Genomic DNA, 72,089 nt, shown 5'->3' on the forward strand with positions numbered 1-72,089 from the left:
AAAATGAAAAAAGGATGAATTCCCGAAAACTAAGGATTTGAAAAGCTTCATGGGCCCAAAAAATCCTAAATAACACAATCTGCCAACAATAATAACCCAATCTAAAAGAAAAACTACATCAGTTCGGAAAAATAATTAAAACATTATTTTTTAAATTTTTAAAATTTACAGCTGAATAACGTTCTGAGCAGGCCAATTTAAAGACCAACTGCAGACCTTTAGAAAACTTACAGTCCACAAAACGCGACTATGCTAGGTGAAATTGGTAGAGCAGTTGAGGAAAAATTGTCCGAAACAATAAGCGTGCCCCCAAAACTATAATTTTTACTTCAAATTTTTGCAAGTTGAAACTTTGAGAAACCAACTAAACACTCTAAGCAATGGGGGTTTAAGGTCAACAAAAGTCGACAATTTTGTTCAGTTGTTTTGGAGAGTTCGTGAAACACATGAAGCGTACCCCACGACGCTTCATGTGCAAAACGACTATGCACAACGACTAAAATTATGCAAAACGACTAAAAACGGTGCCACGCGGACAATTCTGATCGCAATTCAAGTTCACTCACAACTTATTGTACACCCAAGATCTTCACTGCAATGTGGGAAAAAAATCCCACCTGGCCCTAAAGGCCAGGGTGTTTTGTGTGTTTTGATAAAATAAGAACTCAAGCAAGAATTTCATGATTTCGCAAAGAATGGAAAAATATTGAATTCCCAAAAACTAAAGATTCGAAGAGCTTCATGGACTCAAAAGCCTAAAAAACACAAATTGCAAGCAACGACAACGCAATTTAAAAGAAGAACTACATCAGTACTGAAAAACCCTAAAACAACCTAATTTTCTAAATTTTAAAAAATACAACTTGATCAGGATATTTTGACACAATTGAAGTTTGCAGACCTTGAAAAACTAACTATTAAGAAAACGCGACTAGGACCGGCCAAATTGACAGAGTAATTCAGGAAAATCATCAGAAAATATCAACGTGCCCCCCAAAGAACTAATTTTTACTTCGACTTTTTCTAATTTAAATAATAATAACTTGTTTATTAGGCCAATTTGTATATTTAACTAAACACTGCAAGCAAGGAGGGTTCATTGTCAACAAAACAAGACAATGTCCGTTCAACTTGGTTCAGTAGTTTTAGAGTAATCGTCAAACACATGAAGCGTACGACCGACTTTTGGGCTAGTGGGAGACCCCAATTTCTCGCAAAATTAAGCAAAACGACAAAAGGGTGCCACGCGGACAATTCTGAACGCAAATCAAGTCCACTCATTAATTAATGAACACCCAAGACCTCCCTGGCGAAGTGGAAAAAATTCCCACCTCGCCCCAGAGGCCGGGGTGTTTTGTGTGATCTGACAAAAAATAACTCGAACAAGAATTATTAAAAGCACCATAAGACGGAAAGGCCAAAGACGGAAACGCCATCTTTTTGAAACAGTTTTTTCTTGATATGTGATGAATTATGGATTGGTTGAACGGACTATTATATCGTTTTCTACTATTAGTTTGTTGTTGTACATTGCGAAATATCAGTAATAAAAAATACCGACTGTTGCTTTCTCTTTGCCATTAAAAAGAAACATTACTTAGCATAAGATCAAAAACAAAGTTGATGTTCAATTTACCAGAAATTCGAGGTTGATTTGCTTAGATAAAGACTAAACTACAAATCGATGAAAGAAAAACAAAAATTGAAACTTCAAAAATACACCGATATTTTTTGAATGAAAAGACCTCTTGGACATTAACATCCATAACTATCAACTGAAGGCATCATATAGGTTCATTGAAATCTGAAAAAGAAGGTAATTAGACCTCTCATTAATTGGAATTTTTTATGACAAAAACATGCTGAATTACCGACAGGATCAGTAACAAAAAATTCCAACTGTTTGTTTCTCTAAAAATAATTCGTTTTAATGAAAAATGAGAAAAAGATTGAAAGTGTTTTCGTCTTTTATTAGGTAAATTGAACTTATTAGGTAAAATGACGGACTTGAGTGCCTCGAGTTGTCTATACTTATTTGTCGGAAAGTTGAATTTGAATTCAATATCTTGCAAGAAACTTGCAAGATTCTTGCAAGATTTCACATTCAAAAGATGTTTAAAAAAAGTCAATTTTGTTCAGTTTTGCTGATCAAGAATACTGATATCAGTCATTTCATTTGGCTTTCGGTTAGTTTCAGCTACCAATTATGCACAAATAAATTTTCCAGAATTCAAAACTTGCAAGATTTTGAATCCGTGCTAAATTTTTTCTCATTGAGTTAGGTTTTTTTAATTTGTTCAATAAACAATAATTTGCTGCAAAGATGTTTCCTAAAACATTTGTACCCCGATTTATTTTTTCGGCCTTGATTGATATCTTGCAAGATTCTTGCGAGTTTTGAATCATCTTGCAAGATTCTTGCAAAATTTGAATCCGCTCAACACTAGGGATGTTTCAAGACTGCTTGTCTTCGATAGTCTATACCAATGAAGTGTCAAATTTGTGAAAGCAAATCTTCATCTACCGAGAAAATGAAGTTTTTATTTACCAATTGGGCTCTTCGCGTTATTCTCTAGCAGTTGTATTATAAGATCAGTTTTTTGTTACCTGGAAACCCGTTGCTGTAGGAAACGGTGTTATCAATGCGGGTACAAGTATTATTTCTTCAAATTTGTAATTTTCCGAATTGAAATAGACCTCATGCAAGTTATGTTTACGTTATTTAGGAACCAGCCTTGATGTAGGAGACTTAGAACTTTTTTAAATCATTATTTACTTTTCGTGCAGTATTATGTCTCTTTATTTAGCTTTTGGTCAACGTTCGAATGTGGCGCTGTCCATTTATTATAATATTTTATTGTGCTTACTAGGTAGTATTTTTAAGTCCTGTGTAGTTGTTTACCGATAATATTAAACATTGCTGTTAGTGTTTTATTGCTTGTTTTGTCCTTGTGTTTGTCGTTCAGAGTAATTTAATTACTGAAGATATCGTTTTTTTTTTTTAGTTAAAGATATGTTAACTTCCGAAAACTACTTTCTTTTCCTCATTAATATGCGAATCTTCTTGTTTATAAACTGCGTCTTGGCACGTTTTCTTATTAAAAGTGTGCAAGACACTGGAGAAAGCCTCACTTAAAATTGTTATTCAACTTTTGCGCGATGACAAAACTGAATTTTAAGGTCCACATGATATCGATTGAATTTAGCCCTGCAAACATTTTTCAGCTTGAAAAATATCTGATCAGAATTTACAAAACAATGCTGATTATACAATTTAACAAGCAAGAACTTTCTAGAATTTCGTATTTGGAACTGTTAGAGATGTTAGTTGAAAGTAGCTACTATTTGCAAGTCTTTCACGGTACCGCCATCGATCAGGAAGCGTCTTCTAAAAGATAATTTTTGACGGTAATCTTATTACCCGGATCTGAGTATATCAGGAGTGATTAATCAGTTATCATTTTAAAATAGTACTGAACAATTCAAACACAAAAAAAAATAAAGTTGTTTTTCAAAACTTATCATGGAACTAACAGTGATAAAAAAGTACTCAACTCCTGCAGTCTTTCTGAAAAGTATTACTTACCTAATGATCTCAGATAGTTTTTGTCTGATTATTTGACTTTTCGTCCTCAAAGACAGGAAAAATAGGTAAAGCCCTGTGTGCATTAAGTCGCTGAGCAGTTCCCGTAGAGTTTTATTAATTTCTGAGTATTCAAACGATGTTGAGAAGAATTAAAATCATGTGAAGAGGTACTGTTAAAACTCCGCTCAACCCACCCGCCCCCTAATGCGCCCCTTTTTTTCCGACTCCTTTCCTCCTCTTTCAGTTAAGCTAGCCTCCCTGCTCCCCAGATATGTGGCGAGAAAGCCATCCACTCGCTAGTAGTTTTAATAAGCAGATGGTCCTACGTCAGTCGGATGTTTCCGGTAATGCTTTTGCTCATCTATTTATTAGTCATTGATGTAATGTAAAGATCATCTTCTACTTAGGTGATTTTAGCGGTTTTGTAAAGCTTCTGATTTTCAGAATTGTGCCCTCTTTGAGCTCTTAGTGTGCGTTTTCAAATTAGTGTCTGCAGCCTTTTTTAAATTAATCGGAACACTTCAATTCTCATGCGTTGAAACAGTTCATTATTTAAAAGAAATTGTGGCAGTATAATTTATGCATGTTTCGATTTACTGCTCCAAAACTCCGCAAGTGTACGAACTAGGAGTCTAGGACAGAAAATCGAAAGGAAAATTTTGGGACAGCAAATCGAATGTGATATTTAAATACACATTCAAATAGCCAATTTTATTTAACTATGGAGCATAACTTTCGGTTTATAGATTCATGTGAAGTCCTTCCCGCAGCGTGCTAAAGCCTTTCGCGGGAAGCTTTCGATCTACTGTCTTTTCGATTTTCTCTGCTCACCAGAAATAACATCGCAACCTTTTTATAGATGTTTGTTGACTGATTGGTGTCTGTCATGTAGAAATTCAATTACTATCGATCAGAGGAAACAAAAAGGAAACTCGAGACATCTTAATGTTTAGAGGCATTTTAAAGACAAATTGGTCCTTCTCTTTCGTCATGAGATGTTTCTGCATGCTTTTTGTATGTGGTACTCTTACGGAGAATAACGTTGATTCATTTCGGGTGTTTAATCACTGAATGGCTGATATTCAGATAAAGGCTAGAACAAGAACGTTATTTCAATGGACTTTTTTCAGTGGTTGGTATTGTTGATTAATTAAAACTGCTAAAAAAAAATTTGATGTATTTATAATCTCCCCCTTGTTTAATCTGCTTCTGATAAGCTGTCAGAAATTGTGTCGTCACATTTTACAACGAAGAAATTGGAGTCCTCTTCGATGAGATGGCTGTGTGACACGAAAAAGAAGTTTCAAAAATGCAAAGAGCAATACTGCTTTCAAGTACGGGAATAGTTCTGCTTGTGATAGATTAAGTGCTGCAAAAACATCTTTATTAGATACGCTCGCTACGCCAGTGACAGGCATGTGTTCTCTAAACAGATCACAGCTGGTTGCCAGCTTTGTAAACAGTTAATCAAGTATTTAAGGCATCTAAATTTAATATATGCCGATATTTGGTTGCGCTGTCTTCTGCGAAGTAACTAGCATATAATGTATCCATTTGAGTCTTGGGTTTATATTTCTACTTTTGGACTGACTTATGAACACATTCTTGCACACTTCAGGTTTGTCATGAAATAGTACTTAAATGGACTCAGACGTTCGATTAGGAATGCTTCCGAGCATCCGTCCATTTTATTTGTTCGTTCTATCAATCATCTTTGTGCAATTCCAATATGTGCAATCATCCTCCAAATCTAAAGAATCAACCGACATTTGTGGCAATATGTGTGCAGTTGAAAGCGAATGCTGTCCAACAATTCGAAAATGCTGTTCGAAGGAAAAATATCTGGAAGAAATTCGCGAACTGCGATCTAGAGACGCGAGTATATTGAGCGTGTCCGTGGAATCAATCTTCGATTACAGATTACTTTTCCTAGGAATTATTTTACTGTGTTTACCAGTTGTGTTTTGTTGTCTTGATCTGCTGTATAATTGTTTGTGTACACTTCCAATTGAGAGAAATACAAATGAACAATCGTTTACGAGTAGCGACGCAAGTGCCCAAACTGTATCTGATCAAGGTAAAGTCATGTAGAATTTCTGGAAACCCATAATTTTAACTTAGTAGTAACTCATAGAAGGACAATTATTTGCAAATTTTGTTAATATCAAGAGATATTCAATTTATGGACGTAAATTTAGCTCTCTAAGATCAAAAGCTTGCAACCAATTTTTTTTCGTATTCATGTCAATTGATTGTTTGCTCATAGAGGCAGAACTATTAGTTCGCGTCTTCAGCTTTGAAAGTGCCTCATAAAACAGTGATTATCAATAAAAAATATTAATTTTCTCTACTTCTTTGAATACCCGTGTTCGCAATTTTCGAAAGTTGTTTTCTATCTTATCCCATTAATTGGGTTGAATTCCAAAGGTGAAACCACGCGCTCGTTGGCTAGGATTTAACTCTTTCAACCGTGAAAAAAAAACTATATTTAAGGTGCTCCCGTTGAAGTTAAAATCCAACAATCGCTCAACATGATCAGTCATGACTACTACAATCTGCGAAATGATTCACTAGATTACGCGAACGCCCGCTTTACAAACTGCCAAAAATGCACCACCTGAGTATATTTACGAGTGCAGTAAATCTACAATGCAGCCGCCTCCGATGTGCATTAGTTCCACATACTCCAAGAGTAATTCCAATTCGAGGGCTGATGCTGGAACCGAACAGAACTCAGTCGATTCTGCTCTACTGCTGGGATCTTCAAGATCCGTGTCAAATGTAACTGGGGGTCAACATTCAAAGTCACGTTGTGAGTGCCAGCTTAAATCTGAAAAATTGAGCGAGTGTGAAAATCTGGCGATACTTCATAATCAGAATAACAAACGGTTACAGCTATAATTTCTTTGTACATAGTCTTGGTTCATTTCACTCACAGGACTTCTTTGTTTTCGCCTTTAGCATGGTTTTGGAAACCAAAATCAATATTTGCCTTGACTCGGAAACATACGGCAGAATTGGTTAAGTTTTCTTGGCGTGAAACTTTCTTATCTCGTTTGGAAGATCGTGCTAGGGAGCTTTCTATGGGAAGTTTGAGCTAATTTTGCTAGATTTTGTATTGTAAACTTACATAATTGGACGTAAAAGCGTTTTTGCAAATATAAGAAATTTAACTGTAGCTATTCAATCACCAATTGAACAGCTTGGCTTAATTATTCAGCGAGCACTGCTGCACAAAGCGTTTAATTTGCTCCAACCAAAAAATTCGAATTTCTTGAACTTTAAGCTTGTTTTGCGCAATAACTTAATTTTTTCTATGGAAAGTTGAGGATTCACGTAGATAATTATCCCAGCATGGCTTTTGTATGCGGAAACACCAGAAATCGCGTCTCGATTAAATAGTATAGAAAACTGTTTCATTACCCGGGCTGAACACACAAATCATTGAAGTTCTAATTTGTACAGTAGTTTGAGAAATCAAACTTTTATACAGTTGAAACAATTTAAGTTATTCAGTTTGTGAAACTTTCAGTTTGTTAGAGATAGAGGATCTCCTTGTTTGTAGTAATATGCATAAGCCTAGAAATGAGCAGAATTTTTGAAACGCGGTCGAAACGATCAAAGTTTTGAAAATCAGGCAAAAAATAAGCTAAAGTCTGATAGTGATCTCGATGGGTCTGATCATGGCTGGTTTTGTTCTGATCATTGAAGCGCTCCTCAATCTGAGAGTGAAATTTACCGTTTATATCTGGTTTGTATGTGACTAATTGAATATTGATATTTATATACATTGGAGTTGTTTATAAAAAATTGCTGCGTTTTTATAATATCTCCAGTGTTTGCTTCCGGTTTTCCTTATTTTTCCACCTTTGTTTTTTATAAAACTGAACCCGGTTTCTATGACCAACCAAGCTCGGGCATAATTATCTGATTCTTAACAGCAATCTGAGACACATCGCTTACATTTAAAAAGCTTTGGAATGTGTGGAATCAGATCTATGCGGAATTTCAAGAGGCTTAGTGCTTTCACTTTACATTCTGTAATTGATAGCAACTGTGATTTTCTAAGGAAAAGTCAAACTAACACTTTTTTGTTACCAGGTGTAAACCGTAATTTTTGTTTATAGCAGTTTTAGTTCCCTTATTTTGAAAAGACTTTAATCCGGTCAGCCTGTTCTTAGTTTCCTACTTAGCGCACGCTTGGGGTGCTACTTTCACCCGTTTACCACAGTCAAATGGTAGCAAAAGAATTAAACAAGAGGCATCATAACCAAACATATGAAAGCTAGAAGCGACAACTATACAAAATTGTCAATTTGCCATCTTGAGAATTGGTTTGTCATCATTTCCTCTTTGTTAGGCGGTTCGCAGTTTTTTTGAAGTTTTTTAATCTTTTTCCTCTGACTAGCAATCTGTTTCAAATAGAGTTTTTCGTTCTTCAGGAAAGTATTGCACGTCTTGTCATATTTCTGTATAGTATCAGCACATTTCCGTGTAGTTTGTCGCTCTATATGGAGAAGATCGGCTGATCCTTTTCTCGGTCTTGTCGAACGTCGCCCATTTTCTTAGCATCACTACAGTCCTGCGGTAATTGATCTTTTTCCAACCTCATGTTGTCTAATCTCACTTGCATTGCTTTCAAAGTGGACTTTGTATCTGATAATTTCTCGTTTTCCAACTTTAAATTGTCAAATTTCAACTGAGGTTCCTGAAGATTTGTTTCAGCTTCATGTAAAGACGTTCTAAGTTGATAGTCGCTGACTGGAATCTCGTTAATGGGAATACCAAATGTAGTAATAGTGTCGTATGACGACGATGTCTTTAGAGTTCCCCTATCTTGTCGTAAGAAATAAGACCGCTTCTCGGGAGTCAAGTCTCTAAACGTTAACACGGTTAGATAAATCTACGTTGGAAAACTGGATATCATTCGCATCACCCTCAAGAATGATGCCAAACCCCTTAATTCTTCCCAAAAATTCTTCCCAAAGTTGTTAGCGGCGAACTGTAGGTTATAACTTAAAGTTCGTATAAACATTGGGTTATGGGGGTTAATTCTCTGTTCTCGTTCCCGGTGAATTTGGAGTTTTGTTGTTAACGTAGGCATTTGGGAACGGCCTAAACCATCGTCGAGGAGGACACGTTTGGTTAGATTTGGCGTCGGTTCCTTTTTCCGGGAGTACTTTTTTCGCTCTGAAAGAACTTTCCGTTTCACAAACGGAGCACGATTTGGCTGAATTTGACTTTCCTCGACCATAAATTTGTCGCTCTTGATACTGCCGATGCTGACTTTTAGTGATTTTATAATTCTCAGCAGCAGGATATCTGTTTAAAAATCCCGCAAATTCGCCACATTTTTGGTGTTTCAGATAATGCCTCCTTCCATTTGAAACAAATTTAGAAAAGAAAAAATAGTCTTAACTTTTCTTTACTATAAACCTTTCTGCTTTATCCTCTTGGGGATTAAAGCAAACTTATAATTACCTGTATTTCATTACCTGTGATGATGGCGTCGTTCCAGTGCACCTAGATAGACATTTCATTTGGATCAAAACTGAACATTACATTCACTTTTTTAACAAAATTAAATGAAAAATGTTCTTTAAAATTTAAATAAAGAGACTAAGAGTGAATAAAGTTTATAGATGGGCATGCAGTAATAGAGTATAAGACTTCACGCAAAGAGCGAAGTAAAGTCCACTTAATGTCCACTATCAAATTATTAAAGCTGTCCTTGCTTCTCGATACAAATGCTTTAATGTTTCAACCAATCAGTTTAGTCGTAGAAAATGCGGGAACTGCAAAGTCTAAGTTAATATAAACTTTAATTTGGATATTTTCCAATAAAGGTATATAGAAAGCCACGATTCCACTAATAAAATAGCGAAAGAAAACAGTAACTTTTTAGTCAGATAAATTAAGTCAATGTCCCAATTAATCTCCATTAAAAAATAAGTTGCAAAATATAGGAAGTGGCGACACCATGGGTAACTAAAGGAAAAAATTGTTTAGTTTTGTTTGTTTGTTTGTTTTTTGCTAACATAAAAAAGAATTAATACACTAGCAATAATTAAAGCTAAAAAGCACAATTTTATACGGGGGATATAACTTAATCGGGATAATGTTTATTTCTTGGGCGTTTTTTTGGCAATGGTTGAGTGTTTTCTGCTTGAGTGCAGTAATTGTATTTGGGTGACTCTACGTTTTGGCGGTCAGTTCTGTTTTTAGTTGCCCTCTCTTCCTGATCATCCTTTTCTTCAGGCGAAAAAAATACAGAAGTAAAATTGGGAAGAGCAAAAAGGTTATATGTTGCTCTTAGTAGAATTTTAATAAAATCTGCAGTTTGCTTTGACAAACAGTGAATTTTTAGAGCCCGAAGAATTGTGACTAAGACATCAATCAGAAATTTTACGGGAAGGAAACAGGAAAATAGGCACCACAGCGTTGAACCTAATAGGCTATTTTCCAAAGGTGTGAATAAATTGATTCACAAAAAAGGTAGGAGATAGAAGTGAATAATTTACACCTGGCGATTAAAATTCACTGAGCTCGCGAAAACATATACTTTTTGATCATCAAAGTCAATTCTTTCTTTAGTCATTACAGTTCGGGTGATTTTTCTTGAAACGGTATTTTGAATGATGTTTGACCAAAACTGTTTAATTTGCTTAGGTGTGTACATTCCTGCTCTTCGTTTTTCATTAGTGGGAAATTGTGTAATTTGTCCAATGTCATGGGGCGACATAACCTTATGAAAGGAGAAAGGCATCGAAGCGGGCATTAACTGATTTTTCATCATCACCATCATGCTGGACGGCATTTTGATAGCCTCCAGAACACTATTTCATTAGCACAGGAAAAGTTTGACTGGTGATAGATACACAAACATAGTACGATCTTCATAAAAAAATTTGGATTCTCTCAAAACAACGATCAAGAGCTTTCAGTTGGGACAATTTAAGTGGGGACAGTGATATAGCCATCCGATACTTCCTTCGGTGTCTAAAAACATCGAACGGTTCCTGGTAAGCATATAACCTGCTAATCTTTTATTTTGCACATTGAGCATCAGAATAGTTAGTATCTGGGTTCTCTCTAACTCACATTGGTTTTGTAAAAGAGTCATTTCATAATGTCTCAACTGTTTTGTATTTAAGTACATAAGATAGAGTTTGGTGCCTAGATGTAACTCATTGTCTATCTTAACTGTTCCTACAAAATTCTAGTAGTTTATCTTTTTCAAAGTTACCCAGAATAGAGGAAATCTTAGACATCCCGTTTACTGAAACCACGTTATTTGGATCAGCAGTCATTTTAGAATTATTTTCTGGTGAATAACATTTGGTTTACCAGTACTCATATCAAAACCACCTGAATAAGAAATAAAGAAAGAGTCAAATTTTTTTCGGTACAGTTCTCCTTTTTTTGCCACTCAACTCCTTCTTGTTGGGATATATATAAGATTTCATGTCAAGCTTATCACTGTTTTAATCGCGGTCATACATTTTTTCTCTCAGTTTGTTCCGAATTTCCGTCGCTCACAATGTAGTATTGAGCAGGCGTGGGATCAAAAAGATACTTTGCTAGGTTGGATCCAAGTGTAGGCAAATGGATCTAAGATGTGGATTCACATCTCATGTCTGTTAGACTGCACGGGAGGACAAAACCATATTGATTTTGTACTTTTTTGTTAGTATTTATTTCCACTTGTTGCATATGTCTCGAATATGTGTTTAATATGGCCTTTTCCATCACAACCACTTACACTACCTTTTTCTCTAGTTTGACCGTGGTTATAATTTGACTGAATTTGTTCATTAAAATTAATTGGAAGCGTAAAAAGTGTGTCCAAATTCTTTAACAATAATTTCATTTTTTGGAGTCGTGTGCACATTGTTCCGGAGATTGTTTTGCGCAATACTTTGATTTTGTTTTATGGAAAGTTCAGGATTCACGTAGACAATTATCCCTGCATGCCTTTTGTATGCGGAAAATTCACAATTTGGGTCTCGATTAAATAGTATTGCAGAAAACTGTTTCATTGCTCGGGCTGAACACAAAGCATTGCAGTTCTAATTTTTACAGTAATTTGAGAGATTTCAGACTTGTGTACAATTGAAACAATTTAAGTTATTCAGTTTGTGAAACCTTAGTTTGTTATAGCGGATCTCCTTGTTTGGAGTAATATGCAAAAGGCTAGAAACGAGCAGAATTTTGGAAACGCGGTCGAAACCATCAAAGTTTTGAAAACCACTAAAAAAATAAGCTAAAGTCTGATAGTGGTCTCGATGGGTCTGATCATGGCTGGTTTTGGTCGGATCATTGAAGCGCACCTCAATCTGAGAGTGAAATTTGCCATTTGTGTCTGGTTTGTATGTGATCAACTGAATACTGATATTTATGTACATTGGAGTTTTTTTATAAACAATTGCTGCGTTGATAGCTGTGTCTTAGATTTAGGATCATACAATTTTTTTGGTCACATGAAGTTTATATGCGCAGTGTTCATAAATGTAATTGAAATATGGGTGAATTTCAAACGCACAAGCGTGATGCAATTCCATTCACACTTCCTATTGAGGCTTAAAGCGTAAAATTGGTCGTTATTTTATGATACCGGAAGCAGTTGATTCCCTCATTATCTATCGCATGCCAAAAATGGTGGCTTAAAAGTCTGACTCTTTCGTTTGGTTGAGAGCTGTGTAGATACTTTCTTTCATGCGGTGTAAATTTGTAGGTTCAGGTGTGATTTAATTCCTATTAAAACCAAGGATTTTGGGATCTTTTCTGCTAAAGATTTTGGGATCTTTTAACAACAATTTCATTTTTTTGGAATCGTGTGCACATTGTTCCAGAGATTGTTTTGTGCAATTATTTGATTTTGTTTAATGGAAAGTTCAGGATTCACGTAGACAATTATCCCTGCATGCCTTTTGTATGCGGAAAAATCAGAATTTGGGTCTCGATTAAATAGTATTGCAGAAAAATGTTTGATTACCCGGGCTGAACACAAAGAATTGCAGTTCTAAGTTTTACAGTAATTTGAGAGATTTCAGACATGTGTACAATTGAACGAATTTAAGTTATTTAGTTTGGAAACTTTCAGTTTGTTAGAGATAGAGGATCTCCTTGTTTGTAGTAATATGCATGAGCCTAGAAATGAGCCGAGTTTTTGAAACGCGGTCGAAACGATCAAAGTTTTGAAAACCAGGCAAAAAATAAGCTAAAGTCTGATAGTGTTCCCGATGGGTCTGATCATGGCTGGTTTTGGTCTGATCATTGAAGCGCACCTCAATCTGTGAGCGAAATTTACCGTTTATGTCTGTGGTTTGTATGTGATCAATTGAATACTGATTTTTATGTACATTGGAGTTTTTTATAAACAATTGCTGCATTGATAGCTGTGTCTTAGATTTAGGATCATACAAATTTTTTGGTCACATGAAGTTTATATGCGCAGTGTTCATATCTGTAATTGAAATATGGGTGAATTTCAAACGCACAAGCGTGATGCAATTCCATTCACACTTCCTATTGAGGCTTAAAGCGTAAAATTGGTCGTTATTTTATGATACCGGAAGCAGTTGTGTTTCCCTCATTATCTGTCGCGTGCCAAAAATGGTGCCTTAAAAGTCTGAATCTTTCGTTTGGTTGAGAGCGGTGTAGATACTTTCCTTCATGCGGTGTAAATTTATAAGTTCAGTTGTGATTTAATTCCTATTAAAACCAAGGATTTTGGGATCTTTTCTGCTAAAGATTTTGGGATCTTTTAACAACAATTTCATTTTTTTGGAATCGTGTGCACATTGTTCCAGAGATTGTCTTGTGCAATTATTTGATTTTGTTTTATGGAAAGTGCAGGATTCACGTAGACAATTATCCCTGCATGCCTTTTGTATCCGGAAAAATCAGAATTTGGGTCTCGATTAAATAGTATTGCAGAAAACTGTTTCATTACCCGGGCTGAACACAAAGCATTGCAGTTCTAAGTTTTACAGTAATTTGAGAGATTTCAGACATGTGTACAATTGAACCAATTTAAGTTATTTAGTTTGGAAACTTTCAGTTTGTTAGAGATAGAGATTCTCCTTGTTTGTAGTAATATGCATGAGCCTAGAAATGAGCAGAATTTTTGAAACGCGGTCGAAACGATCAAAGTTTTGAAAACCAGGCAAAAAAATAAGCTAAAGTCTGATAGTGGTCCCGATGGGTCTGATCATGGCTGGTTTTGGTCTGATCATTGAAGCGCACCTCAATCTGAGAGCGAAATTTACCGTTTATGTCTGTGGTTTGTATGTGATCAATTGAATACTGATATTTATGTACATTGGAGTTTTTTTTGTAAACAATTGCTGCGTTGATAGCTGTGTCTTAGATTTAGGATCATACAAATGTTTTGGTCACATGAAGTTTATATGCGCAGTGTTCATATCTGTAATTGAAATATGGGTGAATTTCAAACGCACAAGCGTGATGCAATTCCATTCACACTTCCTATTGAGGCTTAAAGCGTAAAATTGGTCGTTATTTTATGATACCGGAAGCAGTTGTGATTCCCTCATTATCTATCGCGTGCCAAAAATGGTGCCTTAAAAGTCCGTCTCTTTCGTTTGGTTGAGAGCTGTGTAGATACTTTCCTTCATGCGGTGTAAATTTGTAAGTTCAGATGTGATTGATGTGATTTAATTCCTATTAAAACCAAGGATTTTGGGATCTTTTCTGCTAGCCCCCCCCCCCCCAGCCTTATATAGCCGTTAAATTTCCACCCCCCCCCCCCAATCTAAGTTTTCGCGAATTGTGAGAGCGATATTTGCATTTCATTGAAACAAGAGTGTCTAGGTAGATTGAAGGCACTTTTAGAACTTTTAAAAAATCAAGCCCTTATTGTAGCCGATAACACCAAAAATGTTCTAATACAGAAATTTTTATTGATGCTTACGTTATATGCAACAAATTTTGGTTGAATACGTAATACTTTTATAACAACCCGGTAGGTATTAAAAAAAAACGAACGTTTGAATTGCGAATGCGGGATTCGAGATTGGGTTGTTTTAGTTTTTTTTGTTGAAATTAACAACTTCAATTTAATTGATCTTACCTTGTTTTCTGTGCTCTATCTTTTTCTTTGGAAAATCGACAAAGTAAGTTTTCAGAATATTGAATTAAACTGAATAGGTTATTTATAAAAGCTTGTTGAGAAAAAGCTCAACTAACTGGATTGTAAGCAGAAAAGTATCAAGTGTCGTTTGGGCGAAGGAACATGGCCAACGGAACAAATTCTCAATTAGCTCTTGAAACACGCAAAAGCTAAATAAATTGCGTGCCAAATTGTGTTATCAATAATAAATACACTATGGTCCAGTGGCACGAAAGTAAAACAAAGCTTGAGCGGAAAGGCGCTATAAGATTAATAGATTAATAGCTGGAACATTATACTGCCTAAGGAATAATAATGGGGTAGGGCTGTTACATCACCCCGCTTAGGAAGGACATGTCCTCATGTCCCACTATTCTGTCTCCGAACCCGATGAGGACGATGAGCTCGAAGAACGCGAGCGAGGCTTCCTTTTTATTTTCTTGTTTTGTGGATTATGATTTCCCCGAAGTAATTGAGAACGCAGGGAGCGGAATTCGTTTTGGAGATCTCTGAGGTGACGACAGGTCGTTGAACAGGACTCAGAGGCAGACATAGTGTCCGTATTCACCCCTGCATTGCGGACCTTAGAGGATTTTGGCTTTTTAGGTTGTTTTTTCTCCAGCGTAACAACCTTCGCGGAGAGCAGACGATTTGCCGTCCGAGAATCATCTAGCATTTGATTCAGCTCGGAAATGCGAGCTTTTAGTTTGTCGATCTCATTGGTAGCCTGGTAAAGGTCACGCTCGTGAGCCTCACGAGATCGACGAAGTCGAATAAGTTGATCTCGAAGGTCGCGATTTTCAGCCGAGTTGTCAACAGGGATAGCGACTAGATCCGCAGGATCCAGCAGAGGCCTTCGCCTTGCATTGTAAGGATCCTGAAGGCGAACTTTCCCATTGCGGTAAAATTCAACAACCCGCAACACGGCATGCAAATTTGCTGAATACACCAAACCGTTGAGGCGTAAGGGACCGTTGCGAGGTGGACCCATAGCCTGGCGTGAATTGCTTCCTTCGAGCGGGCTGCTTCTCGAACCCGAAGCTGCTGTTGCAGAAGCAGTCTGAACGACTGGAATGTTTTTGGAAGGCGGACAAAAGATGATTGTCATTTCATCCGAAGAAGCAGATGAGCAGACATCCGTGTGCGGCTGAGGATCCCGATTTTGCGAGAGGTTTTGACGGAACTCAAGCGACTGATCACTTGCCCAGTTGCCAGTTATTCCTGTATCTGCTTGAGAGTCCATACTATCGTCCAGCAACGGAATTGCAGGCGAAGAAGCACCTGAAAGAAGATCTGTGTCCAGAAGAATATCAGGGCCTGGAGAAGCAGGCATAGTGTTGATTGACTCTGAGCTTGTCGACATCTAAAACAAGCAATGTCAATCATTTGTGTACAGAAGTGCATCAGGGCTGCTAGTGATTGATGAACGAAAAGAAAAAAATTTTGAATGAAGCAAAAGACAAAAATCAGAAAGCGGCAGTTTTTTTTTTTCTAAGACAGAACACTATAGGCGATAAAGAGTCAACCTGTGCTTAAATTTTTGTTGTGTAGCGGGCAGAATTTAATTGTGCTGACGGATAAATTGAATCAACTATTACAGTGCGATTATCAGGGTTCCCATCAGTTTCATTGACAAGTTGGTCATGATTGACAGGCGCAGATGCGTGTATATTATTTATGTGATTTTGAAGCATCTGCGTAAAAGGCGCAAGGGGGTTAAGAAGCCGGAAAACTGTCCAGAAAGGAACTCCATGAGAAAGGAGCCTAAGCGCAAATACAAGTTTCAATATATAGATAAAGAGCCCTAGAAGCGCTAAAGTTGTTAGCGTAATTACAGTGCACCTCTCGGCGTAGTACCAACCACCACTCGCAACAGATTGCAAATCAATCAAATATTTCCAAGCCGCCAAATTTTCTAGTTCTTCGGAAACGCTTGGATTAAAATGCATTAAACCAGGATGAGAATATTGGCTGCGAGGACCAAGATATACTTCTCGTCCCGAAATTGTTCGGCGCGAGTATTTTAGAACCCGAGCCTTTGCGCTCTGCCTCAAGTTCTGATAAGAAAAGAGACCAGCGGTGTGTAATGAAGGTAAGTTATCACTAAAATCTAGATGGCTGAAAACACTTAGAGATTCGGGCGTACGTGCGACCGAATAATCATCTCCATAGTGCATCCAGATGCCTTCAGACGTGCGGTACATGTAAGGTGCTATGGGATCACAAGCAGTCAAAGTATAGTTTGGATACACAACTTGTGTTATCGGATTCATGAAACGAATTTGCGTATCATTGCCCAAAAGAACAGGAACTTCCTCTGTGCAGTAGGGGAAGTCTGCAATTCGAGCTTCGACTTTAACACATTTGTGGACGTAAAGAACAGCTCCCGCTTTTTCAGCATGTATGCCTAACATGGAACCGGATCCGAGGAAGAGATTAGGATTGTCCAAGTTTGACGCTAAAGAAATGAGCCCATTTAAGATCATCTGACGCGTATTGCAAATTTCATTTTTGATGAAATTTACAATTCGTTGACGCGAAAGATGCGCGTTGACATGCACAAACTCAATTTTTGTCCCATAGACTAAGTTTGGAATTGCATCTGTGTTGTAATCTATTTCCGGAAGTTGCTCCGTTATAGGTTCAATGACAAAGTAAACACCAGAGTAGGTTGTTGGTCGGACCTTATATGAGCAAACACTAACAGTTGTGTTCAGAAGTTCTATATAAAAGACGCGGGAATCATCCCTGGAAGCAGTTTTTCCACTCAAATACATTGAATCAGCAGGAGAGATCTGAACGCCAGGATGCTCCGGAGAGAACTCAAATATTGATTTAATCTCACACTGACCGTAGAAATGCGGTAAATAGGTGATTGAGTCATGCTGAAAGTCAGAACCTGGAAAACTGCAGGACGTGGATCTTTCATTGGGATCTGTCAAGATTAAGGACCATGGAGAGCTGGTTTTGTCCAAAGTTGCGACTACTTTGCCGATGGTTAATTTTGCGTTTATAACACCAGATGCGTGAATTTTCGATCCACCTGGGGTAATCCAATCCACAGGCCAGGTGAAGTAAATTCCAGCTTTCTTGCCACCACGCATGAAAGAGTACGAATAGTCAAATACCTTGAAATTGCCAGGTTTGTATGGTCTACCATCAAACAAAAGATCCCCCTCAGTCATTTTAAAATTTTCATCTGCAAAACCTGGAAGTTTGAAATTGCGACCACTCCAAATTGCTCTGCAAACCCAAGTTTCTAATGCATAGAAAGTAGGCACTAGGCGAGAATACTCTTTTAAATACACAGAATCATCAAATCGGGCAGAATGCGCTAATCCGGTAACAGCGTAAGAAGCTTGAAACATGCAAAAACTCATTTGAATATCAACTTCGGGCGCATGAAGAACCAAACCACCAAAAGTAATGTTTTTGGTGCTTAATTTATCAGGCGTACACTGTTCACTCGGAAGAAGCGAGTAAATTTTTGTTGTGAGAACTTCCTCGATGTCATAGCCTACAAGTGTAGAGAAACTGCAATCTACTAGGCAAGTGAACAACAGCAACACTTGCTGCACAAAGAGCATCTAAACAAATCACTCAACATCACTGTCTGAATCAAAATAAGCTAAACGGAAAAATCCTGGATGCCGTGCATGATCAGCAACAGCTCTACGCGGTCGTTGAGGAACTGTTGTGGAACCTGAACCACTTTGATTTTCTGACAAAAAAACTGGCGGTGACGGAATGGCGGAACTTGTAGGGTTAGTAGTGTTTTGTAACCTATCAGAGGTAGAAGCCTGTCTTTCAGATAAATCAACCAACACAAGATCATCGTCTTCAGGGACGATGGGTTGAGGACTTGGTCTTACAGTTTGGTTGGAACGATTTCTGCGCAACCGCTGGTCTGATGGTGTAAAAGGTTTAATGCGATCGTAATGAGCAATCTGTTGTTTTTGAGTTTTGACGTCTTGTAGAACAAAATTAATTTGGTTAATAACCTTTTTCACGCAATGAGGTCCAGACCAGAAGCTCTTTAATTTAGGAGTTTGACCCTGTGAGCACACTGGTGAATGAAGAAGCACCAGGTCTCCTTCCTTATACGAAGGACCATGCTTCTTTTTGTCAAAGATAGCTTTTTGTCGGCGCATTTCCCATCCGTTTTTCTGAATTACGGACTCGAAAATGGTGGAAGATTCAACTAAACGTTGAAAAACATAATCCCGATGGCCAACAATTGGAGTGGGCAATGTTGGATATAGCATATCAACAGGCATGCGCATTTCTTTCCCAAAAACTAATCGGAAAGGCGATTGACCTGTCGACTCATGAACTGCAGAACGATAGGCCATCATGAAAGATTGAAGATGAACAGACCAAACTTCATGCCGTTCTGCGCAGTACTTTGCCAACCCATCTTCCAAAGTGCGATTTATGCGTTCCACTTTTGCATTTCCTTGCGGGTGGTAAGGAGTAGATCTTGAGCTGGTTAACTGCAGCTTATTGCACATATCTGCGAAAAGGCGCGATGTGAACTGCGAACCGTTGTCACTGTGAATATATTCAGGTACACCAAATCGGGTGACCCATTGATCTAAGAAAGTGCTACAGATTGTCTCAGCCTTGATGTTCTGTAGGGGTGCAGCCTCGAACCAGCGAGTAAAATGGTCTCCAATCATTAGGATGTATTTATAAAATTTCTCATTCAACCGACTTTCTGGGAGAGGGCCAAGGATATCAACTGACACGCAAAGAAAAGGTTCATAGAATGCCCAGAGCTGCATTTCTTGCTGATGTGATTGTTTGGGATTCTTTCGTTTTTGACAAGTTGCACAACCTGAGATCCAGGAGTCCACATCATTTTTCAATCCTGGCCAGTAAAATCGCTGACGTACCCGATCAAGAGTTTTCTTATTGCCTAAATGTCCTGAAGCAGGTGAATCATGCAACTGAAGAAGAACTTTTTGAACCTGGTTAAGTGGAACGCAACACTGATGGAAAAGTGTAGATCCATCCAGTTGTTGAAATAGCCGGTACAAAACACCATCAATAATTTTCAATGTCTCGAATTGCTGCCAGTAACACTGCAAAGCAGATGGTCTACCAAACATTAAGGATCGAGGTGGTTTCTCACCTGTTCGACACCATGATTTGACTACAGACAGAGTTTTATCCTGATCTTGCGTTTCTGAAAAGTGCGGAGACGAAGAAACAGATGTGACAGAAGTAGCAGATAAATTCAAAGGTGGTAATCTGGAAAGAGCATCAGCATTTGCAATAGTTTTTCCAGGCCGATGGACAATTTCAAAATTGAACATACTTAATTTTTCTAGCCAACGCGCTACTATTGCATCAGGCTCTTTGAACGAATAGAGCCAAACGAGGGCGCGATGGTCAGTAATTATCTGAAATTTTTGCCCAAGAAGAAATTCTTTGAAGTATGATGTGAAGAACACCACAGCAAAGAGTTCACGTTTCGTAGCCGAGTAGTTTCTTTGACCTTTTTGCAGCACTTTGCTAGCATATGCAATAACCTTTTCACCATTTTTCTGTTTTTGAGATAGCACTGCGCCAATTCCAGTAAGCGATGCGTCAGTACAAAGAACGAATTGATCCTTTTCATTTGGAAAACCTAAGATTGGAGCGGATACTAGCGCTGTTTTCAATTTCTCGAAAGCTTTTTGGCAGTCTGCTGTCCAATGGAACGTTGTTGTTTTATTCATCAATTGGTACAGAGGGTTCGCAATCAAACCAAAATTGAGAACAAACTTTCTATAGAAGCCAACAAGGCCCATGAACGATCTTAACTGACGAATAGTTTGTGGAACTGGGTATTTCTCCACAGCTGCTATTTTAGCAGGATCAGTGTGTATCCCGTCAGCAGAGACTACATGACCCAGAAATACTAACTTCGTTTGGAATAAGGAACATTTAGCAGGTGAAATTTTCAAATTTGCTTCCCGTATGCGTTGGAACACAAGTTGAAGACGATGTATGTGTTCCTCGAAAGAACGACCAAAGACTATAATATCATCAAGATAAACCAGGACAATTTCATATGTCAACCCTGATAAAACAATTTCCATTAGTCTTTGAAATGCTCCAGGGGCATTGCAAAGACCCATTGGCATCCGTTTCCACTGATACAGTCCAAACGGCGTAATGAAAGAAGTAAGGTGTCGATCTTCTTCATCAATCTCCATTTGATGAAATCCACTGCAAAGGTCGAGGCTAGAGAAGAAAATGCTTCCCTCGAGATTATTTAGAATATCTGATATGCGCGGAAGAGGCCACGATGTTTTGACTGTTTGGGCATTTAGTTTCCGATAGTCAATAACAAGACGATATGACCCGTCACGTTTCGGAACTAACACGGTTGGAGCTGCCCACTCGGAATGAGTAGGAGATATGAGATCTTTTTCTTGGAGTTTGGTTATCTTATCCTTGAGATCTTTTCTTTTAGAAGGATTCATTGATCTGTATGGCACTCGGCTAGGCTGGGCGTCATCTTTCAACTGGATACGCAGTTTATGCAAATTACATGAGCCTAGATCCCATTTGTCGGTAGCAAACACGTCTGCAAACTGCTTGAGTAGACTAAAAGCGTCCTTTTGTTGTTTTTTAGTGAGAGTGCTGAACTTTGATTTAAACAACTGCATCAAAGTTTCAGCTGAATTGATGTCAACAGCATTGAAACCAACAGTTTGAAGGACAGTCTCGTTGTAGGGTAAGATTTGCGCAATAGTTTGCGAAGGATATAAAGTTACGGAATTACAAGTAGGGTTAAGTACTCTTAGCCAAAATTCATTTTGAGAAACTGTTACAAGAGACGAGGCCACTAAAAGGGAGTTTAAACTGGTGAAACCTACGTGGGGCTCAACCAAACCCACAGTCGCGTCAGACGAAGTACGCGAACTGCTTGAAGAAAACTTATGTGCATGATGTGACTTTAGATTACATTTTACGAGTGCTTCACTTCGAGGTGGAATAAGGAAACGCGAAGTTACAGAACAAAGCGAAGTCTCAGTTGTCGGAGAATTATCCTCAAACCACTGAGACAACGGACTGATACATTCCAGTACTGCGTCACCTACATCTAATAAACCCCGAGAGAAGTCTACTGCACATTTTTGTTTGTGTAGGAGATCAAAACCGACCACACAAGGAACACTGAGGTGGGCACAAATGTAAAATTTGAAAGAAAACATGGGACCATTTTTAAACCAACGACATGGAAGCAAGCACATACCCTTAAATTGAAGCATAGAGCCATTTATGGCGGATGCTTGGATATCAGATGCTTCCAATGTAAGCGAAGGGCTAAAGTTGCTGAACTTGCCAAAAACATCGGCACGAATTACACTAATTGAAGCACCTGAATCAATCAGGGCAGGCAGTATATTATCGGCGATTATTATTTTGGAAAGAAGCGACTGTATGCCAAAAATACGCTTGTTTTGTGCCATGGGTTATTAAAAATGGAGAACAAACTCTTTCAAGGTGGACTATGGCGATAGAAGAAGCTATCGGTTAGAGTATGGTTTTGACTCTGGGCAATTACGTCGCTGATGTTGAGAAGAACCACAGTTCCAACAATTTTTGCAATTATTTTTAGTATGACCTTTACGATTACAACCATAACAAATAGTTGGTCCGGTGAACCTGACTTTTCTTTCATTACTGATTGAACGACTGTGTGAATTGTCAAGAAACGTTTTTCGCGGAGAGGAAGATTGACGACGTTCTCCGTGTTGCGATGGGCTACGAGAGAAAGTAGGTGACTTGCGTTTGTTAAACGGAGACAATCTGTAAGGAGAGTTGCTCCTGCGACCCGATTTTTTGTTCATCGGACGAGAACGTGGTTGGTAACTAACTTGTCCGGCCATGAGTTTATCAACTTTACGCGAAAGTGCTTCAATGGAACTCACAGAAGTAGATGAAGGCGCAGTCTCATTTGCATTTGCTTCAAGACGGTAAATTGCGTCGAAGTGGAGTGCTGATTCTAAGGCCGCGTTAATGTCAGCCGGCTTGTTCTTTCTTAACTCTACCCTTACATGAATATTGTGAAGGCCATCAATGACAGATTGAAGCACAATATGGTCTCTGATTGCCTGCGTGTCTTGGGGATAAGCCTTATTAGCTAGAAGTTTGAGCTCAGCTAAAAATTCACTTACTTTTTCGGACTCGCCTTGAATACGTTTTGCAAGGGATGACCGAAAAAATTCAGGAGGTTCCTGATATTGGCGCAAAAATTGCTTTTTAAGCTCTGAATAATCATTTTTTGTTGCGTCATCTAATGACTGATAAAATTCGATAGCACTGCCTCGTAAGCGCAAGGGAAAAATAGTATGACGCTTATCAATGTAAACCTGTTGACCAGCGCTGTCGTGTTGCGGAGTTCCATCACTATTGAATGCTTTTTTTAGCCAATTTTGTAACGAACTCAAGAGTTCGAATTGTGTTATATAGGCCTGAATATCACTTGTTCCGTTAAAAGGCTCCGGTAGAAGAAGTTTAGCTTCCAGAGCTGCGTCAGCCATTTGTTATTAATTACATGGAAATAAAAAATGCTGCACAAAGTTCCAACCTTGCGATTGGACCGGCAAGTCAGATATCGGTTGTTCAAAATTGTGGGGACCAGAAAAAGCTGGCCTCTAAGAGATAACAGAAAAGAACGCAGAGACTTTTTTTAACTTAGGATTTCAGGTCTCTCGTCTTAAGTTATGTATCGTTGAGGTTGCCGTAGCAGCCGCCGAAACCTCCCTTGCTAAGCCCCTTAGTCTTACTACGTGGGACCTACAAACACTGGGAATGTAGAAGCTGCGGAAGCAAGGAGCGTCTATTTTCCGATAAATCGGATAACGCTTGAGAAGCCTCTGAAATCAGTACCTATTTGTCAAAGCGTTCTAAAGTTAAAGGCAATTATTGCTCATCTAAGAAAAAGAACAACCGTTATCTGTCAAGCAGATCACAAAAACGACCGAATATTTGAGTTATTTTTCTCTTTTTTTTTTTTTTTTGAAAAGAAGGTAAAGAAAAAGCAGATGTTCCTGAAAATTGCAGGATAGCTTATTTTGGAAAAAAAATCCCGAACCTGTCAACAATATAACAACCCGGTAGGTATTAAAAAAAAACGAACGTTTGAATTGCGAATGCGGGATTCGAGATTGGGTTGTTTTAGTTTTTTTTGTTGAAATTAACAACTTCAATTTAATTGATCTTACCTTGTTTTCTGTGCTCTATCTTTTTCTTTGGAAAATCGACAAAGTAAGTTTTCAGAATATTGAATTAAACTGAATAGGTTATTTATAAAAGCTTGTTGAGAAAAAGCTCAACTAACTGGATTGTAAGCAGAAAAGTATCAAGTGTCGTTTGGGCGAAGGAACATGGCCAACGGAACAAATTCTCAATTAGCTCTTGAAACACGCAAAAGCTAAATAAATTGCGTGCCAAATTGTGTTATCAATAATAAATACACTATGGTCCAGTGGCACGAAAGTAAAACAAAGCTTGAGCGGAAAGGCGCTATAAGATTAATAGATTAATAGCTGGAACATTATACTGCCTAAGGAATAATAATGGGGTAGGGCTGTTACACTTTCAAGCCATAACTGTGCTAGCTTTTAGTAAATGCATATTGCCCATATATGTTCACGTATAAGATTACTTAGCTTTAACATGTTTACACATTTATAAATGGGGGGTGCCTAACTAAGCGGGGGGCGGGGGGGGGGGGGGCTAGCAGAAAAGATCCGGATTTTGTTACCATCTTCAATTACTGTGCATTGTCCTTATATTCTGTGGCCCATTGAGTAGCTCTTGGTCTACGCGATGGACGCTGAATTGGCCGACATGGCGTTTAGCCGACGACCAAAAAAATGAGAAAATTAGCCGACAGTTTAATGTTAAATGCGCTAGTAGAGGTTTTAAAGCTCCGATTGGTCAATTTAAAACGGTTTTTCGCAAGCCTGGAAATTAAGCGCAATTTTATCAACTAGCGTAACAATGGTCTATTATCAGTGGTCTATCGTTTTTTCTTGTCGGCTAAACGCGCTGTCGGTCAATTTTCCTAGCACCGCTCTACTCATATTTGATGTCTTTTATATAGCTCCTTAGTTTAGATCGCTATTCAATTCAACTCTGATGGTTTCAATCACAATCCGTTAACACACCCACCCCACCCCCTATCGCATGTTGAATGGGAGTCATACATACTAGTGAGGACGGTACATTTTCTGGTACCACAGTACTATTTCCTAGCAGATGTTAGTTCTAGAGAGCCTACTGAGGTATTAACGGAAATGTTCTTCAGTTTACATTATCATATTTACAACGTTCCTTTTTCTTAATTTCCATAATTTTACATATACATAATTTGTTTACTTATCTATCTATACTTGTCAATACAATTTGCTTTGCTGGAACTCTTTCTTAGCAATTCAATACAATGAAGGCAAAAATGTATTCGCTGCGAGCAGGGTTCGAACCTACGCGGGAAGATCCCATTGGATTTCAAGTCCAACGCCTTAACCACTCGGCCATCGCAGCTTGATGTTATTGTGACAATCGTATTTGAATTTCCATATCGATAATGCCAAATTAATAAATAAATTTAAATTTAATATGCCATCAATTGACAATAGTTATTATAATTCCTCTGTTGCTTTCCAGATTACAATGGATAATAGCGAAAGACGAAAACCATCTTCAGAAAGGACAAAAAGAGAAAAACGGAAAGCATTTTATTCCAACAAAAATCACAAAGGATCTACATCTAAAGGGAAACTCTTCACACAGTTACGCAAAGAACAGACAGTGCGATATTTTAACAAAACTTTGAAAAATAAGCTTTTCACTGATGCTGCCTCAACCGATAATGAAAATGATGTACAATCAAACTTGACCACAAAATCAGACGAAAGTAAATATTTTAAGAATCAGCCTTCAAAATTCACAACTGAGTTTAAGCCAACTAAATATGATGATAATTCGATCAGAGGAAAACGGCAAAAACTCAAACAAGCGAAAGAAAAATTTGAAGAATCGAAAAGGGAGAAAATTTTGCAAAAAGAAAAAGAAGCGGAAGAAAGAATGGAGAAGCAGAAAGCGTGGAAGCAAAAGAAGAAGCAGAGAGCTGAGATAACAAGGTTGTTGAATAAAAAGACGAGTAGAGGTCAGCCAAATATGAAGGCTCAATCGAAAGCACTGTTGATGAAAATAGAACAGAAGTTTGGTCATGCTAGCTCAAAGTGAAGCTGGTAGAGAGAGAACATTATTTTAGTTTGGAATCGGTGCCGGAGTAATGTTTACGTGGGAAAACGTAAACAATGGTGGGCGATATTGACTGCTGAGCTCATAATGTGTCAAAAGACATATTAGAACTTCAAAACATTGAAAATGAGATGTTGACGTTTTGTTCGCATAAGTTGACTTGTTTGGCCCTGGCTCTTGTTGAAAATGTACTACGCTAAGAACGCTTTTTTTTGCAAAATTGAGTATAATCGTATAATTTGTGAATTCAAGTTCAAGAATTATGATCATTTTAAAAATACTGCAGCAAATTGAAGGCTTGAATGAAATTAACAATAATCTGGCATTGAGTATAAAATTTACAATAAGGTAAAATCTATTCATGATTGATGTAAAAACTCGTACTCGCGGTTTAAAGGAAGAGTTAATGATAAAATTCCGGTATCGATGTCAAATTTAGCTTTCCCTTTCTGGTCATCAATCGGATGAGGCAATGAAAGAGTTAAACGATGAGATTTTGTCCGACAATCGACGACATCTGATCGCACATCCAGTTCTATGTCTTTGGCACTGGACACATCCAGCCAGATGCGTAGGATGAGATTGTCAGCACAGGCCGTTGAGGGGTTTTTGTATCCCATTTGAAGGAACATGTCCTCTGAAGAGACATTTTGGCTGAAGTTGAGGTCGTACTCTGGTTGAGGTCGGGGATCGTCTAGGTCCACCACTGGTTTTTCTTCAACCTGAAGAAAGTTGTAATTAGACTAAGATGTAGTTGACCGGAGTCTAATTTGTAATTTTTACGCCTGAGTTTTTGGCTTTGCGTCAAGCAAATGTTTGAAAATAATATGGTAATCCAAGAACAATGATATTTGATCTATAAATTTCCGGCATGTAACATTAACAACGCCGTTATTTACAGGATTGAGATTTTCAAAAAAATATTTCTCATAGGCATTTTTTGGGTAACTCGATGTGACCTTTGAAATTAAATGTTGATCTATACCGTAGAAATTTGCACTGGTAGACACAAATGAGCACTCTCAAAAAAGCAAGTTGTAACAGAAATCAAGCATTTGAAAAAAAAATGTACTAGAGAATTAGAACGAGGGTAAAAGTTCGGCGTACAAACAAAGATTTAATCTATTAACTTCAAAGAGCGTTGAATAGGACGGACAAACAAAATGTGCTATGGACGACATTTTTTTAAAATCAGGTATAAATACGACATCGGGTAGTTTTTATGTTGCCGTCTCTAATATCGATAGATCCTAAAGCAAAACCTTCATTTGCAAGTAGTACGAGTTTTTAAAATTTTGAAAATCGAAATGTGAGTGAAGAAAAATACAACGAATAAAGAGAACTATCTGGTTAGTTACGAATCTGCTCAATTTTTTCTTTTTATTGAGAAGAAACAAGTCCACAGGAACCCACTTAGCAATACGCATTCAAGCTAAACAAGAGGTTCTCACCGTTTGAATGCAAAACAACGCAAGTGTTCGAGATATTTGCAAAAATAATTACTATTATGGAGGAAACTTCTCGCATAAACGCATATTATGACGAATAATTCTTGATCGATTGCTTAAACTATACGAATCATTCCAATTTTTAAAAGTTTTTAATAAATGGAATCTCAAAGACAATGATTGCACAACTTCAAAGCAACTTAAAACTACAATTTATTGAGCACGCTTCAGCTCAAACAAAAATGTTTGCCCTTTTGTTCAGATGTGTAACACCTGGGGATTCAATTGCACTTTGCACTCAGTAGTTCTGAAATAAAAACATAACAATAATTTTAAGCACAACAAAGACTGGCTGACTTCGGTATTGTTATTTTATTTCGCCTAATAAAGGAACAAAGGCAATATTATGTCAGAAAACTTTTAAATTTTGCGCGGTTCAAACGCGCGAAAAAAACAATACTCAAGATTTCTCCAATTTGAAATTTTGTTAACCCATGTTTAATTATTCTCAAACGCAGTTTGTAGCAATCATTTTAGTCCTGCGCTCTCGCAAAAACCCAACAATTTAACTTTTCGTTCTCATAAACCCAACAAAGAGCTGGAACCCAGAGACCATTAAGTGGCTGAGCAACTCTCTTAAAGTCTTACAAGGCTTTAAGGTTGCGATGCAGCAAAAAAATGTTGAGGAAACATCAATTTATGGTGTGAGGGTGCGCTTCTAATCTTTAAGTTTGATCCAATCCCCTCGTCCTCTCCCTCCCACCTGGTCCCTCAACCACCTTCCTTGCTAGGCTAGAACATCACTCCGCCCGCTCAAACTCCCGCAAGCGGGAGCCCCATTGATTGCATCGCTACGCCCCATCTGCCCACTACCAAAGCCAACCGCTCGGCGATTGTTTACGAGAAATTCTCACAACGTTAGAAGGTAATGTTTTATAAACAATAGTTGAAATTATGCTGCAAGTTTGGTGGTTATCAGAACTCCAAGTCCCTTTCGGACAAACATTTTTGTTTTGCATTTCTGTTCAGCTCCACAGGAGCAACTTAAGGTTTGATGGTTTCAAACGACAGGGTTCTATCTATGGTAAAGTAGGTCGTAGTATGGCAACCAATGTGGACTTTATTACAAGATACTATGACAGAAAGAGACGTGAAAATTAATTTCAATTAAGTAGAGGCTACATTTCTTAAACGATCTTTTGATCAATTTGACACCAAAAAGATTATCTTTCAGAATAAATTGTAAGTAATTCTCTTCAGAACTTTCCCGTGTCGGGGTTTGATTTAATTAGATTCTGACTAATTTACTTGATTTTTTGCTCCCAGTTTGTGGCAAAGATTAGTCGCAAACAGCTTTGACTTCTGTTTCAAATAAGCAAATTAATTTGACAGCCTCTGCAAATTAGTTCATGAGAAGCAATTTTTTATATACGCTCATAGGTCAATAAGTTTAAAAATTAGATGTTGAAAATGATAAAAACTGCTTTTCACAAAAATGCACAGATTTTAGTGTGAATAACTTGTTCTCCTTGCCAGAATTCAATCTGTTGAAATCATTCAGATTGGATGTTAGTGGATTTTTAAATGCTGAAAAAACCCACATTACAAAACCCCACAAATTAAAAATTTTCTTGCTGAGAAAATAACTTAAAGACTCTTGGATTATTTCGTTAATCGGCTTGCTTTACTTGACGCCAGAAATAAAAATTTTTGCCGTTTGATGTTAATTTAATTGTTGCTGAAAAAATAGTTGAATTTGAATACAAGAACTAATTGTTTGGTTCTAAAACATTTGGAAAAAAGTTGTTTGAACTTTAACCTGAAAAAAATTGGATGTTACGGAGTCAAATCTTCGTTCTTACTAAGAAGGTTGTAGGACAAATAAAGTGCTCAAATATCTGAAAAGATTTTGCAGTTTCTCGGGTTTTCTCTTGACAATGCTTTGCATTCGTGAGATATTTATTCTGCTTTAATTTACAAACTTGGTGAGAGTGGTATATTGGTCGTCATTTGTAGAACGTCATTTGCACAAAGAATGTACAAATCAAAACCAATTATCCAACTGTAATAAACGTAACCGACTAATGTCGGGCGAATTGCTCTCAAACGACCGGCGAGCGGTTGGCACGGTTTAGTGACCTCAGGGGACTACATCTTAATCCCGTTTCTGAAGACGAAAGTCAAATGGGTCAGACGAAAAATCGGCCAAGCGAAAAATTGCATAAAAGACAAACAGGTTTAATAAATTTGCTACAAATTGCTTTTGAGAGCAATTAACAATGATTTTCTAAAAAGTGCCTGTTAGATCAGTTATGATAAAAAAACATTTCAACTATAAGTCATTGATAACGATGATGAAAGATGATGACATTACGCAAGGATGATGACATTACGCAAGACATTAATATCATAATAAACAATTCAATGTCTCAAGAGACTATCCATATCCCTGTTTCAAGCCAGAAATAGTTTCACAGGCTCAAAGATCCATACACTTGGAACATACAAATTTTCCAGAAATTTGAAAAGTTTAAATTTTATAAATAAATTACTAAAACTGGAGTCATAAAAATGTTGATCACCATCCCATTAACTCTAGAAACTATGCAGCCGCTTATTATCAAACCTTGGAGGAGGTTCGAGGGCCTCTGTTGCCGGAAAAAAATAAGAAAAATTGCAAAAATTTTAAAAAATTGCTTAAATTCGTGATATTAAAATCTTGAAGAACATTCCACTACATCTCTAAACTATGCAGTAATATATTATCAAACTCTAGAGGAAGTTTCGAGACCTTTGAGGCTAGAAGGCTAGAGAAACCTAAGAATTGACGAAAAATTTTAGCTAACTTATAAAATTTAAAGTTTTATAGAAAAAAATTGCTATAACTTGTGATATTAAAAAGATGAAAAATAATCCATGCGCAACAAAAAATTTTCAGTAGCTTATTATCGAGTCCTAATGGAAGCTTCCCGATCTTTGAGGGTCAAAAAATCTGATTAATGAGTATAAATGTCAGAAAATTGGAAAAAAATGGCTAAAAATATCAAAATTATGCTAAAAGTCGTGATGTGAAAATCTTGCAAGACATTTCAATTAATCTAAATATTATACAGTAATCTATTTTGAAACCCTAGAGGAAGTTCTTTGGCTCTTGAGGCTGAAAAAATTTTAAAAACTACAAAAAGTTTTAGAAAAAAATGAAAAAGGGCAAGTTTTATCGAAAAGTGCTGAAATTTGTGACATTAAGAAATTGAAAAAACTATTCCATGGCCAATAAAAATTTGTCAGTAACTTATATTATCAACCCGCTTAGGATGTTTTCTCGCCCTTGGGTCTGAAAAGACCTGAATAGGGAAACAAATGTCAAAAATTTGGAAAACATTGAACGTTTTGTCAAAAAATTGCAAAAATTCGAGATGTTAAAATGTTGAAACCATTCCATTACCACTAGAAACAATGCTGTAACGTATTATCAAACCATAGAGGAGGTTTTTTGACAACTGGGGCTAATAAAAATCTAAAAATGTCAAAAATTTTCAAAAAGCTTGAAAAAAATTGCAAAAAAGTATAAATTTGCGTTTTTAGCAAGCCGTTGTTCGTAAGTAGCTAGCCACGGAGGGGGGGGGGGGGGGGGATTTACACCGGGGGCAGATTGGGGGCAACACTGGGGTGGAGGGAAACAGCGCGGTGGGAGTGGGGCAATAGGGGGGTCAACAGTGGGGGTGTCTTCAACCTCTAAGAACCGCCCTTCACACCATAAGTATAAGTATAAGTATCCAAAACAGTTTGAGCTGAAACAGAGCTGAAAAGCTCTAAGAGCAAAAACGTGAGACGAAAAATCGGTCAAGCGAAAAATCGCATAAAAAAAGACCGACAGGACTAATATAATTGCTACAAACTTCGTTTGAGAGCAATTAACAACATCTCTCTATTTAGAAATTTTTGAAGTCTGTAGTATTAAAATTTAGGAAATTTTATTGGTATCTTTTCCGTTTGCCCCCCCCCCTCCCCCTTAGTTCGTTATGCACCTCTCAGATACAGAACATGTGCCCTTACATAGTTAATCATATTAAAAAATGGAATTTGCTCCTGGTGGTCACAGTAATACGCAAACACTAAGATAGGGGTACAAACGGAGAAGATTCAAATCTTATTTTGGTTAAATTGCGTTTTTTTTTAAAATTTTGCTGACCAATATAGTTGAATTTTTTCAGTATCTTTTCAATTTTTCATTGTCTTGAGCTCAACAAATCAAAACTTTTCTCTCTCATTTATTCTGTTTTTTTAGTTGCGCTCTATCTAATAACAAGAAATTTAAATTTTTTACTGAAAAATGTTCATATAGCTACCCAATGAGACATCATGTTTTATGTTTTGATGCCGAGAAACCACCATGTGGACTCTGATCAACGCAAATTGAATTATCGGTTCTATTCTGTTTCGCCCCCCAGCGCTTTTTATGACCCCCAGTTACAATTTATATGCTATATAGCACGTTACTATGCAATAAATTAGCACGTGCGCCTGGGGGTCATAAAAGATTTATGCTCACTAAGCTGGGGGGGGGGGGAGGGGGGTGGGAAAAAATAGATTCAAATTATCTTTGATTCAAATGAAGTTTCACTATTCAATATTTTTGTCGAAGAAAACGCCTCTAAGAGTTGACGCTTTTAAAACATATTGACGAAGAACCAAACATTTATGTTGTGATTATTGTTGACATACTAAATATGAAGATCTGACCGTTAACGGTACTCAATAGATGAATTTTTAAAACAAATTTTGGACAACTCAACCTTTTCTATCAGAATTGGCACTCAATTACATTTAAAAACTGCTGTTTTTCTTTTTGGAAATTGGGATCTATTTTTTTCAACCCCCCCCCAGTGTTTTTTATGACCCTCAGTTACAAATTATGTGTTGTTATATTGCACATTACTATGTAAAAATAATGCACGTGCGCCTGGGGGTCATAAAACATATATTCCCACTAAGCTTGGGGGCCGAAACAGAGTAGATCCGAAAATTGTTTCTGCCTGTCTCCCACTGAAACTTCTGATGTAGTGCGTATTGTCTTAGCCATTGACTAGAAGCGAATTTCGGTTTTGAATGAAAGATAAATATATTATTATCAACATCATAGCGCATCGAAAAAGCGCTTCATTATAACGGAAGTCGATTCCTTTTCAAGCCGCAACTTACCTCACTCTCGTCCCAAATCCCGTTCGGATCTGTTTGCAACTTCTCAGCTGGATTTGACGAAGTTTTAGTGTTCTTGCCAATGGAAGCAGGAGTGAAGGTGTTCTTGATCTCTCCCGTGTCCAGTTCATCGTCAGATGAGTCATCCTTCTCTTCGGGGTCTTTCAGCAGGGTCTGCAGTTGGGTTATGCTATACATTGATGTCGGATCCATGTTATATATAAGAAGGAAAAATATCCAAGTGTAATAATATTTGTCAAAATGGTACTGGGGATCCAAATTGGTTAAATTTGCGCTAGAGTTGATTGTTATTATGATTATAACCGATCTGAAATAAATAATAAGACCAAAAAACTGTGCATCAGAAATGATCCTTAATAAGAAACTTAATTAAATTCTAGATAAGGTACTGGAGCGCAAGAAGAAACGATAAAGTACACTGCAAATAATGATAGTCAGACTGCTATTCTAGTTTTCAGCGCTGCATTTGTAATGATCAATTTTTCTTCACTGAAGATTAGGTAGAAAATTGCACGTGCTTTACTTTACAACGCTATCTTTAATACGTAGTTTTCTTTCTTCAAACGCTTAATATATAAATTTGATTTATATGCATAGCAAATGGTTATAGTACGTTGCCAGGTGTTTTAATACAGCATACAAGAATCATAAACATATACAAACGCATAAATATACATCGAATTGTATCGTCAAACAAGCGTTTCAGTTTTATAATTTTTCACGTTCTCTTTTTTGGGTATTGGAATTTTGCGCTGTTAATATATGCGCTAGGAGATTACAAAGATATATTTGTTAATTATTGATTGGAGTCTTTAGTTGATTTACTCTAGATTACTGCCTGGCGTCTGGAATAGAGAAAGAGAAGGAAAAACTAAAGTGCATTGTCCTTAAGCATTTGGAGTCTTGGATTACAAATAATTGATGAGCATTTTCTAGCCAACTCACTAAAGTACAAACACAATGACCGATTGGACTACAGTGAGAAGTGTAAGTGGGAATTAGTAGTGAAGATTGAGGGCGACGAAATTTCACCTCAAAATTGTAGCACTTAAACCGGTGAACATTTCCCAACGCATTCTTAGTTTTTTTAATAAAAAAACTCACGACTTCACGAAGCCTTGAACCCCTGGTTTTAATAATAATAATTAAGCAGGTTTTCCTGTTCGTATTCGCACTTTTGCTTGGCTTTTATTGTTCCGACCCCACTTGTGGGGGAAGGAACTATATACTCAAATGGGTTTTTTTTTTTTTGTTCAGTGAATTTTGGCCGATCGATATATTCGTCGTAGAGAAATGTGAGTGGTATCATTAAAAAGCTGGTCCAGCGTAGAATTCAAAAGTAAAAAGATTTTTTTGAATTTCGTTTTTTTCGAGGAGTTATCGAGGATTGAAGTTTTGTGTGAACAATGGGATCTTTAGCATGATTGTTCACTTTTAGTACAATTTTCTTCAAACTAAGATCTTTTTTACGAAAACATTAATTCAAATTTCTATAAAAAGAATAAATTTTGAGTTCGTAAAAGTTGAATGCAAGGCGATAGAAAGACTAGTTCTGGTCTCATAGGGAAGTTCACTATCAAAAAAAAATCGAACTCTAATTGAGAGCCCTTTTTTAATAAAACTTTTCTCTTTTTTGCTTTTTTAAGTCACCTAGAGGCAAGTCACATTTTATGTCGACGTTCTATTAATGACAAAACTCCTTTATAGTCGAATGAAGCGCAATGAACAAAAAACGTCGTTTTCAAGGAATTGCTCATGTTTTTTTTTGGCTTCGATTCTGAGTTTTCGTAATTTTGAATGAAATTTTGAATTTCTTTTTGAAGTTTTACTATTTTTTTTGGAGTCCTATGGTAGGGATTCATTGACTAACAGTGCAATATGTTCCATAATGAGCATTAAGTGAACATGTCTATTTCATTGAGGGGGCGGCTAATGGCTGTTAAGACTTAAAAAATAATTTTTCGAATTTTTTTTTGAATATTAAAGAATCATAATCTTATTATAGTGAATTGTAAGTCAGTCCAGGGGTGAGAGCACCCTCTTCCTTCCTACTGCAACCAAAATTAAACTGGTTAGCGGTTTTATCTTCTATCTATTGGTTATATGACTTCAATGACAAAAAATTTCAATTTTTTAAAATTTTTTTTGGATTTTTACGTATTATTGGTTACTTTTGAAATCTTATCACATTATCCAAATATTGACAGTTCCCATTAGCTTAAAAACGATGTTCTGTGGATGACCAATAAAAATTTTAATTAAAAATTTATCGTTTAAATGGCTTCGACACGTTCTTCTTGCACTTTTCTACTGATTTTTTGGTTTTCTCCTGTTTTTTTTTGTTGTTTTAATAGTCATTATACTTACTGTGATCTCATAATGAATACCTATGCATGACAAACATAAATGTACTGCCACCGGGGCATCTTTGAGCGTTTTTATTGACTTCCGTTGAAAGCTATTGAATTTAATGTCTGTTAAAATAAAAATCATTTTTCGAAAATTTTATTTGAACAATAACAATTCCTAAATTTTTCTTGAACTGTTAGTGAGTTTCAGTATTGACTGGACCCACTTGCTTTTTACTGCGACTAAAAATATTCTGTTTAGCTGTTTTATCTTCTAGCTATTGGTTATATGACTTCAATGACAAAGATTTCAATTTTTTTAAATTTTTTTTTTGGATTTTTTGAATTATTGGTCACTTTTGAACTCTTTATCACATTATCCAAAGATTATTGTAATCCAATTGGCTTAGAGAGGACGTTCAATGGATCACAGAGAAAGTTTTCAGAGAATAGCTAATGGTTTAATTGTCTTCGACACTTTCTTCTCGCATTTTTCTACTGAATTTTAGTTTTTGCTGTTTTTGTTATTGTTTTCTGTCATAAGACTTATTGTGATGTCTTTTTAACTATCTATGCATGACAGACATCATTTTCCTCCCTATGGGTTATATCTGAGCATCGTCATTGAGCTCCGATGAAAGATTGAGTTTACTGGCTGTTAAGGGTTTAAAAATAATTTTTCGAAACTTTTTTGAAATTCAACCATTCCTAATTTTTTTCGTGAATACTCTTGGTCATTGTTGGTTCTAACAGAATCCATTTCCGTTCTACTATAGCCAAAATTAATCTGGTTAGCGGTTTTATCTTCTACCTATTAGTTTTAAAACATCAATGCCACGAGAATTCATATTTTTTTTGGGTACTTTATTTTGTTTTTCGATCCTTTTGAAATCTTATCACATCATCTTACTGCTGAGAGTCCCTATTGGTTTAGGGAAGAAGTTCAACGGATCATAAATAAAGTTTTCAGGGAAGAGCTTATGATTTGAGTTGCTTCGACATTTTCTTCAGGCACTTTTCTACTGAATTTGTGGTTTTTGCCTCTCTCTGTTGTTGTTTTCATAGTCATTAACTTGTTGTAAGGTCTTATTGATGAAATACGATTGGCAAAAAAAACTTATTGTCCCCTCGAGGCATCATTTATTGTATATACTGGCTTCCGTTGAAGGCTAATGAATTTAATGGCGTTGATAATACGTGTTTTCCCGCAATTTTCGTGCGTCTAATGTATTTGTTTATATTTGTTGATTTTTTGAAATTATATTGATAAAAAAGGTTTTCCCATTGCTCCTGAAAAATTAATTTAAAATTGAAGAGTGTTTAGTGAAAAGTTCATTTTTTTAATGCCTTCGACCCTTTTGTCGCTCAATTTTTTTTCCTGAATTCGCTGTTTTTGTTCTTTAGGTAGCCGTAAATTGCTCACAGATCTCATAGGCTTGTAATTGAGGACTGAATGAATGATGTTGCTCGAAACATTCAGTATATAGCGAATAGGTTCCTTTCGTCAAATTTAACTTCTATTCATCAATCAGATGTCCCATCGAATTTCGTGTATTTCAAGAAATAACATATATATTGATATTATGTGCCACTGTTGTTTCGTTTTTCTGAACGTTTATTGAATGGCCATTTTTTGCGTTTCTTTTTCTCTTCCTTCAGAACAATCGCGTAATAACAGATCCCAATGGTTTTTAAATGTGGCCCAAGTAAACTTATTTAATCTTTCAGTATAAATCCTTCAACTGAAATAGCAGAAATAACAACTGAATTAAAAATACATATTCAGATGATAGGTATTGATTTTAATGGTAGCAAAGGTTTGTGTTTTCGCAAATCGTTTGTAATTTTTTAAGTTTCTCTTTAGTTTGTTTCTATGGCATAGTCTGACCACAGACGGGTGCTTTTGGTTTTGTAATGACTTTTTAGTAATTTATCAAGGATTTTTTTATTAAAAACCAATGTTTTTTAAGATTTTTGAATTTTCTTGGTGCAAAAAATGTTGATTAATTTTTAAGTTTCGCCTCACTGTTCGTTCTTTTTGTCGGCTTGTTACCTAGTCTCGTTAAGAAAACTTTTCATCTGCTGTATAGTTAGTAAAAGGTAAACTTGTGTAGTTAAGGTTTTATCTGACTGCATTTTGACGTTGTTACCAGGTGCTTTTAAATTTAGATATTCATTTTTTGCCGCCAAAATTTTGTTGGTGCTATTTTTTTTCTAGTCTCTTCAATGTCAGGTCACGTTGGTGCTGTAATGAAGCATGGCATTAGTAATTCAATTAGTAGATAGAATGTGTAACGATTGTTTTAAACTCAAACATCTATTTTTGTTATCTCTTGATTTGGTTGACATTTTAGTCAAAAATTTAGATGAGCTCGGGTCGGAACATCATGTGCGAACGCACATTAACGAGCCGCCTTGTCGTATTCACTTTTAAATAGCTACAAAAATCTCAGCGGGCTAATCTAGCAGATTGAATCATTCGGACCGTTCACTCATTATTCTAGACCCTTGAAATTTTCCCACAATTTTCTTTTGAAATCAGAACCCTAGTAAACTTTTTAGTTATGATTTTAAAAAGTGCTCTTGCAATTTTTTATATTAAAAATTAAACAATTTTTAACCAATTTTTTTTTATGCTTAGTGGCTGCAGCTTGTTTACAACGATGAAAGACACCTACTGTTTTAACTAAAAAGATAATTTATTATAACACGCAGCTTGTAACTGAGGTTACAGAACGTAAAATCAGGAAAAATGTATAAAAGATCTGAAACTGTTTAAAAGTACAATAAATGATTGTATGTGTCGTCGTCGATAACACGGGTCAAAAAAATTCAATAGGTTGAACTTTAAATTAAAATTGGAACTGATATATACAAAATTTCCCTCGTATTTATATTTTTTTAAAACAAGTAAATTGAAAATATAACCCAGGGGTTAAATATTATAAGTTTAAAATTATATAAACAAAATCAGTACAATGTTAAAAATCAAAATTGGTGGTTCCGTTTTCTAAAGGTAAAAATAACTTTTGAAGCCACCAACGTTCCTTTCCAACGGTACAAGTTTGAATTGTTGGAGCATATGCTGTTTTAACATGCGTTTAAACTTCGATTTTGATCTGATAGTCCGGACATCACGCGGAAGTTTATTCCACTTTTGGATGCTTCTTTTTTGTATTGATGGACTGCTCGACTTTAAGAGAATTAGCTGTTCAGTTCTGTTGTTTTTTCTTACTGAGACATTACCACTTAGACAAAAACTCTCAGTGCCGTGTGTTTTCAATAATGAAATATCATTCCTAAGTTTTGAAACACTCATCTGGCTTATTAAAAGTTCTGCAGGCAAAATGTCAGATTTTACTAAGAGATCTGTAGATCTCTCAAACTTTTTTCTCATATAGCAAACTTTAATACCCCAATTGATTTGTCGATTAATTCGCTGCATTGCAGAGAAATTCAAGTTCTGAAAAAATAGAGCACTGAATGTTAAATGAGAAAGGACTAGGGATTTGAATAGCATCAATCGCGCGTTTATAGGTAACTAATAACGTATAAGGTATATGGATCTGATCGCTGTGGCCATATTTGATAGAACTTTGTTGAGTTGTACATGAAAGTTTAATTTAGAATCAACCATTATACCCAAAAATCTGCAGTGACTTTGTAGCTTAATTTCTTGTCCCCGAAAAACTATAGGATCAAAATTTTCATCTTCTTCCGAGACGCAAAGAAGTGCAGTTTTACCGGAATTCATGCTTAATTTGTTTTGCTTTAGATAATTATCTGATTTCTCCAGTATCCTAGAAACACATTTTTCCAGTTCGCTGACATTGTTTTTGCTAAAATGGAAACCTGTGTAATCAGCAAATTGAATTATGTCAAAGTTTCCTTGTACCTTTTCTCGAAAATCATTAATATAGAGAAGAAAAACTATATTAGTTATCTATGCGAAAATATACAGAGAAAATTTAGCTTAGCTAAAAAATATTTTACTTGAATGGCATGTGAATAGATCTTAGTTCCGAATCCCGGAGGTGAATTTCTGTTTTCATCAATATTTCAAGAAAATCATATGTGGCCTAGAAACAATCGAGTTCATTAGTTGGAGGTCGGCGGATGTTAGAATCAGGTTTATGTGGGTGGGAGAATTTACTTCTGACTTCTGATTGATAGTTCAACAAGATAATGATAGCGCCAAAACAAAAATAGAATCGAATTTAGTTTTGTGGCCAAAATTTATTGACATAGCAAAAAAGTTCGTCAGGTAATTTCTTTCGTTCTTTGAAACTTTAAAAAGAAAATTTCTAAGGTTCTTGATGTTTCTTGGAAACCATCACAGTATGTAAAATGCAGCTTAGGTGTAATAGCTATCATACAAAACTGAACCAGTTTTAACAAATAAACATTAAATGAAATCGTTTGAAATGTCCTCTATAGTGTGAAATTGTTGAAAAATGGGTAAAATTGGGTTCTCTCATATTATAACCCCCCCCCCCCACGAAGTTATAGCTTTCATTATCTAATAATTACCATACTTTGGTGGAGGGGTATTGGTTATACAAACACTAAGCTGCAGGGGGTGAGGGTGGTTGGGGCTATAATGAGAAAGATAAAGACCCTAAAAATTGCTTGAAGCTTGAAAATCCGTAGTTTTTGTAAAATCATGTAAAATTCACGTTGTTAGATAACGTCTATATTTTCGGGGAAACGATTTGAAAGGCATACCATCTCTAAAATGGCTAAAGGGTGACAAAAATTACAATAGAAGTACTGATTTCTTGATACGTTTATATATCGGCAGAGCTCCAGCAAAAGATACTTTTTTGTAAAGGAAACCGTTAAAAACCGTATGTTTGAGTTTGTTCCAATCCAGACTAGCAGGATAGAAGTGCAGGTAATAATGATGAATTTGCAAAGAAAGTTTCAAAATTTTTTTTTAGTATATTCATATTAAATTAACTTGTTGATTTCTTTTTGGAGTTCAATCATCCACACAATAAAGATGTGAACATATCATCTTCATTCAAAGTACAAATTTTGTCTCTCGGTTTCGCACCTAACTTCATTTTTCATTTTTTAAATGGGCGCTATTATCAACTGCAAAATTACGTTCGTCACTGATTCCTTTTCAAAAAGTTTCCCTGTTTTAAACTGCTGTCTCTACAAGTTTTTAAAGAGATTTCTTTTAGATAATTTATTTGTCTGTTGTGAAACACTGGAACACGATATTTAAATCAGCAGTTGCTGGTTTGTCAATTCACTGCTCATGAACGAAATTAAGTTTCATTTTTGTTGAGATTAGATCGCTCAGAACTGCAATTGTCTCTCTCCCCATCGTAGAAATCCTTCAGTCTGGCGCATTTAAGATACTCAAATTTTTAGTTTGCAATAAATTTTACTGACTTTAATTTACCTGAAAAAGTTTTAAAACACAGTATTTGATAAAAGCTGACAGAACAGTCAGATCATTGTCTCAAACCCGCCAAAATCTGCTATCAGTTGAAATCATACAAAAATTAATTACAAGGGAGTCAAAATAATTTCTTTAGATTTCTTTTATCAGTGATAAAAATCATTTTTTGTTCCTCGCAATCAGGTTAGTAATTTGATTTCAACCACTTTTGTTCATTGGTCAAATCGCTGAGAAGAACTTCAACATAATAATTGTCAATCTTCACATTGGTCGGTTTGAACTAGTGCCACGAAAAATATTTTCGTGGAAACAATTTTGCTTGTATATTTTGGAGGAAGCAAATTAATTTAAGCCTACAGGCCATCAGAACCGCAAGAAACCATCGAATGAAACTTGAAATAGGTGATGAATTCTAATAAAGTTTCAATTGAATGAACCACATTTATAGCTAAAGCAATTTTAACAACATAAACCGTTTTAAGATATTTAAAATAATCATGATGTTTCCGAATTGTAAAACTTAAAAAAATTGAGACATGTAGGCAGAAAACATAAAAGCGTTTTTTTATGTTCTTAATTTTTAAAAGCGGAAATATCCCAGTAAGAACTGCAACTTTTTAAAAATCTTTCTACGGTAAAAAAAAATGAACAGTCCCTTAGTGAGGATCTAAGAAGAAGAAGTAAAACTACACTTTCACTGGAAAACTTCTCATCATTTGGATTCCATATTTTTTTAAGAATATGTTTATTCGAAAACTTGTAAATTCGACCAGAAACTTGAACACTTTCACAGGATAAACGTTCACGGGATGATTGGATATCTGGTAATAAATTTATAAGAACTTACAAGTCTGATGGTTAACTTGCAATAACTAGTAAGTTGAGTGTCAAACTTATGAGAACTTCAGTGTTTGACAGAAAAACTTGTAAGACGTTTTATCACCTTATCAGAACTTGTATGGTTCTTATAAGAATTTTTAAGTTAAAAATTCGGTCTCGACCCAGGAAAGTACTGAAAGCGAATGCCCTATTTGTTATGATGCACTGTTTCGCGTTCCGTTTAGGGGTCAAAGTCTATATACAACTGTTACGCGTTAATAAGCAAAACGTCTTATTTAGAGTGATATCGAGGAGACATACAACCGTATCAAAGGTCACAAGGGCGTGCTGGGAGTGATCATAGCCAACCACGAGGGAGTCTCAATCCGATCATCTCTGGACAATTCCACCACTGTCCAGTACATCAACGCAGTCAAGGACCTCACTTACAAGTCCAGGAGTATGGTGAGAGACTTGGACCCACAGAATGACTTGACATTCATCAGAGTTAGGAGCTCAAAGACGGAGATTATGATTGCACCTGATAAAGATCACAATGTCATAGTGATACAGAACACTAAGGATTAGACTGACAGCTGCTCAATATCAATAATTTCGAATGGTACCAAAAACTGAATGAGAGATCTACAATGTTTTCTATCACTTTTCTGTAATTCAAATTTTAATCAACAGCTTTTTATATAGAAGTCTTATACAAAGTGCTTTCTACTTTTTATATTAAGTATAGTGTATAGACCTGAAACTGAAGTCTAATAATGTTTTCTTGGCCAACTTTGAAACGTTACCAGCTGAGACTAATGAAGAATCTTCGATGATAATATAGATCTAATACTAATAATGTTTTCTAATAACTAATACTAATAATGTTTTCTTGGCCAACTTTGAAACGTTACCAGCTGAGACTAATGAAGAATCTTCGATGATAATATAGATCTTGAAATCTAAACCACGCACATAGACAAAACTGGTACCCCCAATCTGAAAATCAATTAAAAATTTATGTTTACTGCGAGAAGTTTCTCAAAGGTTTGGAAAAGCTTTTTGAGGCTCTGACAGAAGTTTTTGTAGGCATTTATTTAAGACTCACAATAAGGAAAAAGAGATTGAATTGCTCCATTTTTACAGCACACGGTTCGAGAGATCATCAATAGTTCAGCGCATTTTTTGTATGAATTGCTCTAAATGCGCAGAAGTGTTGTGAGAAATCGATCTAAATGCGCTGAGCTGAGACGAAATGTTGCGATTATGCTGAAATTTTAGCGCATCCTCAGCTTATTTCTTACACATTCAGCACTTTTCCAGAGCAACTTTTAAATCGACTTGAGCAATTTTTCAGCACATTGCCTGCAACTTTTCCGCTCAGTTGCAGCGCATCCCCCTAAAAAATTAGCGTTTTTATCCGCTGAAACGCCAAACTACTGGCATTGATAATTGAGGTCTGCAATTTTATGTTATATTGGTGTACTATTTTTCTTATTTCTAGTGTTTTTTTCAATATTCTGATTTTCTCCAAGTTAGGATAGAGATTACTTTGCATGACGATTCGAGTCGTTTCCGGTATTCTACCGGCTACGTTTTTTTAGCAGAGAGCAAGTTTGTTCATGACTTGAATTTTGACTTCTTTCTGTTCGAGCATTTACCTCCGTTTTTGATTGTTGACTTCTGATTTCGAACATTGGACTTTAGCAGTATTTTTGTTTGTAATCTATAGTAATCAGGAAATGCTGGTATTGTTCAAAGTGAAGAGGTCAGTTTGAGATTTTTTGTTCCTATATAAGTCTCCCCTAAATATCTAAATTAGACCGCACAGACTCCCTCCCCCACCAACTACCCCAGCACTACCCACCTCCCCAGTCTAGATACCCAGCTACCCACCCCCACCCACCACCACCTACCTACCCCCGCCCCAACTTACCCCCCCCCCCCCCCCCTCAGCAATCCCGCACCCCCCCCCAACTTAGCCACCACCTACCCCTACCCCCTCCTTTCACCTAGCTACCCCCCCCCACCAACTACCCCAGCACTACCCAACTCCCCAACCTATCTACCCACCTACCTAATCCCCCCGCCCCAACTGACCCCCCCCCCCCCCCACCTACCCCTCCCCCCAAACTACCCCCCCTCCCTTCACCTAACTACCCCCAACTACCCCAGCACTACCCACCTCCTCGACCTATCTACCCACCCGCACCACCCCACCTAGCTCCCCCCGCACATAGCTCCCCCCGCAACTAAAAAATTGTCGGCAATTTTTAAACCACTTTAATGTGGTTTATTGGGCTACATTTGTTTTTTTCTCTTGTCTATTTTGATTTCCTGTTTTCGCTAAGGTTAGGTTAGAGATTATAATGCACGACGATTCGAGTCGTTTCCGGTTTTCTACCGGCTATGTTTTTTCAGCAGAAGCCAGTTGGGTCATGACTTTGGAATTTTGACTTCTTTCTTTTCGAGTTTTTACCTCAGTTTTTGATTGTTGACTTCCGTTTTCGAACATTGGACTTTAACATTAGCTTAGTTTGTAATGTATAGCAATTTTTAACAGTCTGTAATTCAAGGTGAAGTGGTCAATTTGAGAAAATTTGATCCTATTTGGCTACCTACCCCGCCCCCAAAAAAAACTAACCTCACCCACGTACTTACCCCCCCCCAACATACTTGCCCCCCCCCTCCCCAACAAACTAACCCCCACCCCCCCTAACGTACCTACCCCCCACCCCAACGTACCTACCCCCCCCCCCTCGTACCTACCTAACCCCCCACTCGTGCCTAACTAAACCCCGCAACTTTTCACGCCCCACACCGCCTACCTACACCCCCACCACCACCTACCTGTCCCGATCTAGCAAACCCCCCCACCAGCACCTACCCACACCCTGAACTGAAAAAATTTTAACACTTTTTATGCTATACTGGTCTACTATTTTTGTTAAATCTATTGTTTTTTTCGTTCGTTTTTCTGATTTTGTCAGTTAGGGTAGAGATTATATTGCACGACGATTCGAGTCGTTTCCAGTATTCTACCGGCTATGTTTTCTTTAGCAGAAACCAAGTTTGTGCATGACTTGAATTTTGACTTCTTTCTATTCGAGCTTTTACCTCCGTTTATGATTGTTGACTTCTGTTTTCGAACATTGGACTTTAACAATAGCTTTGTTTGTAATTTATATCAATTGGTAACAGTCTGTAATTCAAGGTGAAGAGGTCAATTTGAGAAAATTTGATCCCATTTAACTATTTAAACGAATTATTAGCCGCGCGGCTAATAATTAAACAAATTATATTACAACCCAGTTACACAGATCAAAAGCAAAGTTTTGAAACTGTTTCCCATGAATTGATTTTTGGAAGAAATTGATCAAAAATAGTCATGGCTGATGTTCGTGCGAGACACAATTGATTCACTTCCTTCTGCTGTGATTCTCGATTTGCTTTCACTTTGTCGTACTTTATTATTTCGCTGTGGTGATTTGCGGTGCGAGATTACAGAGAGAATATTATTTGACTATTTGCGGCGCGAGATCTACTTTCACTTTTGTTTCGCTTACTTGCGGAGCGGGAAATCAAGAGAAGGTTTTGCAAACTGAATTGAGTTGCAGAAAGTCAGAACAATGAAATTAATAAACTGAAGCCACTCGGGCACAACGTGAATGCGTGATCAGACATGTCTGATCACGAAGCGGGAAACTAACCAGACAGTTGAAACAAGATCATAAGATTAAGATTAAAATAATGAACTAAATTAAAGGCATCATATAAATTTTACTGCATCAATGAAATTGAAGAATAAATGTATGTTCGGGTATCACATACCCTTTGCAGCAAGAGAAAATTGTGGAATACAATTTTCAAAATTTATATAATAACAATATTTACAAAGTAATACAAGGTCCCCGGTTAAATAGATAATATCAATACATTTACTGGTTATCATAGCTAAAAATACGATGATTAATACGATATACGATGTTTTTTGCAGTTTTCGAGCATTACATATTCCAATCTTCATTGTCAGAATCTTGCTTCTCTGCATCGAGGGCTGTCATCGTTCGAACCAGCGTCGGGGTATCCATATATAGCAGAGGCGTATTTCGGGTAGCGGGAGGCAAGACAGTGCCGATACGGGGTGACACATGTTGTTCCTCGGGTTGATTTTCCACAATTTGCTGTACCGATTCGACAATGGTGTCAGGTGGTGCAAATTTTTCCACATCACCCGCTCGGCGGGGTCGTTTCGGTAGAGGTAAGATATCAGACGCTGGTGGAGAAGTCTCGAAGCCATAATATGATGGGCTTCGACGAGTACGGTCTGAAGTACGCGTAGTAGATGATGTTGTGGCCGGATTAGTAGACGTAGTTGTGGTTGGTTCGCTAGTCGAGAGTGGAGGTTGTTGATTGCGTATCGCAGAGAATTTTGGTAATTTTGGGATGCGTCCCCGCATCGCGCGTGAGATGTTCGATCTTTGCGATGAAACCCCGCTGCCCGGTTCTCTCTTCCTGTGCTTCATTTTCTTGTCACCCTTTTGCTTCCGGGTGAACTCTTTGATATGGCTCTGAATCAGCTCTTCCACGACTTTTTCTGCAGAACGGGGTCCGCGTCTATCAGCATAAACTTTCAGTGGAGTTTGCCTCTCCAACTGTGTGCCAAATTTCGCAATATCGCTATTGCGAACTGTCACCACTTGCTTGCCCGGTTCTTTTATGGTCGACGTGGTGGGGCTCACTTTAAGGATGTGCGACCCAGGGGCAAGGACCTCGTATAAACCCTCCAAGTTCTTTTTCGAGCGTCTCTTGCCATGCATCTTTCTCGCAAGATTCAATTCGGCCGCACGCTCTTTCAGGGGAATGGGGCGGATCGCCTTGGTCTTGAGGAATCTTGGTTCCCCATCTGTACTGGCCTGCTCCCTGGATCGTGCTTCTGTAGTAGCTCGGGTCATGCCAAGTTCTACTTCGATATCACTGCGATATCCATTGATCCACTTGTCGTCAGGCAGGATCTCTTCTGGTATCACTGTGTCCTCGTCTAAATAATGATTTATAATACTCTCGTATGACAAGTTCAGCAAATTAGGTTTAGTTGCAATCACGCTTAGCGGGGTATTAGGCTTTCTTCCAAAGTGTGCTTCGAAGGGCGAGGTCTTTGTTGTTCTTTCTTTACATATACGCAATTGGTGAATGATTATCTTTAATGCATGCTTTACATGAAAGGCGTGTGTAGATAATTTCTCTTCTTTGATACATGCAAATCTATTCTTAATTGTTTGAATTAATCGTTCCACCAACCCAATAGCACAATGATCATTTACAGGCGCTTCAATAATTTCGATGTTGTTTTTATTACAAAAGTTTTTACTTGATGTCCAATTAAACATTTTGCTTGATCTAAACGAATAGATCTTGGAATTCCATATCAATTCCAGTTTCAATATACATGTCCAAAAATTTCAAAACATTTGGTCCATTAGCTTTGTCGTAAATAAATGCAGTTGGATATTTAGAAAAGCAATCAATTGCTGCCAAAAAGTACACCTCATTGCCCTTTTCATCAAAATTTGGTCCCTCAAAATCAATTTGATTTTCTTGATTAGGTTCAACACATGGTATATGAGGAGTGAATTGCTTAGCAGGAATAACTGATTTAAGATTCTTACCGATTACTGTGCACGGTTTGCACTCAGTGGATTTGACTATTAATATCCGGTGCATGTAGGGCCACCAGCAATGTGTAGCCATACAAATCATGCCCCAGGTACCTGGGTGACTTGAATGGATATCATCGATCAGCGCTTCGCGGAGCACGTTAGGGATAGCCACTCGTTCATCTACGCACACGCACCCGGAGCGCACGTGCAGGTCCCACGAGTGTATGTAGGGGTTTATTGCTTTTAATCTGCTTTCGTTGTTGGTCAAGATGCAATCTCTGACCTCTTTAAGTACAGCGTCCTTACTAGTTAGAGAGGCAATCAAAGACTTATTGAAAATTTTGGATACGATATATTCGAAAGTGGGTACGTGCGGGCTCGGCGTCAATGGGGTACTAGCATTAGAAGAATGAGTTGGGGATGTTGGAGTTGTGTTTAGTGCCGTACTTGTTGCATGCGGTGTACTAAGATTTTGCGTAGATTGATTCGCCGCGCGAGAGCTGGTTGGCGAATTAGATCGCGTACTTGCGGGGCGCGTAGTGTTGTCGCTAGTAGAAAGTTGATCCGCTGCGCGGGATGCATCATTGAATCGGACTCGGGTTTTTCTCTTTTTCGAAGGCATTCTATTATTTATTGAATTGATGTATTTGAATACGGATGATGATTGATTAGAATTTTTTAGTTTAGAAGGATGCAACTGATTTCTAGAATGACAAGAGGCAAAAAGCACTGATTTTAATTCTGGGTGATGACTTTTAGAATTATTTGTGGAATGTGATTTGATTGGCGGGATTTGTAATTGAGTGATTTGATGCTCGCGCTGCGCGTATGTCACTTTATTCCTAATTTGGATTAATTGTTTGTTGTTGCTGGTATTTTGCAGAGCGAGAGAGGTGCAAAGTGGACTTTGTGACGCGAGTGTTACATACTTTAAATTGTTTAATTGACAAATACTATTTGAGGCATGATTTCGCGGAGCGAGTGAATTGCCAAATACATGTTCGCGTACTCGCGTAGCGCGGGTGCTAAATGAATTTATTGAGTTATTAGTGGTCCCAATTTTAGGTGTAGTTTGTAATGCTGGATCAAGTATCTCAATTTTAGATGTGTTTTGCGGGCCGAGAGTGTAATTTGTTAATAACTGCTGTAAATGTGATGCAGGGTGTTCAGTGTTCAATTCTAATGCGTTAACTGATTTCGAGATTAGTTTCAATTTAGCAACAATAAATTCTTCATCGCATGTAGAGATCTTTTTAGCTTTTTGGGATGGATTGCGGGAAATATAATCGACCAAACCCAATTTTTGGCCCAGGAAGGTGTTCAATATCAAATTTATAAGGAAGAAGACGATCGACCCAGCGGGTCAATCTACTATTGTATGATTTATTAGATCTATGTTCTTTCATAATCGAGAGAAGTGCTCTGTGATCGGTAATTACTTCAAATTGTTTTCCATACAGATAATTTTTAAAATATTCTGTTGACCAGACTACACCCAAAAGTTCAAGTTCATTTACACTATAACGCTCTTCACAGGAAATTAAAAATCGTGACGCAAATGCAATTGGTTTCCACCCATCTACAGTTAATTATTCGAGAGCCGCGCCAAGGCCTGAGCGGGATGCGTCGCATTTCACGCGTGTTTCGAGTTGCGGGTTGTAATGACTATTTGCAGTCGCGTTCGCTATGCGCGTCTTAATTTCTTGAAAACAGTTTTCATGTTCGGTTGTCCAGATGAATTTTGAAGACTTCCGCAGTAGCGGGCGAAGAGGATGACTTATTTGGGCTATATTAGGGATAAATTTCCCAATATAGTGAACGGATCCCAAAAATGAACGGAGTTTCTTTAAAGTTTTCGGTGCTTCGAGAGCCAAAATTGCCGCGGTCTTCGATTCGAGGGGCGAAATACCTTCTTGTGATATATGATACCCAAGCCAATCAATTTCTAATTTTCCAAAGTGGCATTTAGGAAGATTTATCCTAAGATTTTCGTCGTCTAAACGTTGGAGACTTTTCAATACATAATTTTTGTGATCATTCAAAATATCATCCAAAAAGCAATTTGTATTTTCTAAGCCAATTAGAGTCTAGTCCATAGCTTTTTGAAATTCAGCTGGCATATCTGTAAGCCCGTAAAATCATGTTTGGAATCTGTAAGTGCCAGTCATATCTCCACTAATAATATTAAAATTACAATAATTAGCTGTGTTGATGTCCAGATTTAATTGACTATATGCGTATTTCAAATCAATCGTAGAAAAGTGCGTTATGTTTTGCGAAGCGGGAGCACTTATTTGTTGAGATATTGATTCAATTAGCGTATCAATGTTTGGCATTTGATACTTGTTCTTGTGAATAGCTTTATTTAAAACTTTTGAATCCAGTGCAAGCTTTATCGTTTGGTCTTTTTTAACTGTAACCACAATAGGTTAGATGAAATAATTATCGGGGCAGCTTGACAGTTTTATAATGTGTTTTTCAGCTAATAATTTTCTAAGTTCTGTATTAACTTTGTCTTGAAGATTGATAGGAATTCGTCTACCCTTTTGATGTCTAGGTTGAAAACTATTGTGAAATTTAGATTTTGCTACATGACTTTTTGATCGTCCAATGCGTGATACCAAACCAGGAAATTTTTTGGCTATCTGTTCTTTAAATTCAGGAGATGCAATGTTGTTGACACTGTTACCTTTAGGAAGTGTAGACTGAGTTACAGCAAGTCCAAGTTGGTCGAACAAATCACGACCTATTAAGGACTTTAAACCGTCGGCTACAACTGTGAAAGTTGCTGTGTCGCATACCCATCCTTTGCTCGTTACGGGGGCTTGAATCTTCCCCAGTACCTGTATTGGTTCGTTAGAGAGGTTTCGTAGTTGTGGTGGTGATGATTCGTGAATCCAGAAAGCGCGGGGGCTGCTTTGTACCACTTGCGACGCGAGTGAATGATGAAGTATACTGCATGCACTCCTGGAGTCCACGAGTAGAGTTGTATTAACATTTCCGATCTTGAGAGGCAGATTGAGGGGTTCAACTTTCTCCACTGCGGTTTCAATCATTGCGACTGTGTTGTCCTCTTCACCGCTGCTGTAGTCTGATTCATAGAGTTTTGCCGGTTGAACAAAATTTATTGAGTCCTCTGGGTGTGGCTCTTCTTCTACCACCCGAACCATCTTTTTCTTGGGATCTTGTGGCTTTACGTTGATGTTCTTTTGCTGTTTACGGCAGACCTTTGCAAAGTGGTTTAATAACTCGCAATTGCTGCATGTCTTTCCTTTTGCAATGCAGTTTTCGCTATGATTTGGGAGCCAGACTCCGCCACAATTCGAACGATAGAGTGTTGATCTATTATTTTGTTTTGGAACATTATTATTGTTCTGCCAATACGGTCTTCGTGAGTTATTGTTGAATTGAACAGTATTGACATTCGCCGGAACAACAATTTTATTGTGTTGTTGTATTTGATGTTGGTTTCGCATCCCGAGTTCCATATTGATTGCGAGTTCCAACGCCTGTCGCGGTTCTACCGTTTGTTTTAGTAGTTCTTTTTGGATCTCGGAATTGATCAGATTTGTGATGAATACATCGCGTATCAGAGTTTCTTCTTTGTTTTCAAAATCACAGTTTTCCGCCAGTTCTTTTAATTTACCATAAAAATGCTCAATAGTTTCTCCCCTAAGCTGTTTTGTGATCAGGAAGACATGTCTGTCAAATGTTGTGTTGCGCGGGCGGATGAATGCTTCCTCCACAATTTTCCAAAAATCGATAGTAGCTAGAGTGTCTATCATGATATGCGGGTTCTAACAGTTAAGGATACGACGTCCCTCTATTCCGATGCTCAAGTAAAGAAGAGAGACTGTTTTTCGGTCTGCCAATGACCACGGTTTGTCGCCACACATGATGCCTACCTCAATAAGTCGTTGGCATTCGTTTTGCCAGTTCATCTTTTGTTGCGCGTTGCGCGCGTTCCTCTCCCTCTCTGATTGTGCAGATGCACCCACATTTGTCTCTTCGTAGATTGGCTCTCGAGGTAGCTCTACCATTTCAGGTTTTGGCCCGAGTAGCGTGTCCAAAATGATGTTTTCTTTGGCTAAGAGTGCCAGTTTGTATTGTACCCTCCACTTCTCCCAGCGAAGTGGTGGATCCGGTGTTGGTTTGTCCCAGAAAGGGTCGATTCCAAGGGGTGTTCTTTTCGTTGCTGACTGCGCCATGTCGTACTTTATTATTTTGCTGTGGTGATTTGCGGTGCAAGATTACAGAGAGAATATTATTTGACTATTCGCGGCGCGAGATCTAGTTTCACTTTTGTTTCGCTTGCTTGCGGAGCGGGAAATCAAGAGAAGGTTTTGCAAACTGAATTGAATTGCAGAAAGTCAGAACAATGAAATTAATAAACTGAAGCCATTCGGGCACAACGTGAATGCGTGATCAGACATGTCTGATCACGAAGCGGGAAACTAACCAGACAGTTGAAACAAGATCATAAGATTAAGATTAAAATAATGAACTAAATTAAAGGCATCATATAAATTTCACTGCATCAATGAAATTGAAGAATAAATGAATGTTCTGGTATCACACACTTTAAGCCTCACCCTTTTGTTGTGCATCAGTAGTTTCTTGAAGAGCTTGTCGTCTGCGTATGGCCTCCCAGAATTTTCAAGCATCGAGCGTGTTAATTCAAAGCATAGGTTCAGAACCTCTATGGAAAGCTTCTATCGTTTTGAATATTTGCCTTTTAATCATATATATATATATATATATATATATATATATATATATATATATATATATATATATATATATATATATATATATATATGTACATATGTATATATATATATATATATATATATATATATATATATATATATATATGCTTATCCTCTTGATATTTGACAGAGAAGCTCAACTCATCTACTGTTCTTTTTTTCTATATAGATATTGAAAGGGATGAAAGAAGCGCCCAATAGCTTCAGACGCAATGAATATGAAGGTCATTTATTGGAGCTCTGAAAATGAAATCTTTAAAAAAACGGACTGAATAATAGCGATCGGCTGTCACTTAAATGCAGAACTTTTTATTTTAAACGTGATTACGTACTACAGATACGACGTATGAAAATTTGATGTTCAATCACATGAAGTTTTTTAAGCGATAACCGAGTAGCGTGTCCAAAATGATGTTTTCTTTGGCTAAGAGTGCCAGTTTGTATTGTACCCTCCACTTCTCCCAGCGAAGTGGTGGATCCGGTGTTGGTTTGTCCCAGAAAGGGTCGATTCCAAGGGGTGTTCATTTCGTTGCTGATTGCGCCATGTCGTACTTTATTATTTTGCTGTGGTGATTTGCGGTGCGAGATTACAGAGAGAATATTATTTGACTACTCGCGGCGCGAGATCTAGTTTCACTTTTGTTTCGCTTACTTGCGGAGCGGGAAATCAAGAGAAGGTTTTGCAAACTGAATTGAGTTGCAGAAAGTCAGAACAATGAAATTAATAAACTGAAGCCACTCGGGCGCAACGTGAATGCGTGATCAGACATGTCTGATCAAGAAGCGGGAAACTAACCAGACAGTTGAAACAAGATCATAAGATTAAGATTAAAATAATGAACTAAATTAAAGGCATCATATAAATTTTACTGCATCAATGAAATTGAAGAATAAATGAATGTTCGGGTATCACACACTTTAAGCCTCACCCTTTTGTTGTGCATCAGTAATTTCTTGAAGAGCTTGTCGTCTGCGTATGGCCTCCCAGAATTTTCAAGCAACGAGCGTGTTAATTCAAAGCATAGGTTCAGAACCCCTATGGAAAGCTTCTATCGTTTTGAATATTTGCCTTTTAATCATATATAAATATATATATATATATATATATATATATATATATATATATATATGTACATATATGTATGTATATATATATATATATATATATATATATATATATATATATATATATATGCTTATCCTCTTGATATTTGACAGAGAAGCTCAACTCATCTACTGTTCTTGTTTTCTATATAGATATTGAAAGGGATGAAAGAAGCGCCAATTAGCTTCAGACGCAATGAATATGAAGGTCATTTATTGGAGCTCTGAAAATGAAATCTTTCGAAAAAAAACGGTTTGAATAATAGCGATCGGCTGTCACTTAAATGCATAACTTTTAATTTTAAACGTGATTACGTACTACAGATACGACGTATGAAAATTTGATGTTCAATCACATGAAGTTTTTTAAGCGATAACTGTTGAACTTTCTGCTGTGATGGTTTTCATTTTAATCACATGATCCTTCATTCAATGTTTACATGGGCTTGTTCAATCGCTTTTTCCTTGACCCATCAGTTGAGTTAAGGGTACCATTTTGCATCACATTAAAGGTAAAATCAATGGAGTTTTTGCGGTCGGTTTTATCCAAAGCTGCGGTACTTCTAAACAGCCATTGCAATTCATTTCTTAAATTTTTTTTTGGTTTGCAGGTTTGGGACATAGAAAATGACTGCGCTACTGTATACGTTAGCGAATCATGGAAGATTGCTCGACAATTTTTGGCCCGACAAGCGGGCGCATGTGGAGGGGTTCATTATCTACTACTAATAAGTCAATTTGGGCTCCATTTCTAAATTCTTTTGGTGAAGCAAAGTATCATCAAAATGATAATCTGAAAAACATTGACATATTAAGACTGACCCCAAAGTGTATTGATGCAGTAAAACTAAACAAAAATTAATAAAAACCAAAATTGTGACGATTAAGTTTAGCATCTGAAAGTTTAATAGCATTTTTAGGTTTAACATTGTGTTTTCATGCTTATATGGCTCTAGCATGTTTTGACATATTTTGTTTATTTGTCTGTCCAGTAAGTCTGTTTAACGAATTGATTATTTAAAACTTCAAATCACAAAAAAAACAAAATATGTAAGAAATGCCGCGATATGAGCGGTTCCATGAGCGGAGAGCCAAAAATTGGTTCATTTATTTTAGATCGCAACAAATTGTATTCTTTTTTTGGTTGAGAACAAGTTATGAAAAGAGCATCAGCAACATGTTAATGCTCAAAATTGTTTAGCGTTTTTAACCATAATTTTCTAAGCTTTGAAAGTAAAATTCTAGCGTGGGTTAATTCAAATGAAAATAAAAACTCAATTGTTAAAATCTAAGTTATCAAAAGTTTCGCAAGATACAGAATATAAAATATTTGTTGACTTTATTATAATCCGTATGAAATGGATTATAATTTGAAGGCGTGTAAAAACTTTTCAGCTAATATCCTGAAAACTCTAAGATTGAAGAATCAACCGTATTAAGTCAGGAATAACAACGAAACCACTGACGTTGGGATATTAGCAGAAGTTTTATTCCGCACTTCTTAAATAAAACAATGAAGCTTTCTGTGCTAAACTATTCTTTCTATATAGATATTGACAGGGGTTAAAGAAGCACCCAATAGCTTCAGACCCAATGAATAAGAAGCTCATTTATTCGAGATCTGAAAATGAAATCTTTCGAAAAAAAACGGACTGAATAATATCGATCGTCTGTCATGCATAACTTTTAACTTTAAGGCGTGAATACGTACTACAGATACGACGTATGAAAATTTGATGTTCAATCACATGAAGTTTTTAGGGATAAGTGTTAGATTTTCTGCTGTGATGGTTTTCCTTTAAATCACATGATCCTTCATTCAATGTTTACATGGGTTTGTTCCATGGCTTTTTTCCTTGACCCATCAGTTAAGTTAAGGGCACTATTTTGCATCACATTAAAGTTGAAATCAATGTGGAGTTTCTGCGGTCGGTTTTATCCAAAGCTGCAGTACTTCTAAACAGCCATTGCATTTCATTTCTTAAATTTTTTTTGGTTTCCAAGTTTGGGACATACAAAATGACTGCGCTACTGTATAAGTTAGCGAATCATAGAAGATTGCTCGACAATTTTTGGCCCGACAAGCGGGCGCATGTGGAGGGGTTCATTATCTACTACTAATAAGTTAATTTGGGCTCCATTTCTAAATTCTTTTGGTGAAGCAAAATATCATCAAAATGTTAATCTGAAAAACATTGACATATTAAGACTGACCCCAAAGTGTATTGATGCAATAAAACTAAACAAAAATTAATAAAAACCAAAATTGTGACGATTAAGTTTAGCATCTTAAAGTTTAATAGCATTTTTAGGTTTAACATTGTGTTTTCATGCTTATATGGCTCTAGCATGTTTTGACATATTTTGTTTATTTGTCTGTCCAGTAAGTCTGTTTAACGAATTGAATATTTAAAACTTCAAATCACAAAAAAAAACAAAAAATGTAAGAAGTGCCGCGATATGAGCGGTTCCATGAGCGGAGAGCCAAAAATTGGTTCATATATTTTAGATCGCAACAAATTGTATTCTTTTTTTGGTTGAGAACAAGTTATGAAAAGAGCATCAGCAACATGTTAATGCTCAAAATTGTTTAGCGTTTTTAACCATAATTTTCTAAACTTTGAAAGTAAAATTTTAGAGTGGATTAAGTCAACTGAAAATAAAAACTCAATAGTTAAAATCTAAATTATTAAAAGTTTCGCAAGATACAGAATATAAAATGTTTGTTGGCTTTATTATAATCCGTATGAAATGGGCTATAATTTGAAGGCGTGTGAAAACTTTTCAGCGAAAATCCCGTAAACTCTAAGATCGAGGAAGAAACCTTATTAAGTCAGGAATAACAACGAAACCACTGACGTTGGGATATTAGCAGAAGTTTCATTCCACACTTCTTAAATAAAACAATGAAGCTTTCTGTGCTAAACTATTCTTTAATATTTTCCCTAGTTTTGTCACAGTTTTTATGATATACAGTAGCTGGGTACAACACTTTCCCATCACTATTACAATTCTCAATACTCTCTTCACAGTCAATCGGCTTGAAATTCCGGTCCATACAGATCTCGATCTGGTTCACAATGTGTTCCTTCTTGTACTGGTCGTAGTCACACTGGAAGATAGTCTGTTTGCCCACTTTGTCAGAGATCACTTTGTTTATCACTGAGGTGTTCTGGATCGCTGAGTTGTCTGGGGAGATTCCGGCGTCCAGAAGCCACTGGCCGACCTAAAAAGCAGAAAAGACAAATTGGGTTAAACGACGGTTCATAAATAGGATTTCAAGATCCACTGAAAAAGAGAGGATTTTTTCCTCTCCTTCCGCAGCCTTCTCCCAGGCATGTCTGTTCGACAGTTACCTCCTGGCAAAAAGCAATTCATTGCCAAAAACTATTAACTGAAAAAGTAACGGAACTGAGAGTCAAACTTAATCATTTTAGTTTTTCTGAAGAGATCTTGTCCATAATGCATTGAAAACAAGCATATTTTTTCTTCCTTAACAATCTACCTGCATACAGAATTTTTCTCACCTGGCTACGATTAATTTACAGAGTTAGTTCAGCCCTTTACTTAGAATGGATTTGGTCTGCCTGCGGTTTCCGCAAGTGAATTTTTCCTGGCTGCGGTAAATTAACTAAAAATTAACAAAAAATTAACCACTCGGCCAACTGAGGAAAAGATCACTATAACTTGAGGTGTAAAAACCGAACATCTGCATAATGAACTCCTCTTTAGTTTATAAAAAGACTGTGATTTGTAAAAACAAATGCTAACAGGATAATCGAAGTGGAATCCGAGAGTGGTGTTGAAGTAGTCAAACTCTGAAGACATGTCGTGTGCAGTGTATGCGCATGTACCGTGTTTGTCCCACTCGTGCTCCCAGAAAGAGTCCACTGCCGAGTCCATGTACAAGTTCGTCCAGTACTTTGCCAGTTGTCCCTATGGATAACAGAACCCAGTTGAAATCTCAAATTTATGGAAAAAAACTCAAACAGTCAAGCGGGCAGTGAAAGTAAATACTACCCGGTTGGGCAGAAAACAGCCAAATACCAAAATTTTTTTCATGCGTCTAGAAACAGGTTTTTCAAAACAATTTTTGAGCCCGCAATGCCTTTTCATGCTCTAATTGATCAAGAAATGTCTTCATAGAAAGGTTTAAGTTTTTCAATTTTCAAATAAAAAAATGATTTTGCTAGAATCGAATCGAAATAAATAACTTTTACCAATTATGACCAAATGTCATCACGGCCAAATGTCATCTCAACCGCAATATGGCAAAATTTGACATAAGTGAATCTTTCGTGTAATTTTGCTTTCTTCAATACTATACCTTTAAAAATCAGGGTACACTTCTTTAACGTTCCCTATAATAGTGCCTTAAGTTTTACAATAAAAAATTAGGCACTCAACTAAAGAAAAAAGGGGACACAAGTTAAATTTAACTTAAAACCTAAGTAAAATATTTCAGTACACATGTGAGTTGAAGTATACATTCAGGTAGTGACCATTTTAATTCTTGAGTTCTTCACGCTCAAAATATACTAAAAAATACATAAAGATGAGGTTTGTTGGGCGAGTTCAAGAACTGGTTAATATGAAAATTTTAGGTAGGAAACCTCAGAAATATATGAACGCAAAGTAAGCCGAAGTAAAAGTGAGCCGACATAAAAACAAGCCGAAAGTTATGTAATAGTTACGTAATCTGACAGAAAGAGTGCGTAGTTAACCGTTACAGTTAAGACTGCGCATAGTATAATAATCTACAATGTATTCCAATGCACTAAAGAAACAGAAATACGTCAATTTTTAAACATCTATTGGTAACGAGCCAGAGCGGACCATTGCCCATGGCCACGCCTCTCATCTTCGGTGTGATGTAATCCGGAAACCGCGGCCTGGTTATCGCGGCGAATGCACCCACTGGCACGCCAGGGGCAATTTATAATACTGGTATCCCAAATTTTTTCGGCTTAGTTAACCTCATTTTCAAAACTCGGCTTGCTTGCCTATCTGCTTGCTTGACCGCAACCGAGAATTTAAGGTATGTTCGACGACTAAAACGAGAACTCAAAAAATCTTCTGGAAACACCTAAAGGACTTGGGGTAAAGTTCAAGCGCACTAAGTTTAACTCAGTTTTGCCTTTACTTAAGTTCTTTCTCCGACAGGAAAAGTATTCTGCGCCAAGCCACACATTCTTAGTCAAGGCAGTTTTTAATTAAAATTGAAGAAAACTAGCATTACAAGCCAGCGCCCCCACTAATATATTGTTATTAATATTGCGTTGTTTTGTGGAAATTTGAACCAAAACCATATGAAAGTATAAAACCATTTCAAAATTTTGTAGAATACTTTAATATAATCTATGATTTAATAGCATAAACCAATCAGTATAATGGTTCCATTGTCCAACACTGTAAGAGTTTTTTTTTATAAATTAAGGGGTACTTTCAATATTTCCGGAAACTTTCTTACAAAGCTAGACACATTCTCTAACGTAAAGAAAGTTTTCAAATTAGGGGCAAATTCAGAGAAGCGGCCTTATAAGTTAATACGGTTTCTAGTGATACATTTAAAAGATGACTAATTTCGGAAACCTTAAAGAATTTCGAAACCTGCAATACAAAAAAGCTAATAAAGCTGGACACAATTTTTGCATGAGATTTATTTGATAATTAATCAAAATTGAGCTGAAATTGTAATGCGCCATTTATGCGCAGCAAGTTGCAAATCATTTGCTATTTAGATCTGCAATTTTCGCACTTCTCTCCTTCAAATTTTCAAATTTTTTAAATATCTATTGCTAATATTTTATTCTTCTGAGTACATTATGGGGCCAAAGTGCACAACAAAGGAAATTATAACTTCAACATCTTTACCTTGTTAAAGTAACTACCAAGTCATTAAAACCTTGATTTTATATCCTAAGTGTATTTTTGACAACTACTTCTTTTTCGACGTAATTTGTCGGTAGATTGATACGTATTTTTGGATAGGTTACGTAATCACTAGTCTCGTTGGACAGTTGACGTCACAGGTAGCCGTATTTTTGGATTGTTGACGTAATATTCAGTGTTAATAACCAGTCTTGCTCCTAGTAATGCTGTATTAACGAAAGAAAATTCACGCAGATCTTAAGTAATGGTTACGTGTGTCTGCTTGAAGTCACTGAGAACTTCTGGAGTTTCGAGATATCAAGTCAGAATTTCGAAGTGACTTCTGCAGATTCACGTAATCTTGCTTAAAACACGAAACGCGTACGTTCTAAAATGACGAAGTCCATGGAAGTCAACTGCTGGCTAAGTAGGAACTTCTGTCATTTAACTTCTGGCACTGCAGACTTTCGGCCTTTCAAAATGTGCAAACACATTAGTGTTTTAATTAAGTTTTAAATCATCGAAAGAAACTTACCCAAATAGGTTCAATCTCCTTGTCATTAAAATCGTAGTCATCGTCACAGTATGCAGGGTAGGAGCCATCAAAGTTGCTAGGCCACAAGCCATGAATCAGCCAGCCGGAGACATTGGCCGGAATCTGGCAGTCGTCATATGAAGATGCTGTGAGGCAGTTGGACACTGGCCATTGTTGTGTGAATACATAGTAGTCAAAATCAGAAGTGTGGCCTAGGAGGGGATAGTGTTTTTCTGTACAAGACAGAGACATCATCTCAGAAGAGATCGAAATTAGTTCAAATATTATCAACTGAACTTCTTAGCAGAAGTTTGAACTGAATGAAGTTTGTGCCAAATTGAACTTCAAGTAATAGAGTTTGACATAAAAAATAAATTGTACTGCATAAAATAAGTCTTTTCCTATTGACCAACCTTACTAACAACAAACGTAGCATAATACGAACGAAAAACGTCATATAAAAGTTGCCCTCGATCTTGCTGCAGTGAGAAAGAACTGAGAAGAAATACGGTTTATGACTTTCTTAGAGCATTATAGACTGACTAAACTATGATGATAAAATTACAAAAAAAAATCGAATGCAATTTTGAAGACGTTTTCAGGTTTTCTCTTTAATTTAAGTAAATTTTTCACAAAATTAGTAGTTTAATACTCAAAATTTTCAACAGAACCATGAAGCTTTCTCCCCTTGCAAAATTTAGACAATACAAACAAAAACCCGTGCCCTATCAAAGCTGTATTAAAGAAAAAAAAAACAGGCTACTCGCCATATTTTGGTTCAGGGGACTTCAAATGTGAACCATCGCTTATATTACATGCGTAGAAATGCATTTTTAAAAGAAAAATGAGAAATTTTAGAAAGTGTAAAAAATATTTGATTCAGATTTGGAGGACTTTCGAGAGAAACCAGTTTCCTATTGCTCGGTTAAAGATTGATAAAAACTACCATGTCACCGGAAAACCCTATACCCCAGCCCCAAAAAAAATTATAGACCCGAATTATGTCTCTGCACTGCTGTGATGGTTCATATCGCTTTTCCTCTGATTATGTGAGTTGATATACTAAAGCTAACTAACTCCCACTTTACCTGTTTTTACATTAGCAGTGCCTTTGACAAGCGAGTTCGTTTGGTCAGAGATTTGAATAGATTTTAACAGCACTCCAGGCCACAATAAACAGCATAGAGTCAAAAACGTAAACGCAGCCATTTGTGCAGAATTCATTGTGCTGGTTGTTTGAAAGCTCAGCTTTTTTGCAGCAAAATAATTAATTAATAACTGATCTTATGAATATATTGAAGTTACTTTCTGCAGTCTCAAAAACTATAGAATGATTAGAATATCTATAAAGATTGAATGATTGAGAAATGAAATTGTGACAATTTTGCAATTACGAGCAAATCATGCGAGCATATGGCGTGATCAAACTCAAAATTGGTCATAAATTGATCATAAAGATTGTGTGACGAAATAACGAGCAATTACAACCGGATATATTTTCCGGTATAACAAAGTATTACACTTCAAAGTGACATAACTCGATCTTCAAGTTGTAACTTATTTGGTTATAAGTCTGGTTTGGCATTCTGGCAATGTTTGCTGACCGAGATTTGAGAAATGTCACAATGACCCAATTACTTGTTAATGTTTGATTATGATATAGTTTACTATCTATGGCTGTGTCATCTAGATACCTCGTTTTTATTTTGAATAGCTTTGTAATTCTGGTTGTCGATGTTATATCCCGTCTCACCTGAAATGGGTTATCATATGTACCTATTATGACGCATTATGTCAATTAAACTACTAGAAAGATAACAGCGAATATCTAGAAATATATTTTAATTTGGTTCAATGGGCCACATTTTATGTAACTGGAAGAATAAAATTCTAATAACGAAGCGAAATAACGTTTAAAAAAGTGCAAAGCGTTTAAAAATCGGGTGTAAAAAAGAATGCAATAACTAATTTTGCGGAAACAATAACAAACATCATGGCAACAGATTGCTATTGCTAAAAGCCTATACTGTTGGAATTAAACTACTGTGTCATATAGTAGATAAAATGTTTAAGGTCCATGAGAACTAAAAAAAACTACTGATCTTTTCACCAAGTTTCAGCTTTTTCATTTCCTATCGCTTAGCAGCTAAAAACACAGCTGTTAAAAGATTTCAAAAAAAACGGTTTAACTGAATTTTTCTCTAAAAATACAGCAATGGATTTCATAAAGGATTGAATTTTTTCTCGGATATTTTCTCCGGGAAATTTTGACCACTTTTAAGAATTTATTCAACTTTATAACTCTGTTAACTTTGTTTTCACGAGACCTGGGAAAAACAAGATCTGTTTTCCCGTTCCTGTTAAAACGAATCTAATTAAGGTGGCATTATGAGTGAGGAAAAGCGTATGATTGAAAACAGCTCTCTGCTTTGCAACAATATTTTCAGAAGAGTTGCGTGTTTGTATAGAGTGGTAGCTTAATGTAAAAAAAAGAAATTTAAGTCGAAAGAGAATTTTAAGTCGAAAAAATTAATTTGTTGGCGATCAGTCGCCATGATAGGCAGAACACTGACCAATCACGTTTAAGAGTTTTGAAGCTATAAAATCATATACCCTAAAAATTTAATTATTATCGTTTTTCAAAAGATTAGGGTGAAGACATTTAAAATGATTACTAAGATTGTTAAAGATGAAATGATGAATGGTGGTATTACAAATCGGAGGTCCAAGCTAATATTATTGTGCTAAGGATAAGTCTGTGCTTTGCTAGGCTTTTTCTCATATCAGTGAATACAAGAAGTTGGAATAATTGCTTGGATTTTGATTTTCCAATGGTGGTTTCCGAGCGTCCTTTTTACGTACATATATGTGGATTCATTAGCGAAGGAAGGTCTTTGAAAGCGGGTCATGAATGTTACATGTAAACCGAGTTTTTGGAGAAATATACTTCCTAGCAGGTTAATGTCGTTGTTTGCAGCAATTAGGATGCTGCAGTTTCTGACTGAGTCAGATCCTGGCTCTCAGTCTATATGGATTGATCCTTTGGTGAGTTTGTTGCTGTTGTGATTGAAATATCGCAGTTCTCCCAATATTTCTTTATTTGAATATTTGAGTTTTGTTTTTTTTTGCGTTTCCTTGCAGCAATTTTAGCCATTGATTTGTTTATGAACTTTTGTTGACCTCATTCTTTTCCCTGATGAAATTTTGCCCAAACAAACACTTGAAATGAGTGTTTTTGATCGGCTCTTTTAGGCAAAAATGGTCAAAGCCCATATGTTTTTCTGTTCGCCTTGAACGGTTTTGACCGTTTTTTCGACATAGGAATTGCTCCTTTTTAGGCGGTATATTAGGGTGAAAACCGTTTTTGATCGGTTTTTTATAGTAGGAAACCACCGTTTCTGAGCGTCATATTTAGGACAAGACAGTTTTTGACCGTTGTTTATTTAGGAAATGGCATTTTTTTATTGTTTTGTAAACGTAAAAAAAGAGTTTTTTCAGTAGATAACCGTTTTCAACCGTTACTTTTGTAGCAAATAAATTTATTAGAAAATAACCGGTTTTAGCAGTGATTTTATAAAGAGAAGATCATTTTTGAACGTTAATTTTTAGGATATAGCCATTGTGGAACCGTGATACTTTTAGGAGAATATTTGAGCGCAATCGTTTTTGCTCATACCAGCTATCAGAAGCTTGCTTATCTAAAAACTATAAAAAAGATACTTTGAGCGCAAAGTTGGGCAAATAAGAAAGTGCATTTTTCCTTCTTCAATTTTTTCATACTCAGAACAAGGTTATATCAGAATAACTTCGGTAAAAGGCTCTTAAGTGCAGTACGCAAACCTACTCGGTCCCGTCCATTTCCATCACAACTCAGAAAAATTCAGTCGGAACTTTTTAATTTCAGCACCCTCACCTACTAGTAATGCTGAAATCAACCAGGGGTTACTTTTTGAGCAGCATTACCCACTCCAGCTTTTAAACAATCCTCCTATGAGCTAATAAAAACTTGATTCCTTCCAGTTTTGAGGACAAAAAAGATGCTTATTAGCTCTATAAACAGCTTATATGTTGCATAGAAGCCTTAAAATAATCTGCAAGATCTTAGATCTACAAAAGCATCATCTCTTTCTTATAAAAATCATTTGCATTATAACACACCTAGGTCAGCTGAGATTTCCTTTGACCATAATCAATCTCAGAAGAAACGAATAGAGTTTAAAAAGTGAATTAAAGATGAACTGGAGATATAACTATAAATTTATCGCAAAAATGACAAAACTTTTCCCTCTATAAGATCGAAAACGACTTCATCTATCAATGTTTTCACCTACTTTCTGAGTTCTGTCCATTCTTTATATTGATCATGTCACGTCCATTCACATCGGACTCAGAAAAAACTGATTCTGATCTTTTAAATTTCAGCACCCTAACCTACTAGTAATGCTGAAACCAATTAGGGAGTTTTTTTTCAAGCAGTTTTACCTACTGCAGCTTCCGAAATATGTTCTTATGACTTAACAGAAGCTTGATTGTTTCTGATTCTCAAAAGTTGATTCACGATGTGATCATTAGTAGTTTTATAAAAACTATCTTGTTTTTCTCTGCGTTTGTGTTGGAATTTCAGCGATTCATACTACTATTTACGTTGTTTGACATGTCAAAATTGCGTCTCCAATTATTAGTAGACAAGGATGTCGAAAGAATGTGAACAGCTTTACATAACGTCATTAATTAAGTGACAAGTTCATTTCATGGGTTCTTTCTAAATTATATGGAGGTTTTGTCAGATTTTCCGATCAACAACAGGTTCATTTGCAAACCAATCGTAAAGAATCTGATGCAATTTTGAAAAAAAATGTTTAAGCCGTGTATGTTGCTTGATGGTGAAAGTAGTTCGAGTTTGTGCTTCAGTTTCACTTCAAGAAGGGTAATCACGTACAAAGTTACCTAATGATTATAATGATCGGAAAAAGTGAACAAATCCTTTTGCTTTTGACAAAAAGCAGCAGTAGATTTCGTTTGTCATGCTAATCTAACGTCACTGCTGGATTTAACCTTGAGATTATTTTTTTGTATCTCAGCCTTTATGCCAACTGACAAAGAAAACGTTCAAATAAATTACCAAAATCTAGCATGATTGAAACGTTTTGCTCGGATTCAAAGTGAACTAAAAAGGAATTTAGCCAAGAGAAACAAAAACACGTTCAATACATCATATCTGCCAATCAAAAACAATCGAAGTTTTGAAAACAATTAGGAGCATCATAAATTCTCTTTGATTTTAGACCAAAAAACTAAATGACAGAGTCCTTATTAAAACCACTACTTTCAACAAAAATCAAACCTCGGAAAGGGAGCAGCATTGTTTTTTTAAAGAATAAGTCGTTTGCTTGGACTAGCGCTCATCGATTCGCACCATCAGACCCATCGGTTGTCTCTTGAACTCAACCCAGATTATGTTGTTCTCGTTTGTTGGTATGCTCAATCAACCAAGCCTTTTTTAGGGCTTTGATTTGCCGTAGATTGCCATTTTTTCAACGATGGCCCATACTCCTTACAATATCTGTCTGATATGCGATTTACATAATCTTAAGTTTGTTGAAAGAACTTTCGACAAACGAAAAAATTACGGAGCGTGGTAGATAGGGTCAGCAAACTGATGTATGTGAATTGGGAGATACCTATATGATTGGAAGTCAACATTTTTCAGTCATTAACACTTTAATTGACTGAAGTCAATAGTCTTGAGTTCAGAATCTGCTCCACAATAAATATCGCATTTCAAAAACCATCCTCTGTTCTCTTATTCTGTGGGCTCGTCGAAAATCTTCTCAATTTTGTTGACTCAGATGTTTTACAATCCCTTTCTTGTTACCTGCCACAACGTGTTCTGCAATTTTGGACCAGATCAAGCAATTCCTCTCCTGTCTTAGCCAATTATTATACTTGGTTTACCTCTTTATGCAACAAATCTTTTAATTTTGTTGACACAACAATCTGTGGTCAACTTATATACCACTTTTCTATGAGCCGTTCTCAGAGTTGGAGCAGGTCATCATTTGTCGTTTCTTCGGGCAATGGTCACAGCAAAAGGGTCAAATTTGTCCGCTCGTATATTAGTATAAACTGTTGAAGCATCTTACCAATCTTCGGGTAAATCTGTCATTAATGGTGTTACTTTTTAGTATCTGCGTTTTCTATAGGTAACACAAATATTCTTGATTGATTGTAAGGCGTTTAGCACGCCCAGTGTAGATATCCACTGCTGAAAAATTTTTCTTACATGCTCAGTGCCCTCGTACTGATTGTTTTGGCGTTCGTTTTACAAGAATAGCTCAACTTCTTGATGTTTCCGATGTGAATTGCTCAATCAACCCAGCATTTTTCTCTTGCATTGAATTCCAATTAATTTTTGCCTATTCTGTTTCGACGGAAAAATTCATTCATTTAGGAGAGCTGAAAATTGTCGGATTTTGCTGCTTTTTGGAATTTATTTTTCGGCTTTGAGAGACTTTATCTCTCTCCATCAAATTGTTCCGGTTGTCTCAGCTTGATGAGGATCACCTTTCCTTTTTCTCGTTCTCCGTTGATGACTACATTTTTTGTACGTTTGAGTCAGCTCAATTCTCAATGTAAAAAACCCCTCTAATTACAAGCCCACCAAAAATACTGAATGTTTCACACTTAAAAAACAGCTCTAATTTCTTCACCCTTTACCATAAAGACTGATGAGGGTATTTTTCCTTCATCTGTAGCAAAGACTGGGTTCACTCGCTCCGGCCAATCCCTTTCTCGTTGCATCTACCAGGCCAATCCATTGAGCCACTCAGTTGTTTCCTGTTCCTCAAAGTAGATTGATATGGTGCCAGTTTTTTGTGCCTTACTGATACCACTCACATGTTTTCACTTCACATCGCTCACATCGTTTTTGCTCATACCAGCTATCAGAAGCTTGCTTATCTAGAAAATTTAAAAATGAACCTTTGAGCGCAAAATTGGGCAAATAAGAGAGTGAATTTTTCCTTCTTCAATTTTTTCATACTCAGAACAATGTTATCTCAGAAAAACTTCGGTAAAAGGCTCTTAAGTGCAGTGCGCAAACCTACTCTGTCCCGTCCATTTCCATCACAACTCAGAAAAATTCAGTCGGAACTTTTTAATTTCAGCACCTTTACCTACTAGTAATGCTGAAATCAACCAGGGGGTACTTTTTGAGCAGCATTACCCACTCCATCTTTTAAACAATCCTCCTATGAGCTAATAAAAACTTGAATCGTTCAAGTTTTGAGGACAAAAAAGATGCTTATTATCTCTATAAACAGCTTATATGTTGCATAGAAGCCTTAAAAAAATCTGCAAGATCTTAGATCTACAAAAGCATCATCTCTTTCTTATAAAAATCATTTGCATTATAACACACCTAGGTAAGCTGAGATTTCCTTGACCATAATCAATCTCAGAAGAAACGAATAGAGTTTAAAAAGTGAATCAAAGATGAACTGGATATACAACTATAAATTTATTGCAAAAATGACAAAACATTTCCCTCTATAAGATCGAAAACGACTTCATCTATCAATGTTTTCACCTTCTTTCTGAGTTCTGTCCATTCTTTCTATTGATTAGGTCCCCTCCATTTACATTGGAGCTCAGGAAAACTGATTCTGATCTTTTTAATTTCAGCACCCTAACCTGCTAGTAATGCTGAAGTCAACTGGGGAGTTCTTTTTCGAGCAGCTTTACCTAATGCAGCTTCCGAACAATGTTCTTATGAAATAGTAGAAGCTTGATTGTTTCTGATTCTCAAAAGTTTATTCACCAAGTGATCAGTAAGAGATTTATATAAACTACCTTGTTTCTCTCTGCGTTTGTGTTTGAATTTCAGCGAGTCATACTACTATTTACGTTGTTTGACATGTGAAACTTGCGTCTCCGATTATTAGTAGACAAGGATGTCAAAAGAAATCTGAACAACTTTACGTAACGTCATTATTTCAGTGACAAGTTTATTTCATGGGTTCATTCTAAATCATATGGAGGTTTTGTCAAAATTTCGGATCAACAACAGGTTCATTCAAAAACCAATCATAAAGAATCTGATGCAATTTTGAAAAAAAAATTTTAAGCCGTTTATGTTGCTTGGTGGTGAAAGTAGTTCGAGTTTGAGCTTCAGTTTCACTTCAAGAACGATAATCACGTACAAAGTTACCTAATGAATATAATGATCGCAAAAAGTGAACAAATCCTTTTGCTTTTGACAAAAAACAGCAGTGGATTTCGTTTGTCATGCTAATCTAACTTCACTGCTGGATTTACCCTTGAGATTATTTGATTTTTTTTGTATCTCAGCCTTTATGCAACCTGACAAAGAAAACGTTCAATTAAATTACCAAAATCTAGCGTCAGTGAAACGTTTTGCTTGGATTCAGAGTGAACTAAAACGGAATTTAGCCAACAGAAACAAAAACACGTTCAATACATCATATCTGCCAATCAAAAACAATCGAAGGCTTGAAAACAATTGGGAGCATCATAAATTCTCTTTGATTTTAGACCAAAAAACTAATTGACAGAGCCCTTATTAATACCACTACCTCCAACAAAAAACAAACGTTGGAAAAAAAGCAGCACTGGTGTTTTAAAGAATAAGTCATCTGTTCGGACTAGCGCTCATCGATTCACACCATCAGACCCATCGGCTGTCACCGTAACTTGACCCAGATTATGATGTTCTCGTTTGGTGCTATGCTCAATCAACTCAGCCTTTTTAGGGTTTTGATTTGCCGTAGATTGCTATTTTTTCAAAGTTGGCAAACACTCCTTACAATATCTGTCTGATATGCGATTTACATAATTTTAAGTTTGTTGAAAGAACTTTTGACAAGTGAAAAAATTACGGAGCATGGTAGATAGGGTCAGCAAACTGATGTATGTGAATTGGGAGATACAAATGATTGGAAGTCAACGTTTTTCAGTCATTAACAATTTAATTGACTGAAGTCAATAGTCTTGAGTTCAGAATCTGCTCAACAATAAATATCGCATTTCGAAAATCGTTCTCTGCTCTGATCTGTTCCACAACACTCAAATTTACGACTCTTGCAACTTTCGACTAACCGTTCACATACTTCTCCAAAAGGACATGCTGTGGGCTGGTTTAAATTTTTTTAAATTTCTTTTGACTCAGATGTTTTACAATCCTTTTCTAGTTCCATCCCAAAACGTGCTCTGCAATTTCTTGCCGAGATCAAGCAAATTTTGTCCTGTTTTAGCCAATTATTATACTTGGTTTACCTCTTTATGCAGCAAATCCTTTAATTTTGTTGACACAACAATCTGTGGTCAACTTATATACCACTTTTCGATGAGCCGTTCTAGGAGTTGGACCAGGTCATCAACTTTCGTCTCTTCGGGCAATCGTCGCAGCAAAAGGGATAAATTTGTCCGCTTGTATATTAGTATAAACTGTTGAAGCATCTTACCAATCTTCGGATAAATTTGCCATTACTGGTGTTATTTTTTGTTATCTGCGTTTTCTGTGGGTAACACAAATATTCTTGATTGACCGTAAGTCTTTTAGTATGCCCAGAGTAGACATCCGCTGCTGAAAAATTTTCCTTACGTGCTCAGTGCCCTCATACTGATTGTTTTGGCGTTCGTTTTACAACAATAGCTCAACATCATGATGTTTCCGATGCCGCCATATTGCACTCTTGCATTGAATTCCAATTAATTTTAGTCTATTCTGTTTTAGCGGAAAAATTCTTTCATTTAGGAGAGGTGAGAATTGTCGGATCTTGCTGCTTTTTGGAATTTCCTTTTCGGCTTGGAGAGACTTCATCTCTCTCCAGCAAACTGTTCCGGCTGTATCAGTTTGATGAGGATCGCCATTCCTTTTTCTCGTTCTCCGTTGATGACTACAATTTGTGTCGGTTTGAGCCAGCTCAGTTCTCATTGTAAAAAACCACTCTAATTACAAGCCCGCTAAAATTACTCAATGTTTCACACTTAAAAAACAGCTCTAATTTCTTCACCCTGTACACCCATGTTTTCACTCTGAAACAACGGTTATATCCAGTATCTCATTCAATCAATTTGCCACTACCCTTGTTGTTTAGGATGGGAACTGTGTATTCTTAGCAAAAGCATAGTGGAATCTGAAAAAACTGCAAAAATTCTTTTTCAATTCGTGTTCTTTGATGTTTTTTTCTTTCATCCATATAGCAAGGAATGCAGCTTGAAATCAGAATCGACCTATTGAAAGATGTCTGATGGGAGCAAGCAAGCGTTTGACATTGATAAATGCTCAGTCAGATGATAATTCGACTGGGTTTGAACGTAGATAGGCCACTGCACGTGTCCTTCTTTCAGATGTGTCGGCAAACACATGAAATTCAGTTGTCCCTCAATGTATTGAATTAAATTCTATCAATGCTATTTCTTTCAGCTATAATTGGAAGCTGTTATTTCCAACTCACGTGTTTTGCTGCTTCACCAGGCTCCCAAAGTACTCCATTCTTAGTCCAAATGTTTCTTATAAGTCGTCTCATATGAATACTGAACCAGGCAAAAAAATTGATCGGGTCGAATACTGAAGATACTAGTGACAGAGTCCTCCTCTGAGATATTGGAGTTGCACCTCCTTTGTTGGTACCGCAGTACACTTAAAGAGTATAATCAGTGAAGATCAATTGTAATCCCAGCACCGAAAATCCCTCCGTATTGGATTTGACCTCCATATTCTTTGTGTTACTTACTGAATTTAAGTCCTCTAGGATTTCTCAAAAAGTTTCATGGTTGTTGCTTGTTCACTTATTCCATTCAAATCACATTTTTGAGAGAAAAGTTTTAATTGATTGAAATTTTCAATTGCTTCTTCTGGAGTTGCAGCCAATTTGATGAAATCGTCCAAGTGTAAATTTGTTTTGCCTTTGCAACGGTAGGATACTTGTTTGTTATCAGGTCAGTATCAAGTGAAATCATAATTTGCTTAAGTTGAAGTGCTTTTCAATACATATACTTAACAGTGAGGTTTGAATTTTTAAAAAGGCTCGTTAGTTCTTGGACACATTAAAAATCACAAGCAACTTCTGTCGGCGCGGGAACTTGCACTTAGATACACCTTGATTGTTTTTGTGTTTTTGGTCCTTAACAAAACCTGAACATCGTTCGAATCAAATGACGCAGTAGATCAGTTCCGGCTGGTAACTTGTTGAGTCATATTTATTTGTACTTCTATGCAGCATTGCAAACACGTCTCATTTTGGCAGGCTTGTTCTGGTTTAGCACTGGATGATGTGGCAAAAACCAGTCTTTGCCGATCAAACTTTTCCTATCGGAATGGGACGTCTTTCCCTTTTCTACATCTGTATCTATTGATTGTTGATACCAATTTTTCTTGGTTTGCATTCTTTTGCAATATTCGCTACAGTGGATAAAACCGACGAAAATCGGAGCCGTAGTTTATCGAAAAGTGCGGCTCTGGTTTTTGCCACAGCATTTACGTTTCGTACCGCTTACCTGTAAACTTGGTTGTACTTTTGTGTCAGCAGTTCCTTCTTTAACTTACTGAAAACGTTGATTTTGGAAGCACAAATTTCTATGTCGATCCAGGTTTGGAATTTCTCAGAAATCTTTTCATCTTCTGTGAAACAAAAAATCAAGAAATCTTCGTATTCTTATGCTAGTCAGGCGTCAAATAATTTCCTATTTTAATTCAGTTAGAGCGGAGAATTGTTGTTTTCGTGTACCTAAATTTTTATAACTCATAAAAATTTTGAACAAAGATGCAAAATTCCATCAAGTTGAAGCTTTCTTGTTTAGGACACTCAAGTAACTGAAGCTTTGATTGATGTTCTATTCGTAGTTTGAATCTCCCCGATGAGATTTAAGAATTTTCAAAAGCCACGATGGAAAGCATCTTTAAATATAGTCCCTTTATTTTCTTCTGTCTTCAGATCCTTTGATCCGTGTATGTCAAGTATGCGGAGTGTAAAACCGGTTTCTTGGTTTCGTAACTTCTCTTTCATACATTTATTGATGAATAAAACCGCTGATCCACTATCGAGGAATGCATGTCTGTTCACCTTTTTCTTTTTCCGACGACTCTCTATTGGGAGAGGAACTATCAGCAGCAAACTTGTAATTTCGCTACTTTAATTGATTGTTGCTGCGCGTAAGTTGACGGAGTGATTGCCTTGATCCATTTGGCTTTCTGCATGTAGCATTTCATGGTGACTCTTAGTGCAACCATTTAAATCGCACTGGTTGATTTTAAAAATTTAACTGTTTCTCTTTTGCCCAGACATCCGTAATTTAAGCGTTGCTTCGTCACTGCTTAATATCGATCATTCACAATTATGTTTTTGAATAATAGACCAATTAAAATTTTGGGAGCGCCATCAGCTAGTATGTAATGATTGGTTTTTGTTTGTTTTATTTCTTTCACATTCAAACTCGTACTGAAATTCGATGTCTTCGCGAACCGTTCGTCTCTATTCGTGCTATTTCGATCCTCATGTTTTCGCTCTTCATTGAAAATTAAAAACTCTTCAAGCACGAATGCCTCTAGATAGCTATATTTGAACATATTCAAATGAAACCACTATTCATCTCCATCATCAATATAGAACCACAATTTATTTTTGAGAACTTGAGATAATTCAACTAATGAAAAACACAGTCTGAAGCTCAAAATTTCAGATCAACAATTTCTTGTACTTTTTTTAGATCGATCACAAACAATAAATGAGAAATTGAACAGACTTGATCAGTCATTAGCTTTAATTTGACTTGCCTTGCAAAGTATCTCTAGTTGTGCAACTATGATCACATGAGAAATTGCGTATTTTTTTTTTACTAAGAGCTCTGAGCAGCACCAGAAAATTGTCCCGATCAACTCATTCCGGTGA

General features: G+C 36.7%; 4 protein-coding genes and 1 non-coding gene across 6 annotated transcripts in view; 2 read left to right on the forward strand and 3 right to left on the reverse strand.

Moving 5' to 3' along the window:
- LOC142344186 (uncharacterized) overlaps window positions 1–2,989 on the forward strand; it is a 14,307-nt gene extending 11,318 nt beyond the window's left edge. The window contains exon 3 of the mRNA XM_075395719.1: window positions 2,448–2,989. The gene's annotated coding sequence lies outside the window, so the exon portion shown is untranslated. The remainder of the gene's footprint in view (window positions 1–2,447) is intronic.
- Window positions 2,990–25,186: 22,197 nt separating this feature from the next.
- On the reverse strand, window positions 25,187–25,268 carry Trnas-uga (transfer RNA serine (anticodon UGA)). The gene has a single exon. It is a non-coding gene; the product is annotated as a tRNA-Ser (tRNA).
- A 948-nt stretch (window positions 25,269–26,216) lies between these two features.
- On the reverse strand, window positions 26,217–33,203 carry LOC142344827 (dynein axonemal assembly factor 6-like). The gene is made up of 2 exons (XM_075396811.1): window positions 32,642–33,203; window positions 26,217–26,713 (listed from the first exon to the last, which is right to left on the reverse strand). The coding sequence occupies exons 1-2, from the start codon at window positions 32,849–32,851 to the stop codon at window positions 26,351–26,353; spliced, it is 573 nt and encodes a 190-aa protein (XP_075252926.1). The 5' UTR covers window positions 32,852–33,203; the 3' UTR covers window positions 26,217–26,350.
- An 87-nt stretch (window positions 33,204–33,290) lies between these two features.
- LOC142344828 (dynein light chain roadblock-type 2-like) lies at window positions 33,291–41,931 on the forward strand. The gene is made up of 2 exons (XM_075396812.1): window positions 33,291–33,646; window positions 41,540–41,931. The coding sequence occupies exons 1-2, from the start codon at window positions 33,620–33,622 to the stop codon at window positions 41,825–41,827; spliced, it is 315 nt and encodes a 104-aa protein (XP_075252927.1). The 5' UTR covers window positions 33,291–33,619; the 3' UTR covers window positions 41,828–41,931.
- A 13,508-nt stretch (window positions 41,932–55,439) lies between these two features.
- On the reverse strand, window positions 55,440–60,784 carry LOC142344187 (ribonuclease Oy-like). 2 transcript variants are annotated; one of them, XM_075395723.1, is made up of 4 exons: window positions 60,267–60,784; window positions 59,179–59,390; window positions 56,544–56,708; window positions 55,440–55,998 (listed from the first exon to the last, which is right to left on the reverse strand). In XM_075395723.1, exons 1-4 carry the CDS (start codon window positions 60,400–60,402, stop codon window positions 55,699–55,701), a joined length of 813 nt encoding a protein of 270 aa, XP_075251838.1. In that variant the 5' UTR covers window positions 60,403–60,784; the 3' UTR covers window positions 55,440–55,698. The 2 variants fall into 2 exon arrangements, with proteins under 2 accessions (XP_075251838.1, XP_075251837.1); XM_075395722.1 differs by having other exon boundaries at window positions 59,179–59,411; window positions 60,267–60,781.
- Window positions 60,785–72,089: the final 11,305 nt, after the last annotated feature.

This window comes from Convolutriloba macropyga, chromosome 8 (assembly GCF_964194025.1).
Source record: "Convolutriloba macropyga chromosome 8, txConMacr16.3, whole genome shotgun sequence".
NCBI classification, from domain to species: domain Eukaryota; kingdom Metazoa; phylum Xenacoelomorpha; order Acoela; family Convolutidae; genus Convolutriloba; species Convolutriloba macropyga.

Excerpts from the sequence above, each read along its gene's own strand:
- LOC142344187 (XM_075395722.1), bottom strand. The coding sequence starts at position 60,402 with ATGAATTCTGCACAAATGGCTGCGTTTACGTTTTTGACTCTATGCTGT. Across the intron at positions 56,709-59,178 it reads AGGAGATTGAACCTATTTGG|GGACAACTGGCAAAGTACTG; the intron begins GTAAGTTTCTTT and ends TGTTATCCATAG. Across the intron at positions 55,999-56,543 it reads GATTCCACTTCGATTATCCT|GTCGGCCAGTGGCTTCTGGA; the intron begins GTTAGCATTTGT and ends TCTGCTTTTTAG.
- LOC142344828 (XM_075396812.1), top strand. The coding sequence starts at position 33,620 with ATGACCGATTGGACTACAGTGAGAAGT. Across the intron at positions 33,647-41,539 it reads ATTGGACTACAGTGAGAAGT|AGTGATATCGAGGAGACATA; the intron begins GTAAGTGGGAAT and ends CGTCTTATTTAG.
- LOC142344827 (XM_075396811.1), bottom strand. The coding sequence starts at position 32,851 with ATGGATCCGACATCAATGTATAGCATAACCCAACTGCAGACCCTGCTG. Across the intron at positions 26,714-32,641 it reads GGATTTGGGACGAGAGTGAG|GTTGAAGAAAAACCAGTGGT; the intron begins GTAAGTTGCGGC and ends AACTTTCTTCAG.